This window comes from Abrus precatorius, unplaced genomic scaffold, assembly GCF_003935025.1.
Source record: "Abrus precatorius isolate BTA unplaced genomic scaffold, Abrus_2018 Scaffold7, whole genome shotgun sequence".
Lineage (NCBI taxonomy): Eukaryota > Viridiplantae > Streptophyta > Magnoliopsida > Fabales > Fabaceae > Abrus > Abrus precatorius.
Window position 1 is genome coordinate 24,734,857 of NW_020874417.1, and position 71,496 is coordinate 24,806,352.

The 71,496-nt window shown below is 32.0% G+C and overlaps 8 protein-coding genes and 1 non-coding gene across 14 annotated transcripts in view; 5 read left to right on the forward strand and 4 right to left on the reverse strand.

Annotated features, from left to right (window-relative positions):
- The window catches only part of LOC113872296 (E3 ubiquitin protein ligase DRIP2-like), a 5,300-nt gene extending 827 nt beyond the window's left edge, over window positions 1-4,473 (forward strand). Inside the window, exons 2-7 of one of the 2 annotated variants that reach the window (XM_027509741.1) lie at window positions 601-700; window positions 1,494-1,773; window positions 1,992-2,494; window positions 2,581-2,631; window positions 3,279-3,351; window positions 4,077-4,468. In XM_027509741.1, the coding sequence (XP_027365542.1) occupies window positions 601-700; window positions 1,494-1,773; window positions 1,992-2,494; window positions 2,581-2,631; window positions 3,279-3,351; window positions 4,077-4,250 (1,181 nt within the window). In that variant the 3' untranslated portion in view covers window positions 4,251-4,468. Of the gene's footprint in view, window positions 1-600; window positions 701-1,493; window positions 1,774-1,991; window positions 2,495-2,580; window positions 2,632-3,278 lie in introns of both variants that reach the window. The other variant, XM_027509742.1, reaches the window with a different exon arrangement.
- Window positions 4,474-6,360: 1,887 nt separating this feature from the next.
- On the reverse strand, window positions 6,361-7,616 carry LOC113873519 (PRA1 family protein E). The gene has a single exon (XM_027511668.1). It carries the CDS (start codon window positions 7,565-7,567, stop codon window positions 6,992-6,994), a length of 576 nt encoding a protein of 191 aa, XP_027367469.1. The 5' UTR covers window positions 7,568-7,616; the 3' UTR covers window positions 6,361-6,991.
- A 2,947-nt stretch (window positions 7,617-10,563) lies between these two features.
- On the reverse strand, window positions 10,564-11,195 carry LOC113871657. Its single transcript, XM_027508756.1, has 2 exons — window positions 10,733-11,195; window positions 10,564-10,643 (listed from the first exon to the last, which is right to left on the reverse strand). Exons 1-2 carry the CDS (start codon window positions 11,193-11,195, stop codon window positions 10,564-10,566), a joined length of 543 nt encoding a protein of 180 aa, XP_027364557.1.
- Window positions 11,196-19,673: 8,478 nt separating this feature from the next.
- On the forward strand, window positions 19,674-22,268 carry LOC113872187 (receptor-like protein kinase ANXUR2). The gene has a single exon (XM_027509525.1). The coding sequence runs from the start codon at window positions 19,674-19,676 to the stop codon at window positions 22,266-22,268; it is 2,595 nt and encodes an 864-aa protein (XP_027365326.1).
- Window positions 22,269-23,306: 1,038 nt separating this feature from the next.
- On the forward strand, window positions 23,307-24,189 carry LOC113872189 (histone H1-like). The gene is made up of 2 exons (XM_027509529.1): window positions 23,307-23,454; window positions 23,542-24,189. The coding sequence occupies exons 1-2, from the start codon at window positions 23,374-23,376 to the stop codon at window positions 24,019-24,021; spliced, it is 561 nt and encodes a 186-aa protein (XP_027365330.1). The 5' UTR covers window positions 23,307-23,373; the 3' UTR covers window positions 24,022-24,189.
- Window positions 24,190-24,784: 595 nt separating this feature from the next.
- On the reverse strand, window positions 24,785-29,340 carry LOC113872188 (protein WVD2-like 2). Of its 2 annotated transcripts, none has more exons than XM_027509527.1 (7): window positions 29,125-29,340; window positions 27,436-27,910; window positions 26,747-26,835; window positions 26,115-26,205; window positions 25,946-26,017; window positions 25,620-25,730; window positions 24,785-25,388 (listed from the first exon to the last, which is right to left on the reverse strand). In XM_027509527.1, exons 2-7 carry the CDS (start codon window positions 27,904-27,906, stop codon window positions 25,098-25,100), a joined length of 1,125 nt encoding a protein of 374 aa, XP_027365328.1. In that variant the 5' UTR covers window positions 27,907-27,910; window positions 29,125-29,340; the 3' UTR covers window positions 24,785-25,097. The 2 variants fall into 2 exon arrangements, with proteins under 2 accessions (XP_027365328.1, XP_027365329.1); XM_027509528.1 differs by having other exon boundaries at window positions 27,436-28,007.
- Window positions 29,341-38,141: 8,801 nt separating this feature from the next.
- LOC113873296 (uncharacterized protein At2g34160-like) lies at window positions 38,142-39,461 on the forward strand. The gene is made up of 5 exons (XM_027511356.1): window positions 38,142-38,276; window positions 38,408-38,456; window positions 38,781-38,843; window positions 38,928-38,992; window positions 39,203-39,461. Exons 1-5 carry the CDS (start codon window positions 38,163-38,165, stop codon window positions 39,299-39,301), a joined length of 390 nt encoding a protein of 129 aa, XP_027367157.1. The 5' UTR covers window positions 38,142-38,162; the 3' UTR covers window positions 39,302-39,461.
- Window positions 39,462-42,295: 2,834 nt separating this feature from the next.
- Window positions 42,296-48,368, reverse strand: LOC113872382. 4 transcript variants are annotated; one of them, XM_027509899.1, is made up of 3 exons: window positions 47,876-48,214; window positions 47,170-47,267; window positions 42,296-47,077 (listed from the first exon to the last, which is right to left on the reverse strand). In XM_027509899.1, exon 3 carries the CDS (start codon window positions 46,884-46,886, stop codon window positions 44,628-44,630), a length of 2,259 nt encoding a protein of 752 aa, XP_027365700.1. In that variant the 5' UTR covers window positions 46,887-47,077; window positions 47,170-47,267; window positions 47,876-48,214; the 3' UTR covers window positions 42,296-44,627. The 4 variants fall into 4 exon arrangements, with proteins under 4 accessions (XP_027365700.1, XP_027365699.1, XP_027365702.1 ...); XM_027509898.1 differs by having other exon boundaries at window positions 42,296-47,267; window positions 47,876-48,368; XM_027509901.1 differs by lacking the exon at window positions 47,170-47,267 and having other exon boundaries at window positions 47,876-48,176.
- Window positions 48,369-56,248: 7,880 nt separating this feature from the next.
- LOC113873944 lies at window positions 56,249-56,355 on the forward strand. The gene has a single exon (XR_003506009.1). It is a non-coding gene; the product is annotated as a small nucleolar RNA R71 (small nucleolar RNA).
- Window positions 56,356-71,496: the final 15,141 nt, after the last annotated feature.

Consider the following 71,496-nt stretch of genomic DNA (forward strand, 5'->3'; position numbering starts at 1 on the left):
TTGGTGATTTTCATGATCTGGGTTTCTTTCAAACATTCATTCTAATCACTGATTACCCAAGCCTCTTGGTCTTGATTATGTTATGGCATGAATATTTTGTGATTTTTGTGCTGTGCTAACTGCTATTGCGTGAAGAGAACGTTAAACTATTGTCTTCTTACAGTTATGGTGCAACAGGACTCACATGAGTCACTATATCTGATATGTCCTTTACGTTTTTGTGTTTGTTCGGTTGTTTGGGTTTCTATGATTTGACGGGTAAGGAATGGAATCAGAATCATCCTAATTGTGTCTGTTCCGTCTTATTTCAATTTCCTTTGCCTAAGTGGAAATGGAGCATGGGTGTGGGTGACATTATTATGGTCATTCCTCGTTTACAATCAGAATGTAAGGTGGGACACTGTTATGAAGTTTTCTGAGGAAGTGTAGTTGTGGTGGACTTTCATAGTATGTTTGTTTTATAATTCGAGCAGCACATGATATTTATGACAGTTCTGAATCTCACACGTACACTTTCTTGCTTGCACCTCTTTTGAGATCATTGCTTGACACCTTCAAGGGTCTTCTGTACAATGCACTGACCAATGAAACCTCCACCAGTTTGCAGGAAGTGCATATATGAGAAACTCTCGGATGAGGAGATGGATAGCTGCCCAGTGTGCAATATTGATCTTGGCTGCCTTCCGGTGGAAAAACTCAGGTCGGTTGCTGTCTTCCATTGCCAACTTAAAGTCGCAGTTTGTGTAATTTATGACTTATTTGAACTGTACTACACAAACATGCAGCTGGAATTTTGGCTGTAGATGTATTAATATCTGTTGGTTTGTTTATTCTGTTTCTTTTGTCCTTCCTTCCCTTGCTTGTCTCTACTGGTTATCAATGTTCATGATCAACCTCTGCCCTTTTCTTTCTTGTTATAGAACTGGTTTATCCTTAGTACAATCACATGAAAGTCGTGGCCTTAAATATCCTTCACAATGTAATTACTTAATACTTTGTTAAACTCCTTCTCTTTCTTTTAGTTGAATTTCTTTTCCCTACTTTCAGAAATATCAGTCACAAAATAATGTTTGCCGCATCTTTCTTAATTTTGTAACATATAATTGTTTAACTGTTGACCTAAACCATTTGGACATAAAATTTAGCTCTGTAAAAATATTATCTATTATATTTTAAAAAGCATCCTTTTGCCTAAAGTCTAAAAAGATGGCAAATAGATTACATTTTCAATGCGGTTGGAACTTACATGTGCATTTCATCTGCAGCTTGTGAATTTTGGTGAAGACTGATGTTTTTATATAATGGATCTTCAATATGAAAAGCTCAATCAGAGTGACATCTTTCTCATATTCAAGCATGTTAGATTTGAATGAGTAACTTCTTAGAGGAATGCATGCATAAATTATTTTGTAGATTTTTGAAAACCAGCAGTCTAGTCAATCTGTAGGAAAATCTCTGTGAAATAAGCAAGGGTTCCTGTTTATTATATGCAGGCCAGACCATAATTTGCAAGATATAAGGGCAAAAATATTCCCTTTTAAAAGAAAAAAGATCAAGGCCCAAGAAGTTTTGTCTTCAATATCCTTGCCTGCAAAAAGGAAAGAAAGATCACTTTCATCATTGGTTGTAAGTGCTCCCAAGGTTTCAATGCAACCTGGCTTTACAGGAAAGAGAACAAAAACCAGTACAAGAAAGGCTGCTGCTTTACGTGGATGCAGCTTTCTACTTGAAGAATCCATAAAGAAGGAAGAAACAAATGGTGAAGATAATACGGTATGTTCAATTTACCTGATTCGTCGAATATGACTTCTGAAAGTGAAAGGTGTAGGTTATCACCAGGACTTGTCTTACTTTTCTATTTTTTTTAGACTTTTGCTGGTTTCTATTTGACATCAAGAAAGCCTCTGCTTCATGTCATAGTATGGTCATGAAGCGTGGGTATAATGCAATAATGGCCATTGTATAATCATTAATTCATTATATTTTTGTAGGATTCTTCCGTGGCTGAGCCTTCTAAGAAGCATAAGCCCAATGAAGATGCAGAGAACAGTGTGGAACATACAGAAGGGAAGGTTGATCTCTGGACACCACTAAACTGTCTTGTTGAAGCTGCCAACAGAACAAAGTCCTCCAGGTCAAATTCACAAGCAACTCCTCTGGCCAAATTAGAGTCTCCAATTACTCCTCACGGTGGACAAGATACGCCTGAAATTACAACCAGAACAGACCTACCTGCTTCTGTCCAGAGTGAATTAAACATTCCTAAAAACAAAAATAAAGATACTGGACATAAAACAATATTTGGAGATGACAAGGATGGAAACAGCTTGCCATCAGGACCGGTGAAGAGAAGAAGGTTGCGTCCTGCTGGTCAGAAAAGAGTTGCAGCATCTGAGATGTCTGGCTCATCTCCTGTCCTGCTAGATGCAACAGGAGGAAAGAGCAACAGAAAAAACAGTCCCATTTGGTTTTCATTAGTTGCTTCAGAGGACCAGTAAGTTCTTTACATATACGACAATCATACTAAGTATAAAGTTTTGATCTTCTGTGGACCTTACAGAAATTAATGTTATTACTCAGGAAAGGAGATGTTCCCTTGCCACAAATCTCAGCATGTTACTTAAGAATAAAGTAATTCTTCTGACTCATTACAGATTTTAAAGATTTTCTTGATTTTGCTATTGTGAGTACAACTTTGGCTTGTGCATTGAACAGAATATAAATTTTCTCGTTTGGAGTCCAATTTAGGCTAACAATCAATAAGATAAAATGGTGCTTTTTATTTTCATATGATCTCTCATGATTTCATAAACTCTGAGGATTACTGCATCCCAAGAGAAAATTATACATTTCTGCATTTAAAGATATGACTCACAGATGTTATGATGTTCAGGCAGCAAATAGCACAAAGTTAATCTTACATATTTTGTAATTTAGCTGTGGACGGATTTTCTTGGAACAACCTTACATTCAGAAATCAGGAGATTGAGGATCACTGTCTAAGTCATATGTTGATTTGTTTTGCTGTTATTCGAGATGGTTGATGCACGTATTGATGGTCATTGTCTGAGTCCCAGTTTTAGCAGAGAACTTAACTTCAACTTCCACATTAAATCATTTGAAATATGTTGATATTTCAAGCTTCTTTGGCTCTATTGTTTCTTACTTGCTTGTCCTCTTTCTTTACTCTTTTCTCTTTTCTTGAATATATTACCTTTCTCATGATAAGGATTCATAGGTCATAATTGTATAATTCTTTGTTTCTGACCTCATCACAGGGATGGTACCGTGCCTGTCTCATTTATTCAGAAGTACCTAGTGAAGAAACTTAATCTTGCCAGCGAAGCAGAAGTGAGTAAATTATAATCACTACCTTCTAAGAACTAAGAAACATAGTACAAGCCTTGTGGACATTGTCCACCAAGGCTACCATAAGAAATTAATGCAACTATGAAAGCTAGAGTTTAGGGACTGTCCCAGATTTTATTTTTAAAATTCTGTACTTTTCTATGTAATCGAAAGCAGCAAATATAACAGATGCACAACTACTGACTACTGAGTACAGCAATAGAATCTCCATTGCTACACGCCCATGCACCCACACAATTTCGTTATGTAAAGAGAATGAAAATATTGGAAAGGGAATTCTTCTGAAGTTTCAACACCAAATCATCTCGTAGGCTTTAAAAACTGAATTAACATTTGAAGGCACTGAAAATATACCTTCTTAGTCCTTTCACCTTTGGTCCTGGTTTTACCAAGTGAAAACGCTGCCTCAATTTCCCATATATACAGCCCTTTTTCTTTTCTAAACGGCTCAAGGATATTTCAATACTAGGGTTGTATCAGATAATTGACCGACTTATTATTTGGCAAATCAGTGTACTATGTGAATTTCAATTACCTCATGATTTGCAGGTTAAGAACTTTGAACTGCCATCAGACTTGAACTTTTTTATTTGGACAAATATTACTATTACAACAAATTTTCTTTGCAAAGCAAAAATAATAATTCAAGTCAAACATAAGCAAATTGGCTGGTGCAATAGACTGTTACTGTTTTCTAATTTGCGCAGGTGGAAATAATGTGCCGGGGTCAGCCAGTGCTCCCATCTCTGCAACTGCATAACTTAGTAGATCTATGGTTCCGGACAGCATCAACCTCAAAAAAGATACCAGCGTCTGTGGGGTCCTCAGCCAAGGATTTTGTGATGGTTTTGTCCTATTGTCGAAAGGCCTTGCCTTCTTGAGAAAATTCCCTATTCTATTTATATCATTCTGCCTTCAGAACTTTACATATACATATTCAACTGTTTTGACTTTTGGTACCATTCTCGCTGATATTGCTGCTTAGGGAATTGTTCATGTAGTACCATGCGATGAGTTTATATGAATTTGTTTTACTCCTGACTGAAAATTTGTTCATCTGTCGTTATTCTTTGGATCATTAAACATTTAATATTTCTTGTTGATCTAAGTCCAATGATGTCTTTCTCTTGGTATGAATGAAAGTGAGAACCATCCAAGCCTGCAAGAGCGTTTGACTTACAGGGCACCTTCAACCATGCTAGTTGCATTTATCATACTCTTAATGGGAACTTTCCACTATGAGGCCTACACAACCAGAGTCTTCACACTGTCCCTCGATATGTTATTTCAATTATGATTTCTGTTATCTCAATTCTGGGAAACGCTTTTCCTTTGAGTTGTGATTGTTTCCGATTTTCATCACAAGGTACTCTTCCGAAATTTCTTTTATCCAAGATTCAATTTTCAAAATGAAATGGTTAATATATTTTAATAAAATTTAAACTTAATGAAGTTATTTTGACATGAGAAATTGTGGTGCTTCATATCAAACAGTATATTCGGATGAAAAGAAAAAACTGAAGATATGTAATATTTTAACACCAAAAATGATAAATAGTATGAAAATTCCATACAAATTTTCTATGATCGAATGACCACCGTTGATGGGAGTGTTGACTATTACATTAAATTCAAGCAATTGACTTGACTGGTCATGTTTTGTTCCAGAAAAAAATGTAAAAATTTTTGTACCCTTGATCAAAACTGTTTTAACACCAAAAGTTGATTGAATTAAGCACAATAAAGTCACGCAAATAATAAATCATAATATCTTTTTTAGTTTTGGGTTTTTTTGTCTTAAACTAGAATATCACCCTCTTTTCCTGAAGTTTACGTTACCTAAAATACTGTAATTCTAATTGCTCAATTCGATATAAAATAAATTTAAAAAAAAATTATTTTCCAAACAGAGTGATTTCTTGACCTAGTATCAGGTAGAAGAATATGTAAAGTGAAATAATGAAATATATCTACAATTAATTTATATTAGAGTTGATGGCAGATAGAACACACGAAAGGGGTTCCAACAACTTCATCATTCTTGAGTCTTCATGAATTTCTACTTTTATTTTTTGTTAACATATCATTGAAAGCAATCTACCACAGTTGAGAATGTTCACAGCAAGTGCAAATTGACCATTGATGCGAGTACCAACGAGGAAATTTAAATTCAAGTAGTGCATTTTTCAGACATTCCTACCGAGCCAATACCTTAATCAATGGCCTAGTTGCCACACTTCTTACTTAAATAAATCTACATGGACATAATTATGCCAAAAGGCCAATACTAAGTTTCCTAATTTTACAAAGGTTGCCAACGCCTACCAAGAACATAATCAGTGGTCGAATAGAGTTATACATCAAGTGTTCATATATGGGAAATTTTAGTTAAAATTGACACGCCATTATCTGCAGTAGGACAATACCTCATCCATGTGATCTGACAGAGTAATGCATACACTTTAGAGCTGCATCTTGACTTGCAGGTCCAAAACAACCAAGCATCAAGTATGTGAAACTCAGACGTTCCAATATTCAGTGACATAAAAACCAATAACCATATTTGAAAAATCACCCAAACAGAAAAGTGAAGACAGTTAATATTCTCATACCACCGTTAATGATGGCATTGATTTGCTCTCACATAAAAATGGAAAAACCAGAGGACGCTAATTTCCAATTTAAAGAAGACATGTGCTACTCATTGCATTAACCAGCACATAATAACCCCCCTCCCATCGATTGGATACCTTTTAATAAGCTTCATTATAATATTCTGATTCCTTTCTTCCCAAATTTCTCCCTTTTACCTTTTCTGAGCTCTTTACTCTTTTCCAGCAACATTCAACAATAATGAGCGCGAAAAGAATTTCACTTTCTTTCAGAAAATTGATAAATAAATGGCTATATAATCAATAAAAGGCAAACCAATTTAAGTCATATGCCCTGTACCAGATTTTAGGAAATGAACAATTACAAGTGTAAAATACAATCGGCATTTCATAATGAACTCAAAGTAGAACAAATTAATAAAATTAACCATCGATAACGCAGAAGAAAGCAAACAGCTAACAAAACTATACCCAATTGTGAGATATTAACCATACTACAAATTAACAGTGGAAAAAGAGTTTATGCAGCAAAATACGCGAACTTATTAAATAGAATCGAAACATGGAATTGAAAAAGTAACAAACAAGATGAACAAGCAAAATAGCTGCATCGTCATTGTCAGTCACTACTTGAATAGATCCTCTGCCTCAGAAAACTCTCGTGTCTATCTAGACAAAACACACCCGATTCCAATTTCTAATTCAATGCTTCACTACAAACATACCGTTACAACCCCAATCCAAACCGAATAAACCAAGGTGGCAGGATCAGCAGCTTGAACGTCAAGCAACATGTAAGAGTCACTGAACACCCAAAAATCCACATTCTCATAGTCATCATTGCCAGGACTACCCTTCAAAACAAAAGACCCAGCTTTGAATTTGAACTCTCCCTTCTTCACAATTGGAATTCCCAAATTAGAAAATCTAAAACTAACTCGATGGTAAACCAGTGCCCAGAACTGAAAACACCTCGCACAACAAAACAGAACCAAACTTGTGAAATAAAATCAAATCGGGGTATAATTTGTTCTCGGAGGTTGACTTCCCACAACAGAAAGCAACGAACTTTCGTCTTCGAGAAACAAATCCTCAGTAACCCTAAACGCGGCATGCAACCCAACAACGATAACACCCACAATCAACGAGACCAATACATTAACGCCCACGTGGGTGGAGACGAGCACAACGACAGTGACGAGGCCCAAAACGAAGAAGACGGTTCGGTCATCGAAGGTTTGGTTAAGAATGACGACGGGGCGATCGCGAGAGAAGTAGAGGTAGAACCAGGCAACGAGGAGGATGAGGAAGAGGATCATGGAGAGGGGATGCCAGAGGAGGCTAAGGAAGAGGATGAAGAGTATCACGGCGGCGTAGTTGAAGCGGAAGTAGCTGAGGTTTCTTCGGAGGCGAAGCATGGCGTCGTCGTAGTTGAAGGGACGTGAGAGGGCGGAGAGGTCAAAGAACTCCCGCCATGAGCGGGGAGTGGCGATCAGATTGGAGGAAGGGATGTTCGGTGGCGGGGGCTCAGTGGGGTTGGGGGTGCCGCCGACGGTGCCGTAGCCGGCGGTGGGTATGGTGGACATTTTGGGACGGTTAGATCTGAAACATGGACACACTTTTATTCTGTCTAATGTGTATATTAATATATAGATTCGAATCGATTGATAAATTGAGAGAAAGGGGTTGGGCGGGCTCTTTTCTTTTTATCTTTCTCTCCCCTCTTTTTCTGGCTTTGCTTTGCCCCCTTTTCATTTTCCAAAATGTTCTTTTAGCATTGGTAAGGATTTTTTTTATATATATTATATTGGTAAGGATATTTAAAATGCATTTTTAAATTATGGATATGAAATAGGTAGAAGTAAGTAATAATAATAATAATAATAATAATAATAATAATAATAACAAGTTTAAAACAGTTTAAATGATGAGTTGTTTTAATTTTGAATTGAAGATTTATTTTTTATTTTTATGAACAATGTTACTCGTGAATCTATTTTTAGGTGATAGAAATTATATATGAACAACGAGAGAGATGGAAAGTTATTAAAAAAAAAAGGAAACACATAAAAAGAAAAATAAATAATATAAAATAATAAAAAGTGATAAAATTGAGGTGAAAGAAATATAAAATACTGTTATAATGTATAAATATTGTTGTTGTTTATTTATTAATTTTCAAGAAAAATCATACTGTTATTACTTATTCCGTCAATTTATTAAAAATTAGAAATTTATTTTTTTTAATGTGCTTAAATGGGATAATTTAGGTAAATAATTTATTTTTTAAATAATTTATAAATTTATGAGTTAAATTTTTTTATTTGAATATTTAATTTTAAAAAATTTAGCAACTTTAGTGAGAGTTTTAATCGACTAAAATCAAAGAATTATAAATCATAAAAAAAGTGAGATTTTGGAATTACTTTTTTTCATTTATATTTTTACTTGATTACAGTTAATTAGTTCTATAAGTTAAATTTTTATATTTTAAATTATTTTTTTAAATATAGTAATATTTTGATTTTAAAAAAAAAGAAATTTAATTACTCTATCTAAATAAAAATATTTAAAATGAAGAAAAATTAATTATTATATCGAAACAAAATATTTTAAAAATTATGATTTTAAAGATTTAATCTCACTTCATACAAACTTGAAATTTTTTCTTTGAGTTAAGAGAGTCTTATATTTAATATTATAATTTTTTTTGTTTATTTTTCTGCTTTCTACAAAAAAAAATATATTTTAAAATAGTAAAAATTTAAATGTTTAATTCTTTAAAAAATTTAATTACCTTATCCTACCACAACCTTAAGTAATTTGTAAGAAAGAGAAAATAAACAATATATTTTTTAAAAATATATTTTAAAAATTCATTAATATTTTAAATTAAAATTATGAATTCTTTAACTAATTATTATTTTAAAATTTTAAAAAATAAATTAAAAATATATTTTAAAAAATTAGTTACTACCACTCTTTTTTTACAAGCTATTGTTTAATTCTGTCAATTTCTATTATTTGTATCTTAGGATACATGTCAAATTATAATAAAATTACATTTATTTCATTATAACGTGATTGTGTTAAAAAGATTGATATTTGAATGTTTTTTTTTATTAAAATTAATGTTGTCTTTAAATTCATATTTAAATTAATGTGATTAATTATAACTTTGTATCAAGTTAAAAAAATTGTTCTAAATTTTATTATAATTTTAAATAAATAAATAAAAATTAAATTATGTAAAAGTTACTTTTAAATAAAGTTAATTTTATATAATTAAATTCATCCCAACTCAAATTTACTTGCTGAAACACTGTTAAGCACTTAAAGCGGTGACAATTAGTGAAATTTTTTTTTACAGTATTTCAGTATTCAAATATTACATTACACATCCCATTAATTTGATTTAAATTAGATAAGTTTTTCATTTCATAACTAATAGAGCATGTTAAAAATATTTAGGCTTAAATAATTAAGCATTATATTTTTATACATGCAGCCTACCTTTTATTGCCATATTGATAAAACGCATTATATTCTTTTCATTTAGCTTACGATAACTGTAGGTATATATAGTAAGAAATGAATTATTTTTATTATAAGGATCGATTTGAAATTAATTAACCTTCCTTCTTTTGTGAAAAAATTAAATTATAAAAGCTCCCGATGCACAAAAACACACTTCTTGTTTGTTTTTAGTTCACTACTGACTTCAGATGAGGTGTATTAACCTCATACCCAGAATACTCTATTCAAACTTGGCGCTGTATTAATAAGATTGTGAACTCCACTGCTACCCGTTTCCATGCAAGTACTGAATTTCCAAAGAAAATGTTTATTTCATTTTTCCTTTTTAAAAGAAGTCCATTTGATACAAACATAAACTGTGAGCTTCTTGTGTGTATCCGAATTCTCTTGTATGTTGGTATCATCTAAATTTTTGGATATATTATTCTTTTTGGTATTTAACTTTGGATATTTTACCTTTTTCTCAACAACCAAAAGAATCCAGTAAAAAGGAGAGAGTGGTTTGGGGAAAGAGAGAACGAGCATGAAACAATTAGAAGTACAATTTTACAATTAGACTTCTCTTCATCTTTTACAATCAAGTCATGCGAAGTCAAAGGATGCCCTAAGCTAAGGATTGGTAGAATAGAACAACTTATCTACTCATATATAATTGAAGGTGTCTCAACAATTAATGCATGGTAATTAAGGAGAGAACACAACCAAACCAAATGTATGCTTTTGTGTCTCACCTGTGCCCCAAATGAATAGACCTGCGAGAGAGATTACCATACCAAGAGAAAAGGCTAAGCATTATAGAAAATATTATGGGGTGATTGGTTAAAGGACCATTAATTAATATCATCCTTAACCAACCCTCGAATTGGATCCAACCATTCAATTAGTTAGCCTCCAACAAAAAACCCCAGAATGAAGAACCTCTTCAAACTTAGCCGAGCTAGCTCCTCTTTCCGCTTCATTGTTTCTTTCTTTCTTTCTTTTTTCTGGTTAATTTTTCTTCTTCTCTCTTCTAGAAACCTGTACAAAACATGGACATTGTTTGAATTCAAGAAGACTGCATGACAGAACAAGCGACGGCTTGAGCCCAATGCCTTAACTTGGTCTTCACCTGTTGCGGGTCATCGCCTGCAGACACATGCACACACCCATGATGAGCAAAGCACAACACACGCATGCAAGTTATCTAAAAACAACAATTTTAAGCATTCAACAACCTGGGCTACAAATTTTCCACGAGTCAGACTCACTCCTTGGGCTTCCAAAAGAAGAACATCCTCCGAGGGAAGAAGAACGGCTCTGAGGGGTAGAGACAGGGCTAGGAGACAACCTGCGGTTAACGGCGAAATATAGGTCAAGTGCAGGCAACGTGTTACAAAGTCTCTGACCATCTTCCTCGTTGAACCCAAATCCAAGTTCTATACAGCCTTTAAGCTCATTCAGGTCCTCATCCGTGAGATCATCACACACATTAGCGCTTCTTCTTCGCTCTTGCTTTCTCCTTTTCTCCCATGCAATGTCTCTGGGCTTCTCACACATGGACAACTGCTTAGAAAGCCTCTTCCTGTTCTTCCACAAGGGTGGGGCCAATGCCATGTGCTGCAACTCCTCCTCTGACTCGCTCGTCAAGGTCGATGAAGAAGAAGACGACACCGCATCATTTTGCTTTTGGTCGCTCATGATTAAACGATAAAATAAATTACCGTCTTGGGTGATGGGTATGGGGTGGCTGAGGCAGCAAGGGGAACCACCCTGCCTAGCCTCACCGCCTTGAAGGATTGTGGATTAGTGTGTTATGAAGGAAAAGAATTGAGGGCAAAGTGGATTAAGAAAAATGGGTGGGGATAGTGAGTTCTAATATTGGTGGGCTTTGTGTTTGGAGTTTTAGTTTTCACCGTCCATTTGTAACTGTCATCAGCAACATTTTAGGGGGAAGGTGAACAATATTTAGTATTGAAGGGTGCAATTTGATGTTTGTAACGAATATATTAAGAATAAGAGAGGGGTGTTTGCTCCATTTCCACTTTTGCCTACTGCCTTTGCAACTGATTCCATTTGTCATTGTCTGTTACCTTTCCAAGTGTCAATGTTTAGTGCTTTCAGTTCTCACTTTGTCTGCTGCATTTTAAAGCACAATCTGTCACTAACAGCCATTGCCTACGAGGAAACCAATATTCAAAATTAGACCCTTTTAAGGTGATATTATAGCACAGAGGTTCGTGTAAAGATACTAAAATAGAAAATATATTATTATTTTATTAAATATTTGAGATAATAAAATTATTAAATAATATATAAATTATATTTAAATGATTAAATTATTTTTATTAAAATTACTATGATATTTTAAAAATAATTTAAATTTTAACGTATTGATTTTTAATTAAAATGTATATTAAAATTTTTAAAAATTGTGCACAAAATAATATTGAAATTTTGATCTAAAAAATTTCTTTACATCTTTCATATTCCTCTATTGATCCATTTAGTTTTAAGTTGAATTTTTTTAAATTTATAGATTTAATTTATTATATTCTTTATTATTTCCTCTAATTATTACACAAGCCTTTATCTATTCTTCCAATTCAGATTAAATGTGTTCCAAAATATTGATTAATAATGTGCTTTGAAAAGTTTTATATTTTTAGCTTGTTATAAATTTTTGTGAACATTTTCAAATGAAAAACTATTATTTTAATAAATATAATATAAAATATTTCCTGCTATCATAGAAAATGTAATTTGATATTATCTTTTGATTGAAAATATATGTCTTTAATATTTTAATTAGGCATGTATTTTCAAAATTTTCATTAAAAAAGTAGTTTCAAGTGACCTACATGAAAGAAAAAAAATTAAATATAAAAAATAGAAAAAAAAATTTATATATTTTTTAATAATTATAATTCTTTAATCAATGCCCTTAAAAAAGATACTAGTTATCCTTACAAAATATTACCATTATCACTTAATAATAATGTGTGATGTATATAAATGGCCCGTGATATGATATAACTTGATCCGTGTCATGTCATTACAAACCTATTTTTAAAAAGTTGTCAATATAACTAACTAATATTTTTTTTTAAGAGACCATAATTTAAAAATATTTTTTTTTCACATAAGTAAACATATTTTATCCTAATTATTATGGGTTTGTTACTTTGACGATAATAATAATAATAATAATAAGATGTTTTGAAACTATGTAATTTTTAAGTCAAAATAGAGATTTAGGTTCAAGTTGTTTTCTCATCCATGCATGATTGGTTAATGCTTTTCCCTGGATGCCCATGGATGACACTTTCTCTAATTAACTACAACCACAAAGAAGTAACTTGCTTGTGAAATTTTTGCTATAGATTGTTTTCTTATTAAATTAACTCTATCTCTCCATGTTATAAAGAGACTCTCTACTTTTCTTGCCTGAAGTCTTATTTATAATTTAATGCTTTCTTTTGTTTCAGTTTTTGATCTAAGTATCTTTATCTCCTCAAATTTTGAATAATCTAGTTGGACGAGGTATAGTACAGATTAAAAAATAAAAAAAACTAGAAATTGAGTAGAAGAATTTATTATTTGAACGAGTTAAAATATGATTAGAAGAAAATAAAATGATCTTTTTGCTTAATTGAATTAGTAAAAATAAAAATAATTAAATTATATTAATAATAATAATAATAATAATCAAATTAATTAAAAATGTCAACTTTTTATTATAATATTTTTTAAATAGAAATATTTAAATAATAAAATAAATGAAACTAAAAACGAAGTCATGAAGTCCCTTCCTTTTTCTATCTTCTGGCTTTGTTCAGACACCTAAATCTTCTTTCTTTCTCCCTAATTTTCCTCCCTCTAAATACCTTAATCCAAACAAAAGCATAAAAGAAAGCAATCCTTGCACCTTAAAAAATATAGTACTATTGTTTCTATCCATAGTTTTTAAACTATTTACAAAAATTATCACAATAGTAAGTATCTAAATAATATTTCACTAAGCTTCTTTTTAGCTAAACTAGGAAAAATAATATAAAATAAATAAAATTCTTAAATCAGTTAAAAATAATTTATCTTCTTAAGTTTTAGATAAATTAAATAATATTATTTTCTAAAAAATAAATAAATACAAGTTAATTTTAACTTCTAAAGTAGTTTTATTGATTTTTTATATTATTTTTCTTCTTTTATAAAAACTTATTCACAACTTATTTAAACAAAACCCCTAGAATAAATAAGAAAAGTCATATCCAATAAGAAACTTACTTATATCAATGGTCAAAATAATTATTACCTGTTTTAATTGGTATGAAATGAAAATTATCTTATAAAATCTATTTTGATTTATAAGGTTGTAAATATAATTTGATTCTCCAAATCTTGAATATTATTTTCTTTCTTACTTCTATGATTATTATAACAAAAGAAATTATCATATATGTTAAAAACTACAGTATAAAATTACATTTGATAAAATCAAAACATGAGAAAGCCAAAATTGAAAGTGAGAAATAATTCAAAAACACGTATATTATTCAGTAACAAAAAAATCAAAAAAAATAAAATACAATTTATTAAAATTACACAATAATAATAAAGCAATGTTTATAAATAATAAATTATTAATATTGTTTCTATGAAGTCAAAGATATTTAAAAGATAATATCAATGAACAATACATAAGATATTACTGTAGAAAAAAATTCATATCATATTTAAATCAACACTTTTAAAGAGTAAATAAATATTATTTATTTTATCCATTTTATAATTTTTATTCTTTTAAATTTAATTCAAATACATTTACGGTGTGAAAATTTTTTAATTATTGTTATTTGATTTTGAATTGTGATGTCATAAAGATCACTGACTATAAAATATATTAACAATATATTATAATTGGTTAAGGGTATTTTTTTTTTTTACATAAATAGTGCACAAGTTAAATTATTTTTTTGTCATAGTAATATTTTTAAGATTGAAAATATTATTTTAGTTATAAATAATTACCTGACACTAATTTTATTTTATTTTTAAAATTACCACTACGAAAATTCTAGTTATTGCATGCATATTTTTATTTAGAAAATTTATGATGTTTTGATTATTTTCTGTGAAAAAATATCTTATAAAAATGTGCAGCAATTTATTATATTTTTGACAATTTTTTTTTTTTTTTTGAGAAAAAAGGCAAGAAAAGCTCATATTTTCCTCTCTCTTTTTTTAACTACAACCTTAGCAGAAAAGATTTAAAGAAAAATTTATAACAATCCTTAAAACTTTCTACATCGTTTCTTAAGGATAAAATTATTAAGAAAAATTTAAGCCTTATTTTTTATTTTATTTTTTATTTTTTTAAAAAAAAATATTACATTTTAAAATAATTTTAAAAATAAAAATAAAAACTTGTTTGTTAGTTTAATTTTCAAAACAAATAAGTTCACGCAAAACTTATTATCTGTTATATTAAAAATAATAATAATAAATTATTTTTTAAAAATAGTTTTTAAGAACTCATCTTAACAAAAAAAAAATATTTTACTTTTAAAAAATTATTAAAAAAAAAAACACAACTTGAAATGAAATGAAGGTGCAACTGGTCTTATTAGTATAAAGAAATGTGTGTCAAGGAGATATCAAAATATGCTCTCCTCTTTCATCTACCTATAGATTTATCGGCATTTTTTTTTTGAATTTTTTAAGAAATGATTTACAAATTTATACCTATTAAAATTTACAATAAAGTTACTTACAGATTTTATTTTTTGCAAAAATAATTACCTACAAAACTTTTTCCTGTGATGATAAATTTGTAGCAAGTTTTGTAGTGAATATAATTTTCTGCAAAATTTTCATATTTTTTTACAAAAAATTTTGCAAGAAAAAACTAAAGTTCTAATCATGTATTGTAATATAGTATAATTGTCTCAAATATTATGAAATAAAAAAAATATTTTTATTATAATTTATTTGATATCACAAACATTTAAAGGATAAAATCAATTAATAATAAATTAATCAATCAATTTATTACTAGATTTGTGATTATTATCTGCAAATTTTTCTTGCGAATATTTTTTCTCAAAAAATTCCTATAAAAACTTTCATACAAAGTTAGAGAAATTTTGATTATTTTTTATAAAAAAAAATTAGTATAAAAATTTGCAATAACTTATTAAGTTTTTTACAAAAAATTTTAGAAAAAAAGGTAAAAAAACTCATGATTTCCTCTCTCTTTTTCAACATTTTCATAAGAAAATTTTGAGAAAAAAATGTTAGCAACTTAAAACTTCCTACTTCCTAAGAATAAAAAGAGTAGAAAAAGCTTAATATTTCTTGTAAATTTTTGTGTAAAAAATTTTATAAAAAAATTGTATATAAATTTGTAGAAAAAGTTAATGATCTTATAATTTTATTTCTAAAATTAGTGTAAAAAAATATTTGTAGCAAAATTCATAAATTTTTTAAAAATTTAAAATAAAAATATTATTTATTCACAAAAAAAATAATTAACTAATTTTCTTATTACAAAAGAAATGAAATTCATTTTTTTTAAATATAAAATAATTTAAAGATGCTTATAAATAATTTAAGAAAATTTTATATTAATTTAAATAAAAAAATTTCTATTGACAAAAGATATTATTTGATTTTAAGTTAAATAATAATTTTAATTTTTTACATGATTTACTTATTATTTTAGTATTTATGAAAAAAAAATTTATATTTGGACTCTTGTATAATTTTGTTAAAGTTAATTTTTATCATTATTGAAGTTATAAAAGAATATTAATATATTTTTTATTAAATATTAAAATAAAAAAAATATTGTATGTAATATTAAATTATGAAATTTTTACAAAAGATTAAAAGTTGATTTTTAACTAAAAACTAATTGTGAGTAACTTTCTCTTACTTTCACCGTTTTTACTCTTGTCCATTCTTTCATTAACTCTCCTAATATTTTCACAAATTTTTGTAATTCTTCAAATTCTTACAGCTCCATGCTGGGATCGTAGTTCAGGTCTCTCCTTCTCTCTTATCACTTTGCTTTTTCTTATAATGCTTTTAGATTTTAGAAACTTTCAAACTTTATTATATAGTTTTCATCACTAATTTATTTTTATTTTCCCACTACTAGAAGAAAGGATCAAAGTTGGATGGATCCTTATGCGAAATTTGCTTATGTAAGTCTTGTGTCATTATAACTTATGTTAATATATGTTTTACTATGATGTTTGCACTCATTAATTATGTGTTTACTAACCATTAAAGCTAGTTGTTACCTTAAACTTTTTTATTTTTATTCCAATTTGATGCAGGGAATATTTAAACAAACGAAACTTGAATTATCTTTTCAATATTCATCTTTAGGAAGGGATAATAATCGTGGTAGCAAAAAATTGATAAGCATGCCACCTAATATTGATATATGGGTAACTTGGTTGGTGGAAAGAAGAAAGAAAAAATCTTTAGTCTTGGATCTCTAAGTAAGACTTTAGTTGCATCTTCAAGTCAATAGGTAAATTTAAAGGATGTTGATGTAATTAAAAGTCAAGTTCAAACTCTAAATAAGTCACTAAAAAGACAAGATCAAAAGAAGTTAGAGATAAGAAAGGAATTGAGCAAAACTATAAAAATGAGAAAAGAGTTAAGTAATATTAAAAAAAAAAAATCAATGACCTTGATGCAATATTTGAAATTTTTGCAGTTCGTTCTCATCCATTGTCATCACCCATCATAATAGTAAAAATAACAATAATTATAATAATATTTGATTGTAATAATTATAATAGTTTTAAAAATTATATTTAATATAATATGTGATTATTATTTTTTACATTTTTTTATATTAGACGTGAACATACATTAAAATAAATATCATGATCATTTGTTTTAAATTTTAGTAGTTTAATGGTTTATAAAATTTTTATAAAAATTATTAGGAATTTATTTTAAATATTTTATCTAATTTTTGTGAATTAATTTAGATTTATATTAATTTGATGACAATAGAATAAAGTTAAATTTTTTTTATAAATTTATTTATAAAATTAGTTGTATAATTTTTTTTAAATTTTCCTTATTTTTTAAGGAATTTTTCATTAATAAATTTGTAAGAAATTTACTTATGAACTTTCTTACAAATTCCTTAAAAAAATAAAAATACTTGCAAAACATCTTGAGATTTTTTTATAATTCTTTCATAAAAAAATTATATACAAATTTTTCTGTAAATGTTTTTTAGGATTTATCTGCAGATTTATTTGTATATATTTTTTAGAGATTCTATTGTAAATTATTTTTGCAGGAAAATATTTATAAATTTATTTCTATTAAAATTTATAAGAAGATTACTGCATATTTTACTTTTGCAGACATAATTATCTACAAAGATTTTTTTTTACAACAAATTTGCAGTAAAATTTATATGAAATATGTTTTTCTGTCAATTTTTTATACATTTTTGAAGAAAATTTTGCAAAGAATCCTAAAATTCTAGTAGTGACTTATATACATACACAATATTTAGATACAAACTCTATTTAGCAAATTATATGTTATATAACGCTAAATTAATTTGTTAAAATTTTGATTATTCAACTATAATTACATATTTAATGATGGGTGAAATGAAATAAAATTTGTATATTATTGTGTGGAATTGAATAGAGTTAGTGTTAAATTGATTGAAAAAGTGAATAACATGGTAACAAATAACATAAAATATAACTAGCTAGTTGATTCCATTTCGAACTTCCTGAATAAAGTGAAAGAAAAAGTATTATAATGTGATAAAATTAATATAAAAAATTGTTCATCTGAGACATATTTTTATATGGTTTTTTTTTTCCTGAAATTACAGAAACACGGAATTTTGGCAAAATTACAGAAATATAATTTTTTAAAATAGTCATTAACAACTTTTGATTATTTTTTTTTATATTTTTTTATATTTTATTATTATTTTAAAAAACTTCATGACTTGTTTAATTTTTTATATATGAGTTTTTGTATTTTCACTTAAAAATTGTCTAAACTCTATATTTTTGTAATTTTTTTAAAAAACATCATATTTTAGTATATATAATTTCTAAATACCCCCCACACACATATATAATAATAATAATAATAATAATTAATAGTAGTAATAATAATAATAATCTTTCATTTGTACCATTACATTTTATCTCTAATAAAACATATTAAGAAGTGACGTCTATTTTATTTTACTCCATTTTATATTCCTTCTTATCAAACTTAACATATTCCATTTTTTCGCAAAGTTTCTTGGAGAGACTATTTTTATAGAATCTTGATATTTTTATTCTATTATTTTTTTTCTTTATATAATAATTTATATGTAAACATATGTAATAAATCTTCAAATATTTTTCATTAACATATAAGTAACCTGTACAAGCATGAGTATATATATTCACTAGTTAATTTTAGAACTAGAGTTAACGTTCATTATATTTAAACTCATATTTGGTGGTAATTTGTTATAAGAAGCTCCACTGAACTTAAAAGCGTTTTAAAACAACATTCTGGTCAAAATTGTGGCATCTTGTGTTGTTTTCTTGATATACCCAATTTAAATGGGAAATGAGAAACTGTGAGCAAACAACAACACTCCACAAAATTCTATTAGAATGGAATGCTAAATATAGCTCTAGATCATCGGTTTTAGATCCAAAGAATATCGGAATAACGAATCAAATTCCATTGATTACGATCCTCTCTCCCCATCGTCGGTTTCTAACTGCCTTATTCTCAAGCATGGGACGTTAACATTCAACAAAGAGGAACAAAAAAAACTCCTAAAATCGAAATTCAGAACAAAAGACCAAACCGTAGTAACTCCCTCCTCGTTATGCCACGAATTAAAATTATTATAATAAGTTCACTCTTGTCTTTCGTACTATGGTCTGGTCCTATCAATATAGATAGATTTTACACATGCATGTATGGTCATGATAGAATAATAGAGTTGCACCCTTTCATTCCACCATAATACCGCAAACTCAAATCCTACAACCTGTTTTTTGTTTCTACCATACAAGAAAACGAAAAACCCTTCATTCTTGTCTCATAACCCAGCGATATATTTTCCAGCACACATCCTTGAGGATGTATTCTTCTTTTTCTCCAATTATGTGCAACCGTATCTGTCTTTTGCTGGTGATTTGTTTCTTTGTTTTGTTGAACGCCCTTCTTGCAACGAGTGACAAGGGTAGTGATTCCTTGATCTTGGGGTGCGGGTTGGGTGAAGGTGGTGGCAAAGATGCTGATGGAAGGCAATGGATCCCTGATAACAAGTACCTCTCAGAAGGCAATTCCATCACATCCAAAGCCTCTTTCCAAGACCCTTCACTTTTGTCTGAGGTTCCATACATGACATCTCGAGTTTTCACATCCGAAGCAATCTACAAGTTCCCTGTTAAACCTGACAAGCGTTATTGGCTAAGGCTTCATTTCTACCCCAATATTTATGGCACCTATGACACATTCAATTCATATTTCTCCGTGACAGCACATGGGGTAATTCTTCTTTCTAATTTCAGTGCCTCAATCACATGCCAAGCCCTCTCACAAGCCTACCTTGATAGAGAGTATTCCCTTGCGCCTTTGAATTCAGACACCCTAACCGTTACCTTTAAGCCTTCTGATAAACACAATGGGGCTTTTGCTTTTGTCAATGGGATTCAGCTGATTGAAATGCCTGAGTTGTTTGACTCAGCTTCGTTGGTGGGTTATAATGAGCAAACCGTTGATGCCAAAAGTTTGCATTTTCAGACAATGTTTAGATTAAACGTTGGTGGGCAATATATATCCCCTGTTGATGATTCTGGTCTAAGCAGGATGTGGTATGATGATACACCTTATCTATATGGTGCTGCCACTGGTGTCACCAATCAAGCTGCCAAGGATGTAAAAATTAACTACCAGAGCATGCCACAACACATTGCTCCACCGAATGTGTATTCCACATCACGGTCCATGGGCAACGATAAGGATATCAACATGGGCTACAATCTCACATGGATTTTCCAAGTTGATCCAAATTCCATGTACCTTACCAGGTTGCATTTCTGTGACTACTACTATTCTAAAGTGAACGAGATTGTTTTCAATATCTTCATCAACAACCAAACGGCACAGGCTGAAGCAGATGTGATTGGGTGGAGTGGAGGTAAAGGAGTTCCAACCTACAAAGATTATGTAGTATATGTCCAAGATGGGACAGGTGATGATCAGCTTTGGCTTGCTTTGCACCCGGCACCTGATACAAAGCCAGAATACTATGATGCAATACTCAATGGTGTAGAGGTTTTCAAGATCAATGATACAAACCTGTCTGGTCCTAATCCTCAACCATCCGAGATGCTATTGGAACATGAGCATAAAGCAAGGACTTTCCAAAACAACAAACGTAACAGTAAGACTTTTGTCATTGGTAGTGCTGCTGGTGGCGCTGCTGGTTTTGCCTTAGTGGCAGCATTATGTGTTGTTGTTCGCCACCAAAAAAAGAAGAGAACTCCTGGATCATACACTAGCACATCAAGCTGGTTGCCAATTTATGGGACTTCGCACACAACAGGTACCAAATCTTCAAGGTCAGGGAAGAGTACTGTTGGTAGTGGCAACGTATCAGCCATGGCTCAAGGACTGTGTCGCTATTTCTCCTTACAAGAGATGAAGCAAGCGACTAAGAATTTTGATGAGTCCAACGTTATTGGGGTAGGAGGGTTCGGAAAGGTTTATAAGGGTGTTATAGACAATGGGTTCAAAGTGGCAATAAAAAGATCGAACCCACAATCAGAACAAGGAGTCAACGAGTTCCAGACTGAGATTGAGATGCTTTCCAAACTGAGACATAAGCATTTGGTGTCCTTGATTGGTTTTTGTGAGGAAGATGATGAGATGTGTCTAGTTTATGACTACATGGCTCGTGGCACCCTAAGAGAACATCTTTACAAGGGCAACAAGACATTGAACACTCTATCATGGAAGCAAAGGTTGGAGATTTGCATTGGAGCTGCAAGAGGCCTTCATTACCTTCACACGGGGGCAAAGTATACGATAATTCATAGAGATGTCAAGACAACTAACATTCTCCTTGATGAAAATTGGATTGCCAAGGTTTCAGATTTTGGATTGTCAAAAACGGGTCCAAACATGAACAATGGTCATGTTAGTACTGTGGTGAAGGGTAGCTTTGGATACCTGGATCCTGAATATTTCAGGAGGCAACAGTTGACTGAGAAATCTGATGTGTACTCGTTTGGGGTTGTCCTGTTTGAGGTCCTTTGTGCAAGGCCTGCTTTGAATCCTAGCCTTCCAAAAGAACAAGTTAGCCTTGCAGATTGGGCTTTGCTCAACAAAAGAAAAGGAACACTAGATGATATTATTGACCCCAATCTCAAAGGAAACATCAACCCTGAAAGCTTGAAGAAGTTTGTAGATGCAGCTGAGAAGTGTTTGTCTGATCAAGGACTTGATCGCCCCTCCATGAATGATCTATTGTGGAATCTTGAATTTGCTCTCAACCTACTTGGTAACACTGATGGTTTAGTTCGTTCTTCACATCTTGATGAAGCCGAGTTTGAAGAAGTAAGCTTGGAAAATAATGACATGGCAGCTCATTATAAAAATCTAAGCCTTGGAAGTGATCATGAGCTTAGGCAGGAGTCCAGTGAGAAATCTTCTGCCATCTTCTCTCAAATTGTTAACCCAAGCGGGCGATAATGATAAATGACATGTGATTGGGGATGATTGCCTTGCTATAAGAAAGAGTTTCATAATTCCAGGAAGCTAGTGAATCTTCTAGATTACTAAACCAACTATTTGAGATGCTTTTTTGAGCATGCAATGCTTTGATTGCTCTTCCTAGTTATTAGTTTGTTGCCAGCTCTATAGCAACCTGTTGGAAACAAGGTAGCAAAGCTAGGCTCATGCTACCTGTTATGTGTACTATAGTCATTTAGATTATGCTACCTATTGTATACTAAGAGCTCAACTTGTTTAATTTATATATAGTTTAATATTTTTTTGTTTATTGAAATTTTTTGAAGTATGCTAATTTTAAGTTTTAATATATATTTCATGTTCTTTAGGTGAGAAAAAGTGAGAACAGAGAAAATAAAAATAAGCATTCAATGTAAATATTTATGCCTCTTCCTATTCAGGAAATGGAAACAACTTAAAAGAGCAACCAAATGGTAGCAACCATAGACATCTATCTTGTAAAGCTTAGGCATTGGATTCGCACAACGAACAACGAAACTCCAGTGGCATTGAAGGAGAATTCAAAGAAAACGAATCCATTCAACGGCTTGCAAGACAAGATTTGAAGTACAAAACCTGAGGTCGGACACATGAGAAGTTATGGAGAAGATTTTCCGAAATTTATGGAAGAAGATAAGGGAAATGGATAATGGTTAAAATGCTGAGACGCCGGCCATCAGAATCACAAAAACGTTGATAAAATCCTTAGGCTGAAGCACGTGCGATTTTCCAATGAAAACCATGGAAAAAACACACCCAACCCAAAACCAAAGGAGCAAAGTAGCTCTCATCCTATTCTCCACCAAAAGTTAACTAAACGCAATCCAAGTGCCTCCTCTAACTTACAATCTCCACCGTAGATAACCCTCCATCGAAAGGCCCACATTTAAACATCGCCAAACGTTCAGGATCCGTGTGACCCTCTTTTCCACCAATCAGCGCTCACCATTTCCCTCTCTCCTTCTTATATATAAATGACTCCCCACCCGGTTCTCATCCATCAACGCTAGTGCCCCTCTCAAGCGGTTATTCTCACTTTCTCATCCTCTAACCCTCCAATTAAGCCATGTCCACCACAGCGCAAGCCAAAGCCAAGAGAAAAATGGCGGCGACTAAGAAGCCACTCTCTCATCCTCCCTTTGCCGTGGTATTTTCCAATTACTCATTGCCAATGAATCTTGAATTTGTATTTATTTTGACTTTGATTTTAATGTTAATTTTTTGTGTGTTGTAGATGATAACAGAGGCTATTGCAAGTCTAAAGGAGAGAACTGGTTCGAGCCAGTATGCGATAACAAAGTTTATTGAAGGGAAGCACAAGGAGTTGCCTCCAACATTTCGTAAGCTGATTCTCCACCAGCTCAAGAAGGCTGTAGCCTCAGGCAAGCTAGTTAAAGTAAAAAACTCATTCAAGCTCGCGCCGACTCGATCGGCTCCGGTTAAAGCTGCTCCTGCTCCTGCTGCTAAGAAGCCTAAAGCTGTGACTAAGCCCAGTACCAAGGCTGCTGCGTCCAAGCCCAAAGCTGCAGCTAAAACTAAGGCTGTTGCCAAGCCCAAGGCGAAGACCACGGCGTCAAGTGCTAAGCCAAAGGCGAAGGCGGCTAAGGTGACGGTTGCGAAGAAGGTTGCTGCTAAGCCAGCGAGGAAGACGCCAGTAAAGAGTGCAAAGAAGCCAAAGAGTGTTAAATCGCCGGCGAAGAAGGCTAAGAAGTGAGGGGGTTAGGGTTGATTGGGTTTTGATTTGGTGTGTTGGTGTGTTGGTGTTATGTATTCGGGTTGGTTGTCAGTATAATAGATAGATAGTTGGATATATTTGTAGGGGACTATTGCTGTAAATTTCTTTGTTAGAAATCTAACAGACGGTTATGCATTTGTTACGGTCTCTACTGGTTTCATTTTGCTGTTCTCTTTAACTTCCTGTTGGAAAATAAAGTTGCCTTTATCTGCATCTTCATGGTTTTTGTTTGCTTCCCCTGCAGACAGTTTGCATCCATGCAACTACATGAATCAGGATTAACATATTTACTGAGTTGTCGTTTTTGTTTGTTTTTTAAATTCGATGTCAAAGTGGATTTTAATTTTTTAAACGGTGTAATTTCTTTTTGCGGAAAAATGAAACCCTTAATGATGAAGGAAACAATTGAGGGAAATTTAATCCTTTGCTTGTTTGAAATTATATTAAAAAATTGGGATAAAATATTAAGATGCCGACAGGTGGGTCATCTGAGATTGTAGCATTTGAAAGAAATTGTACAGTACATGGTAACATGCTCCTTTGTCATTCCCATTCAATGATAAATGGTAATAGAGTATGTGCCGATATCTTCGATGTTTGAGTTCATGATAATGGTAATAACTAGTAATCAACAATTTCTAAACATTGCAATATTTCACATTTAGTATTTCTTCATAATATCAATCTCATTTTTGGGCCATACAAAACTAATAGCGCACAAAACAAGAATAAGAACAAAAAGCAAACTGCATTCCGGAACAAAGGTGCATCACATGATGAGGATATGAAAAACACACCCATTACACATAAGATGAAACCGTATAACACGTCCCTAATGCTAGTCCTGCAGAAGGACTTATATTTAATTACCAAATCCCGGGGACTAATCTGGGAAAACCTCATACTTTGGTGCAGACATATTACATAAACAACTCTATCATTATATAAGAGATAATGTGTAGCAATATAACTTACAAAACATATACACCTCAAGTTAACACAAAACGCAAAAGTCAGTCCCGATGAAAAGAAAACCAAGGGTATTTTCCTCTCAGTCATGATTGTACTGATATATCTGCATTTGTGTGCTCAGTGATCTTAGGAGGAGCTGTTTTTGTTTCCTTATCCACTTTTGATCGTTCTTTTGGTTTGCAAGCGCCATTGCTGTTGCGTCGAATGATCTGCTCCCTATTTTTCTGAGTGAAAGGGCCATTAGAACCACCTTTGATGTGAGGACCACCAATGCTGTGCCGTGCTCGACTGCAAACATCAGGAGATGAGTTCATTGCATCACCTAAGCTCCTTCGCCGACTTAGTTTTGGTGACTTGGGGCGAGTCAGTGGCAGCTGTCACCAAAGGAAACTGAATAATTTTTCCAACAAAATGTCTTTCACAAATTAGAGATTGTGTCTCCTATTTGGAAAGATCCAAAAATGATGTAATGCATGATAACGTGTTTTAGTTAATTAGTGTCGAACAAAAATTCTTAAGAATATTCCGTCGTATTGCCACCTTCAAGTGAATATTCAAAATTTCTTGTGGTATTAGAAGAGGCATATAGAGCAGAAGAAAAGTACCTTCTTGAGTTCAGTCTTAGGTGGAGGCCCCTGATAGTAGAAACTTGGTACTGGATTTGCTTTAATTACCAAGTTCTTTCTCAACTGCTTGATAGCTGCTTCTTGCTCTTCCTATCATTAGTAGTTATTATCAGTTCAATGTGTAGAAGGTAACATAGGAGGATAAACATAAAGCAAATAATCATGTGCATGGGCAAAAATCCAGCTTTGGTAAAAGGGGTGAGATGTTTCTAGTAAGAGGAAACTGAGAGAAAAGCAAACAGTGAAAAAAAATTTAAAAATAACACAGAAAGCGTCATGCAATTACAAGAGAAAGACCACCATACCTTTAGCCTAGCCTCATACTGACTCTTTTCTTCTTGAAGGGCTCGATGTTTCTCCTCTAACTTCAGATAAAACTGGGTAGATAAATAAAAATGATAACATCAATAAGGAATGATCATCTGCTTCAAAGAATATATACATCAGAATTTACTTTTTCAGTCAATGTATTACCTCCCTCCGTTTCTCTGCACGTTCTGAGCATCTAAATGTTGGGGCTGAACCTAGAGTTACCTTAGATCTAGCAGTGCGCATAGATAAAGCACTAATATTTGTGGTCAAGGAACAAGTAATAGAATAGCAGAGTATTATTTTATGTGCAGGTAATGTTCAATGTTCCAAAATCCAAATATTTCTGATTAAAATTCATAGATAAGTGGTAAATGTTTAGCCTATAGATCTAGCAGTGTGCATAGATAGAGCACTAATATTTGTGGTCAAGGAACAAGTAATAGAATAGCATAGTATTATTTTATGTGCAGGTAATGTTCAATGTTCCAAAATCCAAATATTTCTTATTAAAATTCATAGATAAGAGGTAAATGTTTAGCCTTTAGATCTAGCAGTGTGCATAGATAGATAGAGCACAAATATTTGTGGTCAAGGAACAAGTAATAGAATAGCAGAGTATTATTTTATATGCAGGTACCGTTCAATGTTCCAAAATCCAAATATTTCTGACTAAAATTCATAGATAAGAGGTAAATGTTTAGCCTTTAGAAATATTGTGTCAAAGGTTTTTTTAGTGTCCTTAAAACTTTCTATGTTCACCATAAACCATCAAAATGTTCAAGTTTAGAGGATACGAAGAAGCAACAGACCAACTATCTTCATCATCATAGTTCTTCTTATCATCAAGCTGCAAGGGCTTACTTGATGAAAAAGGTGAGTTTGGCTGAAAAATATGAAAAAAAAAAGCTTTTGCAAATAAGTAATCTCACAAACAAACAAATAAATAAACACAAATAGCACACATGAAACTGCAAAGCAAAGCATCCCTGCAAACATCAAAACATGAAACTTAACAAATTAGCAACGCTTGTGAAGCAAACCATTTTATGTATTTGTTAGGCATGATATTTTCAGCTTCCCAAGATTGAACGGATTAGAAATTGATCCAGTGCAATGCATGTCTCAAGGTTTAATCAAAAGCCTATGATTTATATTCATTTTTTGCTTTATAAAGATTCCCTTAAGAGGCTTACTTGTTTAAGCGATGACAGCTGGAGTAACTAATCCTCTGTTGAAGAAACATATTACACAAACAAGCATGCACTAAAACCAAAAAAAGATCCCAGTTCTGTTATCTTTAACAACTTTACCTTCTCATTCCTCAAATATAACTGGAAACAACCTATTTACAACTTTTAAGCACAATACATGCTAGGTCCACTATGCATCCTTGGTTCAGTTCTCAGAGTACGATTGAATTAATGTGTTTAATGCTTCAACATCAAAATGCAATGACATGACAACAAGCAAGACCATCAATTACCTGCGAATTCTTTGATGAGATAGGCGAAAGCATGTTGTTAGTGTTTGGGGACAAATTCAGATCAGTTGCAACAACTTCAGTATCAACAATCTGTGCATGGGATCCAAGCTTTTCAGTAACCAGATCAGATGGCTGTGGAACAGAGTGACTTGTATGCTCTTTTCTTGCAGGAGGTGAGCTTAACTTTTCATTGTCACTTGTTCTCAGCACTTCAGATTTCTCAATCTCCTCCTCAAGCACAACAATATTACAGTTTGTGGTTTTGGCACTCAAAACATCCTTCTCATGGCATTTCTCAACAAAAGTATTGGCTTCAGTACATTCCTTTAACTCATAATCCTTTGCTTGAACCTTAGCTGTTGCAATTTTAGGAGAAATGCGCACTTTACCATTAGAACTACCATTTGAAGCTGCTACAACACCATTTGGTTTCTTGTCCACAACCTGTATCTCTGCAACTTCTCTTCCCATGATGCTGCACAATATAAGTTACATTGTGATTAACAACAACTTCTGTTAATGTACTAGCATTCTAGTTGTGCATGTATAGGTGTCATCTATCAGCCTAAAAACTCAAAAAATATTAAAAATTAAAATAGAAGACTATACGTATGCACTGGAGAGTGAACACAAAATTACTTCATATCTTTAAGGTAGGCTCAGTAAACTGTACTTAAGATGAAGGTAAAAAATTCAGGGATGAGTTTAATTTCTTCATAAAGATAAAAATGGTAAATAGAAGTTTCTTCTTCCTAATAAGATTTAAACATAACCAAGAGACTACCCAGTTCAATAAGACAATGGAACAACATTTGAAGGTTGCAGGGGGTTGATAAAATGGCCAAAATCACAAATAATAATAATATTATTGTTCCATTTTTTAGGGGGCAAAAAAGAAAGAAACTTCTCATCTTCAGAAGGGGTACAATACAAGGTATGATTCTAAGTAACAACTGCAAAATCATTCAGAAGTACCCCCGAAAAATTTTATGCAAGGATCCGGAAAAACAATTAAGAAGCTACTCTAACATGATCGATCTTAAGATGGAATGTAAAAAGAAAATATATCAACACCGTAAAATAATCAAGTGAATGAAAACAAAGTTTCCTTATGGTTGGAAGATGCAAACGGACTAATTCGACCTACAAAAATAAACATTTACATATTTAGAACTTGGGAAAGAAGAGGAAGCTAAAAATTAAACCTTTTTAAGAGAAAGAAAAATTGTGGCTAAGGATAGAAAAAAGCTTAACACGAACCCAACAAAGGAAGAAATTAAGGGAAGAATAGTAAACAGGCAGGGGGAGGGGAACAGTAAAAGCATATAATAGTAAAAAGAATATTGAATTCCACTTTTGACCATGGGTATCCCCATTCTGAACATTTTGAAAAGGAAAAGGTTCACATTTGGTGGTGAAAGAAGATGAAGTTCCCTGGAGTAAGCACTCACAGGTGGGTAACAGAAACAACAAATCAGAAGAAAGATCAAAGAAGGAAACACGCAGAGAAAAACCCACATCACAAATCAGAAAAACAGACACAGGAAAGTGGAAATGGCAGAAAAATCTCTCCACAGCAGCGCCAAGCTGAGTTAGGTGCAACAAAGATCGACTCACATTGCAAAGCAGAAGAAAAACAAGCAGAAAATGGGAACAGAATCAGCTAAGAATGTGAGAAATGTAGCTTACAGTTGTGGCCTGATCTCACAAGATCTTCTTATGCTGCCTCTTCTTCCTCCTTCTCTCGCACTCTCTCTCTCTCTCTCTCTCTCTTCTCTTTCTCTGGTTGTGTGCTTGTTTTGTTTTATTTTGCTGTGGGTGGGTGCCAAATACAAACAAAGTCCAAAATTTATGTATCAATAATATTCTTTTGCTTTATGAAAAACCTCCTTTTTCATTTTTCTCTCTGTTTCTGTTTACTCCCTTCCTTCGTTGGTTTAAGGTTATTTATAGATCGGTTTTTAACGGCGATATTTTTCCCCTCCGTTGGCTGTCGGAACCCAGGAATTGACGGCGTTAAAATGACAGTGGAGCTTTCAAGTTTCAACAGAGTGAGGTTAAAGTCAAATGAAAATTAGTAGTAAAATGTAAAAAATAAAAGGGACACTTATGATATCATCATCAAACAGATAAGGCATCTGGTCTTGTAGATATGCCTAATATAGCGAAACAATTATAGACAAGTGCACCATTTTCTCCACCAAAACAATGCTCTTTCATTCCCTCCAAACTTTCATATTTTCGAGGCTAACTCTTTTTTACTATGAAACATAAACCATACTAGTATAATTATGCTTACTAATTATATTAAAAACTATATAGAATCACATTTTAGAATATATAAAAAGGGACCAGTTTTGGTTAATTATTTTAAATATAATATTTTCAAAAAAAATTACATAAATATTATATTCAGAAATTGTAAATAACAATTTCGATATAGATAAATGTAGATATAGTACAGGTAAAGTTATAAAATATCTTGAAAATTTAAAAATAAAAAAATTGCATTGTCATAAATTTTTTAATATATTTTATAATTTTTTTCAAAATATTATATTTTGATAATTTTTTTCAAAATATTATATTTTGATAATTTTTTATATAAAAAAGTCACAAAATATTATATTTCTTAAGGACATTGATATTTTGCATTTTTGTATCGTTGGATTGGCAATTTTTTTTAACAATATATCCTTATTTAGTTGTTATATTATATTTTCAGGTTCTCCACAAGATTAAAATTAATATTGTATCAACATCACAAAGTATAAGATCACGATTAATTATAGCATATTAATTCTAAGCTAAGAAAAAAGTAGTGGAAAAGAAGAAATGTTATGTATTTTTTCTGTTATAAAGTTGTTAAATAACTAATCTTGAGTATAATATTTAAAAAACAAATATTCCTATTATAAATATAATATAGACAGAATTGATATTTTTTCCCATTACAGTTTTGTATTTCATTTACATAGACTTAAATTCATTTTTGAATCGTATATCATTCACTAAAATGTGAAATTACTTTTACGTCATTTTCATGTAATCTAACCAAGTAATGGGTTTTGAATAAACATCTTATTCTGATTTATTAATTCTTGCTGTTCATTTCTTATGTTGTAAAATTTTATCTTTGCGCCAAATGCAGCATAAAATTCATTTGATATGTAAAATCATTAATAGCAAATTATATATTTATGTTAACTCAAATGCAAAATAAAATAGATTCTGTTCCCCTGATTTTTCTTGTCGAATCATTGTTTGGATACTATCTTATTATGCACCAAATTAAAGAAGAAAATAAAATGGAGTTATTTTCTTAACTAGATCGAAGTGCCTTTCTTGTTTGGGTATTCTACCTCTTTCTTCAAAGTAAAGCGACAAATTTGATAGTACGATCATAATGATTAAAAAGTCATAATCAGGGACAGGTTTAAGCAACAATCTCTGAGTCTGTCTAAGATAATTAGGGTTAGGAAGGGATAAAAAATGGGTGGTGGGCACAATAACAGCAAATCAACCTTCTTTCTTTTCCCTCTTTTTTTTCTAAGTTTCTATTATCAATCTTTAATAACTGTTGTGTGCCATTTGACCAAACATAAAGGTTAGGCACCCAATAAGTACTGTTCTACTAACAAGGAAAAATGCATACTCAATACTCATCATCAACTCAACCGCTACAACTATGTTCACGTAATTCAAACCCAATATTTGTCCTGGATGCTGCCATGGAACCACATTGTAAAATCACGTGACAGATTAAATGTAACTTTCATAGAACTCGTGAATGTTATTATGGACATGAAATCTGTTTCTCTATGTGTCTCTCTGAGTGTGGACAAGTTCAAGAGCTTAATAAAAATTTGCGTGATACATACTAGCTACTTAAGCATCACGCTCAAGATACACCCTTGCCACTAAACTAAAAGATTCCATGTCATTAACATGGCCATTCAAGTGATGTCAATGGAAACTATATATGTATAGAATGCAACATAGATATAAAAAGATCTATTTCGATGGAAAAGTGTGTGTTAACCTTCACTCCATGTATATGCAGCTTTGTGTATGATTGGTTCACATCCTCTCGTTCTCATTGCAAATCTCAAGCTTCATTCTCAAGATAAAAAGTAACATCTTGAAGATGTAATTTTTAGTGTTAGGTATATAATCAATCAATTAATCAACAATGCACCCCTTTTTGTTTTCTTCCGGACGAGTAAATGTTGAAAACATATTTCCAAATTGATGCAAACACGAGTTTCAATTTTCTTCTGTATAATCGTTGTTTAAAAACCTCTTTAAGGTGAATTTTACCTTTTCAGCGTTTTAATTGTAATACGTTATCAAATACTTTTACATTACTTAATACTGTTTTGATAGCCCTTCAATTACTTTGACGATAATAGCAATTTCATAAGATGAAAATTTTATCTTTGGACCCCTCCAAAAAAAAGAAAATCAAATAACAGCAAATTATTAGATACAAATACGAAAGTATTTTTAATAAATCAAAATTAAAGTCACTTTTCAATTAACAAAAACGTACTTCATTAATTCATTTTAGAATATCAGTTGTTAATGATTTTTTTCACGAGGATTAAGAAATTTAGTAAATATCCTTAAATTTTAATACTTGTTAGTTTCTTAATTTTAATTTCATATTTAATACTTAAATAAATTAAGTCTTTCACTTTCAAATTTTAATTCAACAATTAACAAAACTTTAATAAAACTATAATATATCATGGATTTTGTATATAGTCATAAAAAAATATAAAATAAATCAATAAAATAACAAACAAAAACTGACTTTTTATATTTTTTATTTAAATATCTATATATTTTTCTTTTCAATTTATACAAATCAATGATAGTGTAAGATTTTATTATAATTGTATTAATCAATGATATTATCATTATATCTATTTTATCATTTTGATATGCATTAAATATATATCAAACTTCATATTCTATCATTTATTATTTTGTTATTTCATTAAATAGGCCTACAAAAATATATTTTAATAGTGATATGATTATATATTCTAAAAAAGTTATTTTTTCTAGTTTCACTTTTGATCCAATCAAACAAGAATTTATTTTCATATTTCATAGAAATATGCTTTTACACTGTTTTTTCTATTTTTTTTTAATTCAATCAAACAAAGTGTAAATGCTCATTTTTATTCATTAAAACCTAAAAGATTAAATGTGTGCCTCGATTTTAGTTTATAAATTTGTTTTTTTAATGAAATTAACGTTATAATCTAAATGTGTCTGAAAAAAAAACCATTATTTATTGCTCATTACAAAAAGAGTAATTTCGGATTACATGATCATGTTTGTATTTATTTTCTAAATACCATGACACGGTAATTGAAACATGTTTACTTCTTGAATGTAATTTTTGTAGTGTCAAACCCAAATCCAAACACACTGTAAAAACAAATAACACCCAAATATCTACCCGATTACCAAAACTATGTCCTAAAGAGAAAAAAAAGTCCATTAGCAAAACTCAAAATTCCAAAATAAAATGTAAATGCCATAATTCATACAAACATCAAATTACCTTTACTAGATGATGAAAAGCCAATTAATTGGCTTCAAAGTGAAGCGGAACAGCGAAGAGCGAACTAGTCAAAATGTCAAGTATCCAAGAAAGGAGATTATGAACTTGAGCAAGCTATATGTACAAAAGTAGACAAATATAGTTAGAGAGAGCGCTAAGTTGGCGATTTGTACTTAGATGTGTGTTTTAATAATTTAATTTGCCAAGTATATGGTAACAAAATCATAGAACGAAAATGCGAGCAGAGAAGTTTCTATTGCAAGCTATGTTCAATTTAGAAAATGGTGTCTTCGTATATAGGTAATTCCATCGCCTTTTCATTATAACTTGCTCCCACACCTTGTTAGTAGCGGCACGGTTGCAGGCACGCTTTTTCTCTTTTTTCTCGTTTTGCTCATCTTCTAAAGCGCCCCTCTTTTTTTGAATTTCAAGCTGCAAAGGAGGTAAACACTTCTTTCTCACTCTCATCCATTTCAATTCCTATATTAAAACCATTCTCCAGTTTAGTTATAGCAACTCTTAATAATTTCAGCATCAATTTACTCATCTTATTAATTGGTAACCAAATCAAGTACTGCAACACTTTTAAGTAGATAGAGAGCCATTAAAAGAAGGTTCCTTTTTCAGGTTTAGGTTTCTTTTTATTCAGTTTTTGTAATGTGTGTACTGTAAACATTAAGAATTGATACTAAATAGCACATTTTTATTTAAAAAATATAATATTTAATATTATGGATGTACTGTATTTTATGATTTTCAATAAAAAGTTTTAATATGTAAGTTTTTATTCTCTGTTCCTAAACACATGTTAAAAATATTTTTTATTATAATAAAAAATTGACAGGAACAATTACATTTATCATGAGAAGAGAGGTAATAGAAGAGAGCCATCTGAACTCAAATAAAATCATTATAGGTAAAAGAAAATTTTGTTAAATGATCAACCACTGAATTTATATTTCTCCTAACATGTACCATAGTTATAAGATTAGACAATACTACGAAAAAAAGTAGATCCTCGCGTATTAATTTATTTGTTTGTTTCCTAGGCTGTGGAGAATGAGAGAAATCCCCACCTATTAATTTGTTTGTTTAATAGTAGCATTTCTATGTTGGTAATATTGTTATTTAATGCGGATAACCTGGTAGAGAATTTTATCAAACATAGATTACCTATTGTACTGGCTTAAATTAATTGTTCAAATAATTCATCACCAATATTCTGAGAGCTTTTACTTCATGCCTACATTGTTTTGGTGTATAATTTAAACTCTGAAACCAATATCCACCTGCGGCTGCTATATAGATTTTCCTTTTTATTTCATCTATTTATATCTGTGTTTCTCTTTGAACAAGAAAGGGACGTCAAAATTATTGGTCCTTTCTTCGTAGTCACTTGTCTGTAGACATTCTTCATTGATCTCTATTATGGTAGTATTAGTATGTTTTACAATCCGTACTTGTGGTTGTAATTTGTGAACGTTTATAGAAACTTGTATATAATTGTCTCTCAATTGCTGGAATCTATTCTCCTCCTAGTTCCTACCTATAGAACAATGTAGAACCTTTTGCCAAACTTTGCTTTATTGTGCTGCTTATTCACTGGCTGTGCACCGACGAGGGAAAAAAAATGCTTAAAAAAGATGCTTTGTCCTGTTACTTTTGCATTTTCAATACATATTTTAATGCTTGATACTATATTACATTTTTAATCATTAATCTCTGTATTAAATTCTTGTTCAACGTTTATTACTATATAATAAACTAAGCTGTATTGCTGTATATTGTAAACAAACTTAGAAGAATTAGCCAAATTTGACCTTTGCTTTCAAATGTGAGCCTACTTTTTTGCTTTACTTTTGAATATCCCAATTTTCTCTGCGTTCAAAAGACTTCCGCAAAGTGAAAAAGGTTGAATCCTTGGTTTCCAAGTTATTGGCCTCTCCAGTCTCCAATTCTTTACCCTTAATCTCTTCACAACGACACGATTTATTGGCTTATTGCCGAGTGATATACAGCAATTTAGACTTTGGAATGAAAAATTGAAGAAAATTGGCAAGTGTAAATTGTTACGAGGAATTGTAGGCCATAGGATAGGATGGTTCCTTTTACTTAATTTCCCATCTCATGGGACCTACCATGTCTCTACAAGCTAATTGATTTTGTACGAACCCTTTGAACTACTTTTTTTTTTTCTGCACCCATAAGAAATGGCATAAAGAACAAGTTTATGATGGTAACCAAATGAACGACGTGAAAGGGGGTAGAAAGATTAACCCGCAATAGGTGGGAGTTTCTGTTGCTCTTCTCTTTTAATAAATTTTATTTTATTTTTACAAGTTTTATTAATATCAGCTTTTGAAAGTGATTTTAAATAAATGAAGTATACTTTTTATTGAAAATATTTATGAAATAAAAATAAATTTTTATTACTTTGAAATACTTCAAATTGTCTTTAAGGGGTGACATTTATATTTTGAAAACAATCCATTTAATGTACAGTTAATTTTATCCTTTTGTATGTCTGGCATCTTAAAGTCCAGTGCATATCGTGGAGAGATACCAACAACGACTAGCTTTCCAAATGAATTTCCCATGCAACCGACACCTCCTTTTTCTTTTTTAAGTATAATTAAGTACACACTAACGCATCATTAATTACATAGAACGCGCAGAGGTTTTAATTGTTTATGCTTTAATAATTAAAGGACATTTAAGTGTCACCCAACACATGTTAGTTTCAATCAATTTTATATGCCATAAGATCTTAGGTTAGTGTAGTAGCTTAAACCCCCCCCCCCCTTCTCACCCTCTGATAGTTTCAGATTAGAGACAATTTTATATATAAAATAATTATTCTAATGAATCCGTGTACAATTGGGTTTCTCTTTATACTATTATATAGTAAAAGTCTTATTTTATGTGACAATTCTCATTTTATATATCACACCTTTATGCTGTGGTTGACCAGCATTTTCCAAACAAATAAAATGTTTTATAATGTGCATTATTGTGGAGGATCATCAATCATATCGTTATATCACATTTGTAATCTCGAATTAATCTCTTGCTATTAGATACACATGATACATATGTATTAGACTCCGTGTCTACGGTCATGCATATCAATATATGAAGTAGCTAATCATATAATTAACTGATGAATGATTATTGAGTTATGGTAAATAATAAATTTTACAAATGCCAATCGTATTAGATGGAGGCAACCATTTTGGGGTTGTACTTTGTCAAGTTGATTTCATCAACTAGGTGTCCCACGCTGATGCATCCAACCGATCAACTGTCTTCATCGCTCAACAGAAAGAGTTATGAATCTCATAAGGATTATACCATTAAAATCATCACATAAAGGTAATTTATTTTATTCAAAACCCAAACAATAATGGATTCCGCAGAAAACAGAAAACAGAAAATATCATTGAATTATCACACCATTAAGTATTGATATTAAATGGAACGAATATAAGGATGTTATTTGCTATCCACGAATAATGTTAGTGTTATGCAATAAGATATGTAATACAAAAATTAAATACTAACCCATATTTACACTAATAACCCCTATAAATTTATAAAAAAATTGGTTTAGGACGTACCCAATGAAGATATTATTAGGTATTGTTTTATACATTCCAAGGATTATTACAAATAATCATTTATCATGCTTGGGTGGGTTCACTATACAACATCAACAAACAATCACATGCATGATGCTTGGTTGAGAAGTTTAAAAGAAAGAGGGCCATACCTGCATCTTTGATTTGGTGTATGCATTTGCAGCTAGGTATCATGAAGCGCACCATCTATTGGCTTAAACTTATTTATCAACGTGATGTGGGAGAGACAAATGGTGTTGTGTTATGAAATCTAGAGCAATGAGCACAGGTACATCTGGTAATCGATGTTCACACATACCAAATTTTTATGTAACTTTTATGGCATTGTTGTTTTTAATTATCATTTGGTGAAGTTAGCGGTTGGCAATGCTCTTATAGTCTTCTTCGTTAGGGGTTTGTCACAAAGAAAAGGACTAGTATTGTGCAAAAAGGCCGTGTGGGCTCATTTCATATGCTTCCACGGAACTAAGCTTTGCAAGAATCATATTTATTTGGTCCCAGATCCAACAACTTTCGCACGTGTGCAAATAGATCCCACGTCTCTCTCTTTTTCTTTGTCAAATATTCAAGGGACCATTAAGCTGAAGCAAAATCAACTTAAGGAAGGTTCAAATATATTTTCTAGCCTATAAATTAAACTTATTTTATAGTTCAGTATATTACAATTTCTTTAGTCAATATTATTACATCAATAAATGGTAAGGATTAGATTTAAAAAATTCTATTAAATTTCTTTTAATAAGGACTAACTCGAAAGTAAATATAATTATTCGGATTTAAAAAAAATAGGTATTAAAAAGTGCTACTTCTTTTGTTATGGATATACTCCGAATAATTGAAATTTGTGTGGACCACCAAATCAATGTGGCCGCGCAAGACGTATGCATGTCAAAAAGACGAGAATATGGGCTTTACAAATTAAGCATGGAATTAAGTTTGCACGTGTGCCTATGATTATGAAAAAGATCGCATATTGTAGGGTATCTTCATTAAATAAAATGAGGGAAAGCATTAATGAAACAGTAATATTTTTTAAGTATTTAATTACGGTTAATTTAATTAAATGTGATTATACTATGGTAACTAAAACTTATTTAATAGCTTCTTATGATGTTATTTGATAGCATTAATGGTCCTTGGGTTCAGCAATGCACAAGGTGCACGCATAACATGCGCAATAATTGAAGGAAAAACAACAAATTAAAGGTTTGTTTCCAATTGCAATTATATGATAACAAAATAGTTTGTGGCCTTAACCTTAACAGAAGGAGCAGAAGAATCGGTCCATTGGGGTGAGGGGCATTTCGGGAACAGGCCAAAAAATAACGACCGTGCAGATCTTCGCATCTCAGCAGCTGCAATCTAACTAACTAACTAATTTAACAGTTTACTCTTACTCCGTCCACGTCCCCTCATACACTGCCACGTGTCCTGGCCTCGTCCCAATATATAAACGAGGCCCTAACCCATTCCGCTACTTTACCGTTACAGTTACAGAGAATTACGTTACCATGGCTACCGTAGCTGCTGGCGCTGCTGTAACTGCAAACGAATCCCCCAAGAAGAACAGAATTCAGGTTTCCAACACTAAGAAACCTCTTTTCTTTTACGTCAATCTCGCCAAGGTATCATCTATTACGTTTCATGATCTTATTTTTTATTTTATCTTCCTCTGTTTGTTATTTTTTAATTCTCTTCATTCACATTACATGAATTAATTATGATCTTAGCTGAAATTGGTTATTTTTTGATGCAGAGGTACATACAACAGCATAACGAGGTTGAGCTTTCTGCTCTTGGAATGGGTACTTGTTTTTCTCAACCTCAAAAGATCATTTAATTCTTCTCAAACGAGTTATACATTGTTTTTTATGTTTACGCATTCGGAGTTGTATTTATACACTCTCATTTAATTGTTCCCGTGTCTGAAAATCATGGTATTTGGCTGCTAAACGTCCAAAATTTACGTGAAATTTTTTATGTTTGATTCTAAAACGCTGAAAATACACATTTTTTCAAACTGATATAACATCCTTCATCAATTGAACAAATCAAATGTGCTCTGCTTCATCCATTCCCACTCCAACTGATACAATATTCTGCAAATACATTGACGCGTGTTTGTACAGCTATAGCTACAGTTGTTACAATTGCCGAGATTTTGAAGAACAATGGACTTGCCACTGAGAAGAGTGAGATTTCTTTGTGTATTGTATTACTCTCGTTTGTATGATGGTTGTAGTTACTCTAATCATTAAATATTTTGGATGGAACAGAAGTGTTGACATCTACGGTTGGCATGAAAGATGAGAGCAAAGGTCGTCTGGTGCAGAAGGCAAAGGTGAGTTCCCAATGCGTTTAAGACTTTTAGGGTGAGTTTGGATAAGCACCTTAATTAAACGTTCTTGTTACACGAAAACAACTTATTAAAATCAATTTAAAAAAATCATGAGAGTCGTGAAGTTACTTCTGTAAACTCATTTTAAGGTTTTTCAAAACTCCCTTGGTATACTGTTAGGCTTAAGTTTATCTCGTTTTATTGATTCTCTAGATTGAGATTGTGCTGGGGAAATCTGAGAAGTTTGACTCTAATATGGCTGCTGCTACCACAAAAGAATCAGAATCTGAAGCTGCTGAAGACAAAAAGTGACAAATATGGGACAGCAAGGTCAATGTGAAGCTGTTGTAGTTATTATTCTGAGTCTTTTGTACGTTGCTTTCAGAGAAGTAAATAGGGGAGTAGAAAAAGGTCGTAAAATTACATGGATAAGGCAGCAATGAGTGGTCAAAGTTGTAGAGCACGTATTTAATTTCCATCATCATTGTAGACTGTATTTCTTCATTGCACATATGTGTTGATGATGATTATTACAGGACTGATGAGTCTTAAGCTCACTCCTTTTTTTTTTTTTTTTTCATTTTCGGTCATCCTACTTTGATTCCTAGGTGTTGTCATGTTTCATTACAGAGATTTTCAGTTTATCTGCAATTTTTTCCATTAATCATTTTAGATATTTTTACAAGTGAGTTTACGTCAACAAATATAAACTAAAATAATAAAATACCGCACATAAATCTATTTGGTTTGATATAGTTCTGTAATTCATACCACGGCATCATTCCAAATTTCCAATGTAAACAAAGCCTTATAATAAATCTAATGTAACCCTTTTAGATATACTCTGGTTCATGAAATTTGAAATGTAGCCCTTTTAGGATCAACAGTGAAATGTGTCTTTACGCAACAAATGACAAATATTTGCTCCTTACAATAAAGGAAGTGTGCAGGAGTGTGAGAAGAATCAATGGAGAAAGAACTTGACTTTTATTCAACAGCAATAGTACATTTATAATAAGTCAAAGAAATCTAAACTAATTATGTAATTAAAAGATTTGATAACAAACTAAATTATTTCTAAAATATTAAAACGATTTATTAACTATGATACTAATTTAATAAACTGAAATAATAAAAAATAACTCACAGCAGTTTCAAAAACATATTGGTAACTTACTTTTTGAACTGCAAATTCTATCAATTTGCTAACAAAAAGTGAATTTGTTATCAATAAGAATCTTGTGTTTTTTTTCTGTTTCAAATTAGAATAAAATAAAATCTTCTTTTTCTATAGAAAAGAGAAATAATTAACTGAGTCACTTAAATCACTATTGGAGAAATTAGTTAACTTGAATTTTTCACTCATCTTGAAGTTGATGCCTGAGTTATGAATGTCTTTGAAATGTTTAACCGTAACCACTCTCTTTGCAACTTTGAGATGTCTTTCATTTGCATTATGGATGAAATTGAAAAATTTACTTTCAACACTCAAGGTATTAGAATGAAATGTTGTGATATTTTCTTTGCATGAGAAAGTTGTTTGCTCTTCCTTCAATATATTCAAAGTAAAAAATTTTCGTTTTATTTTTACTTTGAAAATATCTTGAACAACTTCATCTTTAATCAAATAATGTTTATCTTAAAAAATAACTTTGAATCCTCCTTCAATCAGTTGACCAACACTTAACAAATTTTGGTCAATTTTAGAAACCCAAAGAACATCATGAATTAACTTCATACCTGAATAGTTTGCAATTGTAATTGTTCTATTTCCTTTGACTGGGATAAAATCACCATTACCTATTTTGACTTTAATGATGTTAGTGAGCATAAAATCTCTAAAGAGTTTTATATTATTAGTCATGTGGTTAGTGCAACCACTATCAATTAGCCAACTTTCGTTTGATTTAAAGTCTAAGAGGCAAGTAGTAACAAATAAATGATCTTGTCACGACTCCTTTTTATAAGGAACTGAGAACATTATTTCTACACTATTTACTTATTTAAGATAGATAAATAATATAAAATATAAGTATAAAATTAACTTTTTATTCAAAATAAACAAAGTTCCTTACAACAAATATCCAACAGAACAACATAATATTACATTTGGTTCATAATACTCAAAATACACAAAAATTATACTACATAACTCCCTCTATATAAGGTTTCAAAATATAAGGAAGACAACTTCAATACAAAATTACTCAACTCCAGCCTTCTAACACTTCTCTATTAGCCCTTTAGCTTGTGAAGTAGATGCAATACCTGCTACATCTGCTCATGTACCATTGTACGATCATCGCAGTATACATGCACACAACAACATAGAAAGAAATGTAAGGATGAGCTTACAAAAGAATATATATATATATATATATATATATATATATATATATATATATAGCAAAATATTACTCATAACAACAGCTCCATGTATTCTCAGCCCATCTAATGCACAACCTGAAAACGGTTCCAACTGGTTTCACAGCCTAAATAATCCAGAAGCAACCAAGTCAGTTTGGGAATGACCCATTTCGGTATCTAGATCTAGATAGCACAACTTAGCATGTTCTATCGTTACACGTCTATTCACCTTAACATACAACTCAGCTCTATAATGAAGCAAGACATATATCTTAGTATGATACAACATAGACAAAATCATATTCTCAATAGTTCAGCTAAAATAATTCATAATATTTCAATCAAATCTTAGCATTTTAAATCAATTAACAGTAGTTACAACATAGAAAATAGCTTTTATCTAAGAGATTTGACAAAATCATCTCAAAACTTCTTGTAATAACATACCAAATCGTTTCAAACATCGTTTAATAATTAAAGTAAGTTTCCTTTACCTTAGAACAACGATTTACACTAGATCTACCGAATAGTACTTATTTTAAGGCAAGATCCACTGAAGATTTAGCTCTACAATAAAGTTTCTTCTAAGATATCATCAACTATCTATAAGAAAGAGAAGAAGAAGAGAAATAAACGGTAAATCTAACTTTAAACTTATAGAAACTTACTTTAGGTCCTTTAGAAGAGACATAGAATCTTAGATCTGGTGAGAAATCTAAGTTTATGAGAGTTTAATATAAGAAAAAATAGTAGTGTATGGCCCTGGGTCTCTCTAGAACTATTGAGAAGTGTAAAAATAAAAATTTTCATGCAAGGCTCCCTATTTTTAAGCAAAATTTTAAAGTTTTTTTAAGTATTGTTCACGTCGACATTACTGTTCACATCGACTGTTCATATCGACTTTATTGTTCACCTTTTTTTTTTTTTTTTAATAATTTCAAAACACCATCTAAATCTATTCCAATACTAATAATCATTCAATTAACCTTTAACAAGTATAAAATATTACAGATCACTCAATAATAAATTACAGGCCTAATAGATCTTTTTCCTCATAATGAGCAATCTTAGTCTCTTCATCTTGGTGTTGGTTTTGATTTTTGCATGTAACTTCTTCATATCCCATTTGGTTGCATTTACTGCAATGTGCATCTGGCCTTCTCCAACATTTGAAAGGAGGATGACCATTTTTTCCACAATGATGATATGGAGGAGAAGATTTCTTCTTGTTGTATCTTGCACTTTCATGATGCGTAATATGTAAGGCTCCCTCAATAACACCTTCTTGTCTCATTGCACACCTTTGTTCTTGTACTTGTAAGGCATTTAAGAGTTCCACTAGTATGATTTTGGACAGGTATTTGGCATTCTTTAAGGTGGTGATTGTAGCCTCATATTTTTCAGGCACTGTCAAGAATCTTTTCTACAATTCTAGAATCAGGAAAATCAGTACCTAGTAATCTTACCTTGTTAGCTATGCCAAACAGTTTGTCTTAATATACTTTGATTGTCTTAAACTCTTTCATTCTTTGGAGTTTACATTCTTTGATCAAATTCAACACTTGCATGCATTAAATATTTTTATGCCTAACATATTCTTTCTTAAGATAATCCCAAATTGCCTTTACTGTTTTTAAGGTCATGATCACAATAAAAATAGTTGTTGAAACATCAGCAAAAAAACATAATTTTGCCTTTATCTTTTGTGTTTTTCTCTCCTTGTGACTTTTTATTTGAGCTATGGTAGGATTGTGCGGCAGCAAAAGAACTTCGTAATCCTCTTCAACAGCTTCCCAAAGATCTAAAGCTTCTAGGTAAGTCTCCATTTTGATAGCCAAAAGATCATAATTTTCTTTATCAAAGAGATGAAGAACAACTTGTGAGAAATTTAATCCAACATTCATTTTCATAGTTACGTAAGAAGATAACTCTGATACCACTTTGATGGTTTTATGGTAAAAAAATAAAATAAAATAAAGAAAAAGAAATACACATAAGTGTGAGAAGAATAAATGAAGAAAGAACTCAACTTTTATTCAATAGCAATAACGTATTTATAATAAGTAAAAGAAACTTAAACTAATTATATAACCAAAATATTTAATAACAAACTAAATTATTCTTAAAATATCGAAACGACTTATTGATTATAATACTAATTTAATAAACTAAAATAATAAAATATTGTTAACACAAGTGAATTATTTTATCTACACTCTTAGCTAATGCAATTGCCAGTTTGCTTGTGATGCCAATGGATAACATCGGTTCAATTTCTCTCATGCATAAACCAAATATACTCCGCCATTCCATTAAATAACATGCAATGTTCTGGACTAATATGATATTTGAAATGGCAACGTGAAAACACACATTAGCTAAGCACAGAGCAAACCGAATAACATAATACTGGTCCATAGCAAGTTGAGGATAAAAAAAAAGCCGATTCCGTGTATCATACATCGCCACAAAATTTTTAGACCTTTTTTTTTATTTACCAAACCCTTTATAATTTATTGGCATTTTTTTGTATAATTATATAAATATATAGTTAAAATTTTGTTCCTATGGTCATAAATTGCAATACACAATTGGGGTTATTGGTTTTTATCGGTGAATATCTTTGCACGTTTGTCTTTATTTATTGAAATACTCCTTCACATAAATTTTAGTAACTTAAAAAAGAGAGCCTTTTCAAATAAACAATCATTCTGAACTTATTTTGGGCTTTTAAAATTAATGAGATAACATGTCAACTCTACTCATCAATGGCATATTCTTTTAATGATTAATGCTGTCATTTTAGTTTTTTTAAAGACTAACTTCATGTCATCTTAAAGTTTAATTTGGTGATAAAAAGATTAATTTGAGTTTGATAAAGTTAATCTATTTATATTGAAAGATAAAAACCAGACAATATTCACAATAAGAAGGAAGCATATGTAAAGACCTCATCATAAGTGCTTCCCTCCCCTCACAAAATTTGAGGTTCGAACATCCCTACAAAAATATAGTCAAAAGGAAATACTCTAAGAAACGGAAAATCATGCCATATATCTGCGTTATTGAACAATTCCAATTATTGGAGTGTATATACACGTAGAGTATCTGCTAAAATTAATTCACATTAATATCAAGTAAATAACATGCATCATTTACTCGCCAGTCAACCTATCAAGCCTAAATAAATAATAAACAGGATTACAGAAACGCTTTGGTAATTGGCAGAGGGAACATAACTAAAGATGGTCCAATTTATTATTTCAGCAACTTAGATGGGAGCTGCACATGTGGTTCTAAAGTGGCCTGTTTGATTGCAACGACTACAATGCACCACTCGCTTAACACGCCCACGGTCTTCTGCTCGAACTCGCTTCTTTCTGGGTCTCCCAGGTGGCCTAAGTGATTTAGGAGGATTGATAACAATTTCAACAACTTTGCTAGCATTAGCATCCCCCTCAGATAATTCCTTCCACAGAGATTTATCAGGAATTGGATGTATGGTTTGTGAGTATGTCTTGCGATAAGTTGCAACAGTGAAACAACTTTCTGTGAACCTATGGACATTCTGCCTGCAGGAGAGAAGTGCTGCCACAGCATGAGCACAGGGCAAACCATAGAGCTGCCAGCCACGACAAAGACAGCAACGGTTCCTGATATCAACAATATTTGTTCCTTCATGGGATATAACTTCAAACTCAGCTTCGTTGGCGCGAAGAACCTGATATGTGCGGGCACGTTCAAGAGCCTCTGCAACACTTCTCTCAGCAGAAGGTACAACAAGTATTGATGTCCACTGCATGCTGGTCTCTCGGCGCTCGTTAAACCAAGTCATTAGCTGCCTTCGAATGCATTCCATCATTTGAATTATCGGAAGCCCAGATGCCTCCAATATCCACGTATTTAAAGATTCAACGATGTTGGCTGTCAAATGACCAAATCTTTGCCCTTCAAAATAAGCAGTGGCCCAGAGACGAGATGGAATTCTTCGAATCCAATATGCAGCATCATGTGATATCTCTTCAATCTCCAAAATTTTTGCTTCAAATTCAATTACAGTAAGAGCATTAGCTGCTTCCCATAGAAGATTGACAAGCATGGTGTTATTAAATTCCTTACGAAAGCTGTCACTCAAATGGCGCATACAAAATCCATGGAAAGCGGTAGGAAAATTTGCTTCCACTCCATCCACAATTCCCTTCTGTCTATCAGACAAAATAGTAAGCCTTGGCATGTTTTCAGTGTTGATCTCAAGCAGGTTATGAAGTTCAGACAGAAACCACATCCAATTATCATCATTCTCCTCGTCAACAACACCAAATGCTAGAGGAAAGAGAGCCCCATCACCATCAAATCCTGTAGCAAGAAGCAATGTGCCGAGATACTTGCTCTTTAAATATGTTCTATCAAGCCCCAAGAGTGGCCGACAAGCATTTAAAAAACCATATATAGATGCTTGAAAGGAAATGAAGAGACGTTGGAAGCAATTGTCAGCAGGATTTCCATAAACAGATGCAATACTGCCTGGATTTGTACGTTTCACCTGCTCACAGTATTGTGGAAGCAGGCGATAGCCTTCTTCAAAAGATCCACGCATTGCAGCCATGATACGCTCCTTGCCTCTCCAAGCTTGCTTATACGATAAGGTGATGCCATGAACCCTATGAATCTCTTCCAATATCTCCTTTGGCTTGCAATTAGGGTTCTCCTTCAGCCTTTGCTCCACAGAACTAGCAACCCACTGAACTGAAGCTTGCTGATGGCCAAGATGAGAAATTCCTCCACACGTATGATTCTCGTGGATTGTCCTAATAGTAAAGGTCGGAACCCCTGGAAGCTTAGCTGCATGAATGCGCCAGGGACATCCTTCACTGGCACATTTGGCAGTAAAGCGGGTCTTGTCAGATTTTATAGTCTGCATCTCAAAGTGAAGAGCAATTGCTGTATCCCTTAATGCCCTTCGGCAACTCTTGACATCAGGGAATTCTTGCCCCACTGACAATTCATAACTAGGACTAACAGTACGAGCTTGAATTACAGGGGCTGCAGAAGCAACCACAAGTTGTGACTGTTGAACATCCATTTCATTAGCAGAATCAATTCCCATTTCTGGGTTCTGAACCACAGCCAGGTCCATATTCTCATCAAGTTCTTGGTTCTCTGAAACAGTCAAATCATTGTTCTCTGCTAGGACTAACTCATGATTTTGTCCAGGAAGGGGCAACTCATGGTCATCATGCTCGGGTTTTTGATCCATGGCTAGCTCATGCTCATCCTCATAAGTGTGATCATCATCATCTCCATGATCATGGTTCTGTCCTAATCCCAATTCATGGTCATGGGCATGTCCCAAGCCCAGTTCATGATCATGGGTTTGTCCCAGGCCTAAATGATGTTCGTGGGCTGATCCCAGTTCCAATGCATGGTTCTGGCTTAGGCCCAAATTATGATTATGACCCAGCACCAATTGCTGGTCATGACCAAGTGCTAAATTGTGACTTTGACCAAGTATCAAATCATGGTTAGCCATTGCAGATGTAAATCACTGTGTATAGCTACAACAAGAAGAACCGAAGCTCAACTTATAATACAAATAACTGCTTTATGGCCAAGACACTCTTACAAGATCCCACGGATAACAAAAGATAAGTCAGATAAACCATATTATATTAATCCTCTGTCAAGCACATTAATGTTAAAAGTCCTGAATTGTATGCATCACTGCAAAGAAACACACAAACAAAATAACTTAAGATCATACAACCACTTTGCAAAGCATACCACACAAGACAATAATTGCTCTGGGTTTTTACTTTTCTATCCTTTCTCCAAGCACCCCACCTCAAACACATAATAATGTACCGTTTGATTGTTGCAATCAATTAAATCATGTCAGGCTCCTATGATGAAACTGCAACACATAAATAGTTCAAATGAGACAAGGGAACAATTGTCCATCCTTAACAGGTTCGAGTACTATCATATATTAAATCACAAATTACACACTGCACCATTAACTGTTGATTTACAATTAATATTGAACGATTGGGATTTCAATCCCACAAATCTATGGTCATATAGAATTGGTATCCACAAAGGTTCCCTTCACACGTCTATAAATTGATAACCATCCCAGAAACAAAAGCAAATTACATGAACTAAATTCCTAGCCACATAATGAAAATCATCACCTTTTAATAGAGCACAGAATGTTTAACATTCATGAGAAACTACAGTCACTTTAAGAATCCAAGAAAAACAAGACATGCATTGACCATAAACTTATGACCATAAACATGGTGCGGAACTACATGTAAACCATCGAATAACACCACTTTAATCTGACACGGGAATCCATAACCCAACATTGAACAGCTTTACAAGCGACTGAACTAACCAAAAAAAAAAGACAAACTTTCATGAAGATATTGAATCACACCCAATGCCCACAATTGAATTGGTTGTAAAAATTAAGAATTGACTAAAACACATAAGAATACAAAATAACAGTAAAATTACCTGAAAGCTTTAAGCTTTTCCCAAAAGGGTAGGAAACCATGGTCTTAGGATCTGGAAAAAACATGAAGGGGAGGTGGGTAATGGTGAAAAGGGTAGCGAGACGATGGTTTAGAGCATTAAGATGGGGATCGAAGGGGTTTTGTGGATTGAGGGAGAAGGAAGAGGAATTTGAAAAGAGGTTGAGGAAAATTGGCGGGGAGATGGAGAAAATCGGAATTAGAGGAAGAAGGGTAAGGAGAAGAGAGGAAGATTGGGAATTAGAGGGGTACCAGAAGCATCGCTTCTGAGGGCTGAGAAGGGTAATACAGGTTTGGGGCCATCCTCAAAAAGAGGGTATTTAGGTCAAAGGAATTCAACCTCTTCTTTTTTGTGTTTCTCGGAATTACTGTTTTGCCCCACCCCATCCTAGTAATCCTCATTTTCATACTACATAGTAACGTTTGTAACTGCTGATATTAATTCTCTTATGATTTTTGTTTTGCTGTCGAGATTTCGATTTGGGGTTGCATATGATAGTACAAATAAACGAAAGAAAATAGCAGCAAGGGTTTAGCTGTATAGCATGGCATACAAGATATTAACGATGGAATTTATGATAAGCAAATAGTAATAAATTTTATTCTCTATTTAAAAAATGTATATACGCGAATTAAATATCTCTCAGGGACGCAATTATATACTAATTTGTGAAACAAATTACAACTATATGCTAACTCATGTAAATAAATTGTTTTAGTATTTTTTTAATGTATTAAAAATTTTTGTTAAAACCCAGTTTTTTTTTTAATTTAATTTGGCTATAGGTATCGGTAATGTAAAGAATATTTGTCACCAGTGACATTGATATCCAAATTAATCAGATTTTTAAGTTATATAGCGTTTTCCTCATTCTATATATAACATCATTCATAGAGACTTTTTAACAATAACTTTATGTATGCAAGTTTGTTCTATTTTTTTTAGCATTACAAATTTTTTTAAGAGAAGTCAATCTGTTTGAATTAAATATTAAGAAAATATATAATATGGTAAAGCTAATTTTTCTAATAAAGCTTTATTTCATGCGTAAATTTGAACTTAAGACTATATATTTTTCTTTTATAAAAAAGTGTATACTAATAAAATTAGGCACCCATTTGGCAAATTCAAGCTAGTTTAATGACAATGACTAAGCTATGCTTTGTAAAAAGGTTTTATTCATGATGTATATTACATATTTTATACAAAAATCAGAAACTAATTCTTTTATTAATCTATCTTTTACATTTTATATTTTATATGCACGATGTAAAAAAATTTATATGTTTTTCTTTCCTTTATTTTTTCTTTTATCATATCGTTCTCTTTCTTGCACTTAAACAACACTTCTTAAAAAACTGTACCAAAATATAACCCATAATAAACAGGTGTAACTCTATAAAAATTCATTTACACTTATAAAAAAAATACCACAATTTTCACGTAAGAATGTTATGCAATTTTTTAATGTAACAAAAATTACTCTCAAAGTCAACAAATTTAATCATGTAAATAAGAGGAAGGAAGAGATAATTTGGATATAAAATTAAGTCTGTATGTAAAAATTAATAATTTATCACTTCCATTCAGCTTAAATTAAAAATTATATATAACTTTTCTTTATCGTTAATTTAGAAAAAATTGGAAATACTAGCAACCGCTGAGTTATTAATTATATCAAATATCGTACTTGATTTTTATGGACGTTGGTACTTGGTAGTTGTACTTGCCCAGTCCATTGCTCGATCGAGGTTATTGGAAATATTCAACTCAAATATCTTCTTTATTGTATTTATTAAACAAATCATTTTATGCACCAATTATGATTGGCTTTAACTTCTCGAGGATTGACTTTGTATTTGGTTATGCATAATGCACTCAATGATTCAAAGCACTATACATTTCAGAACCTTTCAACTTCTCTTAAAATACTACAAGGCTTGGTTTGTTTTGATCATTTTAGAGACAAACGAAACAGAGAAATGAGAAACAGAATAAAAAAATTTAAAATTTAATTATAATTTTTTATTAAGTTTATTTTTTTTTTTTAAAGTTTGATTAGTTTTTTAGTTTCTTTTTAATAATTTATTTTATATTGAAATATTTAATTGATTATTAAGTTTATTTATAAATAGACTATTAAATTATTTAAATAATTATATCTCTATAAATAATATAAATTTTTTATCTAATAAAAAAATAGTTTAACACATTAAATATTTATAATAAAATTATATATTTTTATTTATTATTTTCAAACTACATATTTAATTTAAATAAATAAATCATTAAACATATAACAAATGCAATTAAATAAACATGATAAAAAAATTATTAACTAAATTTAGTAACATAAAGTTTTACACTTTAAATCGATAAATAATTAAATAAGTTAAATATCTTAAATTAACAAAATACAATAAACAAAAATTTAAAATATACAAATAATAATATTATTTTAAAATAAAATATAAAGATATTAATGGTAACACAAAATACTCTAATTTTAACAAAAAAGATTAATGTTTCTAATTTCATAATTTATTTTATTTTAAAATTTAATTTATTTAATATAATATAATATTATAATTTTTATATAAAATTATTTAAAATAATATTATAATTTTTTAGAATTTTAAATAGATTATTCTATTAAACTAAATAGATTTTTTTAAAATTAATCTTAACATATTAAATTAATTAAATTTAAAAAAAATTAAATTAAGTATTATTTAAATAAATTAAAACATACTAAACTTTTAAAAAGTTAAATAATAAACCTTTATAAGACAATCTATTTGTATTTATTGTCAACATTATTTAAATTTTTAAAAATAGAAATCGTATCCCCTCCTCTTCCATCTCTTTCGTTACTTCATCCTGCAAGTATGTTTATAAAAACAAAGCATTGCAAGATGTAGCTTCAACTACACCAGTAAGCTTAAATGCATGGTGAAATCACATGCTCACGTAGCTTGGTAAGAGGTAACCAACCCGACAATTTCCTCATCAGCAAGGCCTATTCCATGGCACCCCTCTTCACCACCTCCCCAAAAACAATTTCACTCGAGAAATCATCAGGTGAAAAATTTAAGACACTCGAGATTTCTGCTGGCACATATTTATGATCTTTAGGGAAAAGACGCACTAAGAAAAGCATTGTTGCAAAATATAAAAGTTGAGATTGTGGTTCATTAAATCCATTGCCTTGTCTTTTGAATTCGTTTGCATCTCTTACCTCTAAATCATTTCATTCCAGACTCATTGCCTTTACAATCACAACCAGACAACCTTTGGAAAGCTGTCTGTAACTAGTTTTAACTTCCCCGTTTTGAGCCGGGTTTGCATATATTTTTCAAAAAAAACAAAGGGTTTGCATTTTCACCTTTTTCTTTTACACCCAATTTAAAAAACTATAATATTTTTAAAAATATTCTTATCATAATAAAAATTATTTAGTTTGTATAGAAAAATATTTGTAAAAGTATAATCCTAATTTCATAAATTTATTTCTATAAATAGTAAATATTTTTATAAATTTTAATTAAATTTTGCAAATTTATTTCCAAAAAACGTAAAAATTCTAATTTTGGAAACTTTTTTTAAGAAATAGTTGATAATTTCAAAAATTAAATTTTTAAAAGTGTAAAATTTAAATTTAAAAATCAATTTCATTCCAGAAATTTATTTCCAAATGGAAACTTATTTTCAATAATACTTAGTAAGTTTAAAAAATGATTTTTAAAAGTGTACAAATTTAAATTTTTAAATTAATTTGATTCTGGAAACTTATTCTTAGAAGTGTAAAATCCTAGTTCTGAAAAATTATTCTACAAAATAGTTGATAATTTTAATTATTAATGTTTGAAAGTATTAAAACCTAAATTTAAAATTAATTAATTATTTCTAAAATTTATTTTCAAGAGTGTAAATTTTAATTCTAGAAAAGATTAATAATTTCAAAACAAATTAAATGTGTATATATTAATTTCAAAAACTTATTGTAAAAAAGTGCTCGAGTTGACATGTTAATGGAGATTAACAAATATGTAGAGAGAGTAATGATTCTTAAAATACTTTTGAAGAAAATAATAATGAAAGAAAAACAAATATACAGAGAGAGTAATGATGTTTGAAATACTTTTAAAGAAAATAATAATGAAAGAAAAACGAAGCTTGGGGATAGAACACAGTACAGACAAGAAGTAAAATATTTTTTTATTTTTTAAAATTTTAAAAAATAGAAAAATTTAAAGACCTGTTAATTTTAAAATATCATTTTTATTTTGTAATTAATAATTTAAATTATTATTAGGATAATTTTAGAAAAAAAATGATGTAAAAAACGAGATATAAAAATTAATGCCCGAAAATAAAAGGAAGAAAAGACTTACGCTAGAAAATCAGAAATTTTTGAAAAGCCAAAAGAAAAATATCTCTAAATATACGAAGATAAAATGTCACATTTCACACTTTGATATACATATTTAATTTATATTAGATATAAATTAAAATATGTGCATTATTCTAGCTTGGTATTATTTGTTAAGTAATCAAAATTTTAAATTTTTCTTTTATAACGCAAGAAATGAAAAACTAAAAAAAAAGTATTGGAAGATTATTTTAACAAATAAATTGGTTTAGTTTTATATATGAAATTTAGACTTTTATTTTTAAATAAAATTATTTTTATTACTTATATTTTTATATTAAATATTTCATTTTATTAGCTAATAGCCTAATATGAATTATTTTCATATTTTTCTTAATTTTAAATTTATTTTAACATAAATTCAAATCTTAATATACTGCATTAAATTTAAAGAATATTTTGTAGATTACTTAAAATTTAATTTTTAACACACTATACAAATAAAAAAAATTATATGAATTTAACTTTCCTGCACTTTTTAGCTGTAAATTAATTTGTTATAGTATTAATGAATTACAATATATTGTAAATATAATTTTATATCAATTATTATAAAAATTAATTTGTTTTACTTACATAACAATTAATGATTTGATGATAATGTCAAAAATTTATATACTAATTTAAATTAACTTTTTTATATAATCATTTCTATGACATAAAAATGATCCAAAAATTAAAAAAATTAATTTAAAATTCAACCCTTTTAATAATTTAATATTTTATCTATATAATGCTATCTTATTTAATATAATAAAAAATCATGAATTTTAACTATTTATATCAATTTATCTATATTTATGTAAAATTCATTACAAATTTTCTAATTAACATCACAAGCTTGATGTTTATGTTAAATCATAATAAGAAGAAGACATGAGTTGTAGAGGTGACTAACTCCCTTTATATGTAGTTGTCTCCTCAACAACTTCATCTCCCCAACACTTGTTATATTGGAAAAATTATTTATAGGATGAGAATTAAAATAAAGAGAAAAAAATTTAATCTCTAAATTAGGAGACTTGTTAGTAGATGGTTTGAGTTTTTTTCTTTTTTTCTTCTTAGATTGCTTTCTCCTTGGCCTTCTTCTTGGAGTTTCATGCTTCACATAATTTGGAGGAGGAAAAATAACATCCACAGTGCTTACAAAGTTGCAGGATTCTTGACTAGAGGGATACTTTAGAGAACTAAAAACTTGAAAAACAACTTCCTTATCCTCTAGCCTCAAAGTGACTTTCCTTTCTTGGACATCTATGAGAGCTCTTGCAATGCCCAAAAAGGGTTTACTTAGGATAATGGGGACATTGTCATCCTTCTCCATGTTAAGCACCACAAAGTCTGCAGGAAATAGGAACTCTCCAACCTTTACAAGCACATTTTTCACTATGCCTTCAAGATGAGTGATCGACCTATCTGCTAGCTAAAGTGACATGGAGGTCAGTTTTGGTTTATGCATACTAAGCTTCCTAAAAATAGAATAAGGCATAAGGTTAATACTTGCTCCCAAATCACATAAAACCTTATTAATATAAATTTTTTCAATTGTGCAAGAATAATAAAACTCTATGGATCCTTCAGCTTAGGTGAAAACTTTTTAAAGACTATAGTTGAGCACTCTTAAGTGAGTTTCACAGTTTCATGTGCTTTTAGCTTTCTTTTGTTGGTCAAAATCTTCTTGAGAAGCTTGGCATACTTGGGCATTTTGGAGATAGCATCGATGAAAGACATATTATTGTGCACCTTGCCTAATAGCTTTAAGAATTTGTTAAACTCTTGATTGTATGGAGGGTGACCTTGCAGCTGTTAGGCTTGTAATTTATTATTGAGTAATCTATAATATTTTGTACTTATTAAATGTTAATTGAATAATTATTTGGTATTGAAATAGATTTAGATGGAGTTTAGAATTATTATTTTTAAAAAAAATGAACAGTGCACATGAACAGTACACGTGAACAGTGCAAAACGCGTGAACAGTATCAGTGAACAGTGTAAAACACATGAATAGTAACTTCGACATGAACAGTAAGGCAGTGTGAATAGTAACTTCGCGTGAACAATACCAAATTTTTTTTCTATAAATAGGGGTCCTTGCACGTAATTTTCACATTTCCACCCTTCTTAAAGATTCCAAGGCCATATATCACCATTTTTTCTGACACTAAACCTTCATAAACTTATATTTTTCTCCAGATCTGAGATTCTACGTCCATTCTAAGGGATTTAAAGTAAGTTTCTCTAAATTTAAAGTTAGTTTCACCGTTCATTTCTCTTCTCTTTCTCTTTCTCATAGAAGTTCATGGTGTTCTTAGGAGAGACTTCGTTCTAAAGTCAAATCTTCGGTGAATCTTGCGTTAAAACAAGTAATATTTGGTACATTTAGTGTGAATCACTATTCTAAGGTAAAGGAAGCTTACTTTAACCTATGAACTATGTTTTGAATGATTTAATATGTTATTAAAGAAATGTTTGAGTTGGTTTTGTTAGATTTTTTTGATAAAAACTGAGATATAAAGAATTTAATACTTGAAAGTTATTTTTCTATGCTGTAACTACTGATAACTGATTTAATAATACTGAGATTTGACTGATTTATTAAAAAATTTGTCTTACTTGAGATGTTGAAATGATTTTAGTTGTGCTGCATCATGTTGAAATATATGTCTTGCATCATTATAGAGCTGAGTTACACATTTAGGTGGGTAGACATGTAATGATAAAGCATGCTGAGTTATAATGTGTTGTGCTGTCTGGATCCAGATACCATAATGGGTCGCTCCCAGATTGACTCAATTTTTTTTGGATTACTTAGACTGTAAAACCAGTTGAAAATCGTTTTCATGTTGTGTATTAGATGGGCTGGGAATGCGTGGGACTGTTGCTGTGAGTAATATTTTACTATATATATAAATATATGATTTTATTTTATTTTTATAAGCTCATCCTAGCATTTCTGTCTTTGTTGTTGTGTGTGTGTACTGCGATGATCGTACGGTGGTACATGAGCAGATGTAACAGGTGTTGCATCTACTTCACAAGCTGAGGGGCTAGTGAAAAAATGTTAGAAGCTGGAGTCGAGTAATTTTGTATTAAAGTCCTATTTCCTTATATTTTAAGACCTCATATAGAGGGAGCTATGTATAATTTTGTGTATTTTGAATATTATGAACTAAATATAATATTATGTTATTTTTTTTGGATATTTGTTGTAAGAAACTTTATTTTATTTTGAATGAGAAGTGAATTTTATACTTGTATTCTCCATTATTTATCTATCTTAAATAAGTAAGTGATGTAGAAATAATGTTCTCGGTTCCTTATAAAAAGTGGTCATGACATTTTAGTGGTATTAGAGCATAGTCTAGGTAAACCTACGGGATGAGGTTGTTAGGCGTCAATTGTGCATGTTAGGCATGTGAGTCTTAGCTATGAATTATATATCATAATTTCTAATCATCAGGTTGTGAGGGAACGAGCTTAATCATCTCAGTTCTCAGACACAACAAATGTAGAAAATTTTGGTATATGATAATTGGGTGAGCTATAGGCGAGTCATGCTGCATGAATGATAGACTATTAAGCTAAGTTGTAAATGATTGCTGAGATAAGTGTGTTTGCTATGCTGTGTGAATGCTAAGAATGTTGATATGATGTTATGCTAATCGCTAAATTGAATAAATTAATATGATATACTTAATATAAATATATCACTGTAAGCTGAATCTACAAAAATAGCTATGTGATGGTATTGCTGAATGTGTTAAATGTTAGTAATCTATACTAGTTTTATTCTATATACTAAGATGGCTAGACCAAAAAGGTCTACTGTAAACCCTCTTCCTCCTGCTGACGTAAACCAGATGGCTCATGCCATGGAGACTGATAATCCATTATAAAAAATTTGTATCTGTCTCCACATAGGAAAATCATGATGAGGGCACCTCCTCAATAGTTCTCTAAACTGTTCCCATGCTTCAAATAGGAATTTTGACTCATGTTGCTGGAAGTTTGCTATCTCGACCATCAACTTAGTAGAACGAGATGGAGAAAATATTTTTCCAAGAATTGCTAAGTCAAATCTTCCCATGTTGTAATAGAACTTGTTGGGAGCATGGCAAACCATGCATTCACCTTTTCTGTGACAAAGGATGGAAAAAGGTGAAACTTTACAGCATTAGTGGTGACCCTGTTGTATTTGACAGTGTCTGTAAGTTAGAATTTTTTTTTTCAAATGGAGGTTAGGGTCTTCATGAGGCATTCTTCCAAACTGTGTAGAATTCTAAACCATAGTGTTCAAGACCGACTTTAATTCAAAATTGTTAACTTTCACATTAGGGGCCGCGATGCTCCCAAAAGTACCTCTAGCAGTGGATGTCACATAGTCTTGAATCGATCTCTTTCTCTCAGCCACTCTTTGTTGTCTCAACTCCTTTCTTTGCCTTCACACAGTTCTTTCGATCTTCGGATCAAATAGACAAACTGTAGAACATTTAGAATGAGTGAACATATACTAGTTTTTTTATAAATAAAAAAATAAAATAAAATAAATAAAAAATAAGAATGAAAATAAACAAAATTAAAATTAAAGCAAACAAAACAAATAAATAAAATAAAACAAAACAAGAATTGTTCAAATAAATTAAATATGAGATTTTCTTAATATTGAAAAAATAATCCTCAACAACAGCGCCAAAATCTTGTTTAGTGGACAAGTGTATTCGTTGAAAAGTAATATAGGGTTCCAAAATAAGTTCTCAAAATTATCGTTTCACAAAAATTATTTTGTAGTTACTAAAAACTTTCTAATTCAATTGTTTGAACTCAAAGGATATGAGATTAAATTAGACAAGAATTTAATTATAAAATCAATTGTAAAAATTAGAACAAGAAACACAATGCATGTCTTGGTTAAACTTAAAAGAGAAGAACCCAAGATATATGAGTTTTCTCATTCAATCCTTTATGTTATTTTTCCATTTAATTCTAAGTTCGATTTCTTTGTGATTACTAATCATTCATACAATTACTATCAATCTCCAATGGTCATGGAATATTAATTCAAGAAACCATAAAGCACCTATGAACTTGTTAATTCAATAACAATTGGAAGAGAAAGATGGATTTGATTTACTTAATCCTTTGTCTCGTTTTATCCTATATATTCATTAACTAATTGAGGTGCGGCCGTCTGATGATATAATTAATTAGAGTTTTATAATTATACATAATAGGATAAACACTAATTACAAATGGAAATCAAACATAGATTCAAACTTCAAAATCTCATTAATTCATGAACGAGTACTTCCATAGCCCTAGTTATGGACTTAGTTACTTATACTAAAGATAAGAACTAAAATAATCATAAACAAAGCCATAGAGAAAAGTAAACTAGAATGAAATGAGTTTTCGATCTTCAAGTACGGTCATTTAAAGCTCAAAGTCCCTCCAAAAGTGTGGCATGTAACACCCCAAATTTTGTAATATTGTTTAATTATTAAAATATATGTGTGAATTGATGTTTGAATATGCAATTAATTGTGTGATGAGTTAAATATGGATATAATGATGATGACTACTGAATGGTGGTGTGGATATGTGTGTAAGTACGTATAGATATGGGTATATTTATATAATATGATTGAATGATGAATATGGACTTTTGGTTGGATCGATTAAGTATACATACATACACACACATACACACACACACACACACACACACACACACACACACACACACACACATATATATATATATATATATGTATAAGCTGAGTGTGTGTTGTAGAGGCGTTCTTGTTGTAGTGAGAAAGTCTTGGGAGAAAAGGGTGATTTTATTACGTTCTTGCTGTAGCGAGAAGGCAACAGAGAATGATACATTTCTAGGTGTAATCTCGCTGTAGCACGTTCATTGTTGATTTGTGTTGCGGATCTTCATTCCGAGGATAAAATATGAGAAGATATGTATTTTGGTGAGAATGGTTTGAATGAGATTGAATCTTGATGGAAATGTGGTGTGCAATATGATGTGATTGATATTTGAGAAATGTGTATGATGAATAGTGGATGTTGTGTGTTTGAATACAATGTAATTGATGTCGAATATGATGTGTGAGGAAATAGTTGAACCCGTTGTTGGTGATTGTGTGTGGTTGCATGCCATTAATTGATGTTGAATAAACTGAAATGGTCGAAAGTGTGTGGAAATGGCATGTTGATGTTGATTGTGATTTTGTTTGGATATGTTGGAAAGCTATGAATGGTTCAACGATACACTGGGAGTGTGGAAGATAAGGACGGTAGAAATACCTTGGGAAAGAGAGGGTAGTGGTAACACCATCAGTGAGCATGGGTGCACTATAGGCCACACACTTTCTTCCTGAGTCAGCCTCTGACTAACACATTTGCTAAGGGACCCGTGACCACATACATTGTATCCATGAGGCGGGGGCAATCCAGTAACCATTCATAGTAGGAAACTGAACAAGTCCTTGAGGTTGAGGGCATCAGGAAAACTATGATCACAGTGCCACAGTGAGCGCACATGGGTGTAAATTGTTTGATGGTGCAGTGAGCGCACTTGTGTGTGGATGAGAATGAAATGTTGAAATTATTGCTTATGTTTGTATAATGAGTGATTTATATTAGATGGAAGTGTGTGAAAATATGTCAAGTGAGTGTCTATGCTTGTGCATGTTTAATAATGTAGAGTACTCACCGTTACATTTATTTTTTAGGTAACTAAGACGATCAACACCTAGCTCAATGAAGGGATGGATGAAACTGCTATAGGACTTAGAATATTTATTTTGAAAATATGATGTATTTGAATTGGTCATGTAGCAGTAATTTGATATAAACTTGTAATCCATTTGTTTTTTATTTTGAAATATTTTATCGAACCATGTAGGAGAAATCTTTTTAAATGAAAAAATTTATTGTTCCTATTTTTGTGAAATTTATTTATTAGAAATTAAATTGAGGTGTTACAATTTTGGTATTAAAGCAGTTCATCCAAACTGGACTGGAGTATCGGTCTGAAGCGTCCAAGCTGTGTGTTGATATGTTTTGTTTGTCTGAATTATAAATGTTGTTATTAATCTGATGTGTTAGAATGTTGTTTGTTACATTGTTTACTAGCTTAGATTAGAATAGTCGGTAGAGGTAGAGGAACTGGGATCACCAATGACCCATTAGAGCGGATGAGCCAAGTTCTGGAGACCTTGGTGCACAACCAAGACGCAGAATCAGCTGAGTACCAAGGACTGTCTGCCTTCACTAGGCATAATCCTTCTATATTTGAAAGAAAGTTTGACCCAGAAGGTGCCCAGAGGTGGTTGGCTAATATGGAGAAGGTCTTTTATGCAATTAAGTGTCGAGAGAAGCACAAGCTGATCTATGCCACATATATGCTATGTGGGGAGGTAGAGGACTGGTGGAATTTTGTCAGTCAGACCTTGCCACAAGAAGGTAGCTATATTCAGTGGGAACCATTCAAGGCGAGTTTCATGGGGAATTACTTTCCTTGGGATTTGAAGAAGCAGAAAGCTTGAGAGTTCCTTGAGCTAAAGCTCGGGAATATGACAGTAGAAGAGTATGCAGCAAAATTTTAAGAGCTGATGAAGTATTAGCCTCACTAATAGCATGAGGATAGAGAGGAAGAATTGTGTGCTCAGTTTAAGCATAGGTTGAAGCCAAAGATTCGAGCTGCTGTCAGTGTTTTCGAACTGACTAACTTGCCTACTTTGGTGAGTAAGTGTAGAATCTTTAAAGCTAACTCGAGAGGGAAGACTGTGGACACCAGGGGAAGTAGCCTAATGAGGCAAGATAGAAGACCCCCTAGATTCTTAAAAGGGCCATATTTAGGCTCAAGTAATTCTCAGTCCAGAGGAAAATCGTCTTAAGAGAGGAGCAATGGGAGTGGCTCTGGTTCTAGCTCTTTCAGAGAGCCAATCAAATGCTTCAAGTGTGGAGGACCACACATAGTGAGAGACTGCCTACAACCACGGACCAACTGTAGTAACTATGAAAATTCGGGGCACACTACTAATGTATGTTGGGCTATTAAAAGGAGTGGTAGTTCGAGTATAACTCATAGGCCTGAGTCAAGAGGGAGGAGCATGGGACCAAGCATGGGGCCAAAGTCGAGTATTCCCAGGAGAGTCTTTGCTACGAGTGGGGCAGAGACTTCACAATCTGAGGAGTTAATTCGAGGTAAATGTGTTATTAAGAGCAAACTACTTGATGTATTGTTTGATTCGGGTGCTACACACTCTTTTGTATTCGTGGACTGTGTGAAGAGTCTGGGTTTGTATGTGACTGAATTGTCGTACAATGTTGTGGTGACTACCCTTACGGGTAAGCTGGTTATGATGTCGTGGGCATGTCTAGGGTGTTCAATAATGATGCATGGTAGGGACTTTGAAGGAGACTTGATTTGCTTGCCTTTTTCCCAGTTGGATGTAATTTTAGGAATGGATTGGCTAGCTGCCAACCATGTGCTGCTAGACTACAGGGAGAAGATTTTGATCTTCGATGAGTCAATAACGAAAATTCTAAGGCTCTTGGATCAAGGTGCATTGGAGAACACGGTGATTGCTAAAGCCTTTATGGTCCTATTCTTGATGGAGGCTGAAAGTGTAGTGGAGTCAGAGTACATCCCAATGATAAGGGACTTCTTCGAAGTCTTTTCTGAAGACGTTTTTGAATTGCCACCTGAAAGGGAGATTGAATTCGCTATAGACCTCATTTTGGGAACAAGCCCAATTTTTGTGATACCATATAGGATGTCACCGGTCGAGTTAACAGAGGTCAAGAAGCAAGTGGAGGATTTATTACAAAAGTGGTTCGTGAGACTGAGTGTTTCACCATGGGGAGAGCCAATGTTCTTAGTAAAATAGAAATATGGGAGTATAAGGATGTGTGTGGATTATCGACAACTGAACTAGGTGACGATAAAGAATAAGTATTCATTTTTTAGGATTGATGATTTGATGGACCAGTTGCGTGGAGTTACGGTATTTTCAAAGATTGACTAGAGATCGGGGTACCATCAGATCAAGGTGAAGGATGAGGATGTACCCGAAAACGATGTTCAGGACGCGATATGGTCACTATGAGTATTTGATGATGCCGTTTGGGGTGATCAATGCGCTTGCGGTGTTCACGAATTATATGAATAGGATCTTCCATGAGTGTTTGGATAAGTTTATGGTAGTGTTCATTGATGACATTCTAATTTATTCGAAGACTCAGGAGGAGCATGATGAGCACTGAAGGATCATTCTGCAAATTTTGAGGGAAAGGCAGTTGTATGCAAAGTTCTCCAAGCGCGGGTTTTGGTTGCCTCAGATTTAGTTTCTGGGGCATGTGGTGTCGAAAGATGGAATTATGGTAGACCCTACAAAGGTGGAAGCAGTGGCCCAATGGCCGACACTGAAAAGTGTGACAGAAATCTGCAATTTTCTAGGACTAGTGGGCTATTATAGGAAATTCATTAAAGGGTTTTCTAAAATAGCTTTACCTTTGACAAAGTTGACCCACAAGGGTAAGGATTTTAAATAGACCAAAGGGTGTAAAGCTAGTTTCTTGGAGCTAAAAATAAAGTTGACCTCAGCACTTGTGTTAGTTCTGCCTGACCTGGAATGAAAGTTTAATGTGTATTGTGATGCGTCTGGACATGGACTTGGGTGTGTTTTGATGCAAGATAAGCGGGTGGTTGCCTATGTTTCAAGATAGTTATGCTTGCATGAAGTCAACTATCCGACGCACAATTTGCAGCTATCTGCGGTGGTTTTTGCCTTTAAGGTGTGGATGCACTATCTCTATGGGGCAAGGTTTAAAGTGTTTAGCGACCACAGAGTTTGAAATACTTGTTTGACCAGAAGGAGCTGAACATGTGGCAAAAGACTATGACTTCACATTGTCTTACCATTCTGGCTAGGCAAATGTGGTGGCCGATGCTTTAAGCCAAAAATCATTGCACGTGGCAATGATGATGGTGAAGGAAATAGAGTTGATTGAAGAATTTCGGGAGATGAACTTGGCTATAGAGGTAAGGCCAAAGAGTTTGTATCTCAGAACGATGACGATCTATAATGACTTCTTGGTGTACGTCCAAGATGCTTAGTAGGGAGATACTTTTTTGCAAGACATGATGAGACAAAAGAGTAAGGAAAATGACTTAGAGTTCCATTGTGATGAGAATGGGGTGATCAAGTTTCACAACTGAGTGTGTATTTCCCAAATGGATGAGTTGAAACAGATGATACTTGAGGAAGCACATAAAAGTAGAATGAGTTTCCACCCCGGTGTGACCAAGATGTATCAGAATCTCCGAAAGAGTTTTTGGTGGAATGAGATGAAGAGGGATGTTGTAGAGTATGTGGCTAAATGCCTAACTTGTCAGAAGGTGAAGGTGAAGCATCAACGTCCACCTGGGTTGTTGCAACCTTTGGAGATTCCTAGGTGAAAATGGGATAGCATTTCAATGGACTTTGTTTATGGATTGCCAAGGACCAAGAACAATCACGATGTTATTTGGGTGATAGTAGACCGGTTGACCAAGATTGCACACTTTCTCTCGATCAACATGAAGTATAAGTTGGAGAAGTTGGCAGACATATATGTGAGGGAGATAGTCAGGCTGCATGGAGTGTCCACTAGTGTGGTGTCTGATAGAGACCCGAAGTTCACCTCAAGGTTTTAGGAGAGTCTGCAAAAGGCGTTGGGCACTAAGTTGAGACTTAGTTCAGCTTATCACCCCCAGACTGACGGTCAGACAGAAATGACCATCTAGTCCCTAGAAGACTTGTTAAGAGCTTGTGTATTCAAACAACAGGAAACTTGAGAAAAATATCTGTCGTTGGTAGAGTTCACATACAACAACAACTTTCACGCTAGTATTGGGATGACACTATTTAAGGCTTTGTATGGGCAGGAATGCAAAACTCCCTTTTGTTGGTATGAAACTGGAGAGATGACTCTATGTCCATCAGATATGATCCAAAAGCAGAACGAACAAATCAAGATGATCAAAGAGAAAATGAAGGCTGCACAGATAAACAGAAAAGCTGCTATGATAAGAGGAGAAAGCCGCTAGAGTTCTAGGTGGGTGACCATATGTTTTTGAAGGCCTCACCTGTGACCGGAGGTTGGAGAGCTCTGAAATCTCGGTAGCTATCACCTAAGTTTATTGAACCATTCGAGGTGCTGGGTAGAATTGATTCTGCAGCTTACCGGATAGCGCTACCTCCGAAACTTTCAAGTCTACATTTGATGTTCCATGTATCTCAACTCAGGAAGTATGTGTCGAGTCCTTCTCACGTGATCGAGCTTGACCCGGTTCAAGTAAGAGAGGACTTGTCCTATGATGTATACCCGGTGAAGATTGTTGACCACCATGTCAAGCAGTTAAGGGGCAAGGAGATCTCGTTAGTGAAGGCAATATGGAGTTCAGGTGATGAGGTAAATGCTACGTGAGAAACAAAGAGTAGAATGAGAGAATTGTATTCGGGATTATTTGTATAGTTTGGTTGAATTTTGGGGACAAAATTTCCTAAAGGAGGAGAGAGTTGTAATGCCCCGAATTTTGTAATATTGTTTAATTATTAATATATATGTGTGAATTAATGTTTGAATATGCAATTAATTATGTGATGAGTTGAGTGTGGATATGATGATGATGAGTATTGAATGATGGTGAGGATATCTGTGTAAGTACATATAGATATGTGTACGTTTATATAATATGATTAAATGATGAATATAGACTTTTGGTTGGATTGATTGATATATATATATATATATATATATATATGTTGAGTGTGTACTGTAGAGGCGTTCTCACTGCAGCGAGTGAATTCTTGCTGTAGCGATATGGTCCTATGAGAAAGGGGTGATTCTGTTGAGTTCTCGCTGTAGCGAGAAGGCAATAGAGAGAGGTGCCTTTCTAGATACAGTCTCACTATAGTGAGAGAGCCTTGCTATAGCAAGATTTTGCAGAAACTAGAGTGCAGTTTCCTCTAAGATTTTTGCTATAGCGAGAGGCGAGATTGCAACAAGAGATGGCTCGATGTGGTGAGAGTGTCACGATCAAAGGAGTGTTTGAAGGGTTTAGGACTTGGGAAATTTATTTCCCACTTTTTCTTTCAATATCTCTCTCTATTCTGTCAATTTTTAACCTATTCTTACCAATTAAACTGCCTCCAAAGATGTTCATGAGTTGGATTGAAGGTTGAGATTGTATTTGGAACACTTGGAGGAAAGTTCTAAGAGTTAGGGTTTCAGATTTTTGTCCCTCTTCCTTGTTTTCTCAGTCCTCATGGAGATTTTTTATGTGTTTAGGATGAAACCCTTTTAGGGAGCACATTTATCATTGATTTGTATTGTGGGTCTTCATTCCGAGGTAAAGGGGGACTTTACCCTATATCATTATGCTTAGAAATTGCTTATTTGGTTGTGTGTTGTAATACGACTAGGATAAAATTTAGGAAGATATGTATTTTGATGAGAATGGTTTGAATGAGATTGAATCTTGATGAAAATGTGGTGTGCAATATGATGTGATTGATATTTGAGAAATGTGTATGATGGATAGTGGATGTTGTGTATGTGGAAATGGTTGAAACCGTTGTGGGTGATTGTGTGTAATTGCATGCCATTGATTGATGCCGAATAAATTGAAATGGTCGAAAGTGTGTGGAAATGGCATGTTAATGTTGGTTGTGATTATGTTTGAATATGTTGGAAAGCTATGAATGGTTTAGCGATACACTGGGGTGTGGAAGATAGGGGTGGTAGAAATACCTTGAGGAAAAGAGAGTGGTGGTGACACCAACAGTGAGCGTGGGTGCACCATAGGCGACACACTTTCCTTCTGACTCAGTTTCTGACTAACACCTTTGCAAAGGGGCGCGTGATCGCACATGTTGTATCCGTGAGGCAGGGGCTATCCGGTGACCATCTATGGTGGGAAATTGAGTAAGTCCCTGAGGTTGAGGGCATAAGGAAAATTGTGATCACAATGCTACAGTGAGTGTGGCTAGCATAAAGTGAGCGCACGTGGGTGTAGATTGTTTGATGGTGCAGTGAGCGTACCTGTGTGTGGATGAAAACGAAATGTTGAAATTATTGGTTGTGTTTGTATGATGAGTGATTTATATTATGATGAAAGTGTATGGAAATATGTCAGGTGAGTCTCTATACTTGTGTGTATTTGATAATGTAGAGTATTTACCCTTATATTTATTTTTTAGGTGACCAAGACGATCAGCACCGGGCTCAGTGAAGGGATGGATGAAACTGCTATAGGATTTAGAATATTTATTTTGAAAATATGATGTATTTGAATTGGTTTAGAGTTTTAGAATATAGCAGTCATTTGATATAAACTTGTAATTCTTTTTTTTTTTTGAAATATTTTATCGAACTATGTAGAGAGAATCTTTTTAAATGAAAAATTTTATTATTCCTATTTTTACGAAATTTATTTATTAGAAATTAAATTAAGGTGTTACATGGCAAAGATCCCATGCAAGAGAAATGGGATAGAGAGATAAGAAGTGTATCATAAATCAAGTATAAGGTCCTAAAATGGGGTGTAAAAATTGGATGCCTGAGGTCTCGCTTTAATAGGTTTGAAAACTCTAAAAGCTCTTCATAATTGGGCTTCTTATAGATGAACACAATCGTGCAAGGTCATAAGCATAGCCGTGCATGGGTTCGAAGCACTTCCTGTGCTTGTTGAAAGGATTTAGGCATGCTAACTGCTGCAAAACTCTTATTTTTCATCAATTTGGGTCCAAACGCATCTAAAATCTACTTGTGGCCTTTTTATACTAAACTACACAATTAACATATAAATTAGTGTAAAGTACAAATAAAATAAAAGTCAAGCATAAATATATAAGCTGTAAAAAAGGACCTAAATACAGACTTATCAAATATCATAATTGCCATTAGACTCCCAAAGAGGTCTATATAAAATTTGGTGGACAGATTTGAGGGGGAAAATTTCATTCTTTATCAAATTCTAAAAAACTAAATCAGGACCCCTATGTCTAGCAAGGGACACATATAAACTAATATCATTACAAATATGGTTAGGAAGGAATTTAGCAATTTTATCCATGTCCCAATTACCACTAGAAGAAAAAAGAGTCAATGAAAGATCAAGATCATTTTGAAGCACCAGAGAAATAGAAAAGTTAGAGAGCTTAGAGAAATTAGGATTTGAATTATTAACCCAGAATTTGATGGACATTCCATCCCTAATGTTCCTACAAGGCCCTTATTGAATAAGGGTCAATCAAAGACTAATCCTTTCATAAAATGAGGAGCATTTTTATTGATTTTAAGAGAAGGACATTTACTAGGGCCAAACTTATAATTTTTACCTAAAACTTAAGCCAACAAAGAATTTGGGGATGTTATCAGCCTCTATTGGATCTTCATAAAATAAGCCCTATTGACCATTTTGAGATCCCTAAAACCAAGGCCTCCTTCTTATTTAGGTTTGTAAAAATTTTTCCAACTGATTAGATGACATTTTCTACTTCCTAAGGAACCTTAGATGAAATGTTCACAAATGCTACTAATTTCATTACAAGCAGAAGTGGGAATACTAATAGATTGTATATTATAAGAAGAGATGCTCATGAGACAAGATTGAGCAAGGGTAACCCTATCAACTAAGGATAAAGAATTCATTTTTTATAAAGACAATTTTTTCTTGATCTTATCAATAAGAAAAGAGAACTGATTTTAGTGGGACTGTGTTGGCTAATAGGGATGCTAAGGTATCTGTCCAATTGATTAATGGGTTGAATACCCAAGGAATCACTTATAGTTTGAGTTAGACTAGATTCAATGTTTCTAGAGAAAAAAATAAAGGATTTATTAAAGTTAATTTTAAGGCCAAAAGTGTAACGCCTTATATTTCTTTTCTAAATATATGATAAATTTTCATAAATATTTAAATGGCAAATTAAATTTTCTTTCAATAACTCTCTAATGAGAAAGAAACAATAAAATAATATAAGATTCATAGAGTAAAATTTTATTAATTCATGAGTATTTTTAGAAAAACAAAGATCCTAAAATTTTCATCAGCAACAAAAAGAAATAATAGTTTTACAACTTTTTAAAAAGAATGCTATAGAATTGAAAATATCCATTAGATAACTCAAAATACTAAGTCTTATAGCAATTCTCATCCTTCCATGCACTGTGAGTTTGATACTATTCGTCCTGGTCTCCTAAAAAAATGTTGTGTAAGGGTGAGTCTCTACCTTACCACTCATACATAACACATATTCACCATAAAACACATCTTATCACGATTAAAGAAAACATCATGGCATTACATATCATAGTGTCATATAAAGCATGTTCTCATCTCAATACATATTGTATTCCACACAAATTCACAATTTCTTTTTCTTTCTTTTATCCGCGCTTACCGCGCCTTGTGGCCACAGTTATCCGATGCCTTTATCCCGAGGTCTTACACATCCATGTAAATAGTCGTCGGATGGCCCAATGCTATATGGATACAACGCATGCAATAGATAGTCCCTTAGCAAAGGTAATGGTCATGAGTCAAGTCAGGAAACGAGTGCGCGGCCATGTGGTGCATTCGTAAACAATATTCTGTGCATAATCCCGAATGTCACTCACCACCCTGCATTTCCCTAAGATATCCCATATCGTCTCCATCTTCCACTCCCCCAGTGTATCTTTGTAACTATTTACATCATATCCTTTTTCATCTAATACTCTTTCAAGTATATTCACATGTTCACATATGTTATTTCTCATGTTCGCACATATTTTTCATCATATTTCCATATACCTTTCATCATATTCATCAAACCATGACATATTCACAATACATATCATTTTTATATGAAACACAATATATTCAAACATGAAACATCCATCTCTTTGAATATTTCGTTTCACAAAATCATATCAATCATCCTCAATATACCTTATCATGCCCTATTTGAACATAATATCACATTTTCACCATGTATTCATCATAAAATCACATAAACAGTCAATTATTCCCACTTTTCACCGATTATTTCTCATAAAACAAGGATTATTCCATATATAATCACATACATGACAAGATCTATGAGAATATAAGTAATAAACATAATAAAATGATAAAATAGAGCCCCCTTACCTCAAAACAGAGCTTTTACAAAGATTTAACTGAAGATTTTAACTCTAGAACAGAGTTTTTCCTAAGAACATTATGAACATCTATAAGAAGAAAAAGAAGAAGAAGAGAAACGAACGATAAATCTAACTTCAAACGTAGAGAAACTTACTTGAAATCCTTTAGAACGGACGTAGAATCACTGATCTGAAGAGAAATCTAAGTTTAGGAGGGTTTAGTATGAGAGAAAATGGTGAGATATAGCCTTAGAACCTTTGAGAATCTTGGATAGGAGTGAAGAAATGAAAATTCTGTGTGAAATCCCCTTTTTATAGAAAATTTTTGAAATTTTTTGTTCATCGCTGGAAACACTGTTCACCATCTCACTGTTCACGTCAGAAACGCTGTTCGCAGTCACTGTTCACACACGAAAATACTGTATGCGAATGTGACGTCATGCTGATGTCACTGATGACGTCATCGGTCACTGTACATAGGCAGTTTCACTGTTCATACGCGGTTTGTACTGTTCATAGGTGAATTTACTGTTCATCAATACTATTCATAGGCGATTTTACTGTTCACATTATTTTTTATTTTATTTTTTAAATATAAATTCTATTCAAATCTATTCCAATTATACTTTAACAACCCTCATTTTATTTAAATCAAAGTACAGGATGTTACAAAAAGCATTGCAAAAATCATCTAAAATATCTTTAATGACAGAAGCTTGTTGGATGTTGACTTTGGCCACAATAATAATATCATCAGATAAAAATAAATAGAAAATATCAGACCCTTGATTACTAAAAGAGAAGGGAATCCAATTTTTTCCAAGTGATAAGGGGATAGAGGGTCCTCTTGGCAGATCCCTCTAGAAGGTCTAAAAGACTCAATATTATTATTATTCTAGTTTAGGAACATAGATAAAAAGGAAATACAGTGCTAGATAATGTTAACTAAGTCGGTGTTAAAATATGCTTTATGAGGAATATCAATAATAAACTGCCAACGAAGCCTGCCATAAGCTTTTTCAAGATCTAATTTAAGAATCATATAACCATTTTTTCCTTTTAACTTAGACAAAGAGTGAATAATTTCCTAAAGGATGAGATAATTGTCAATCCCCTGTCTACCAATTATAAAGCTAGTATAATGGGAGAAAACTAAATGGTTTAGGGATCCACGAATCCTATTAGCAATAAACTTAGAGTAATTTTGTAACTAAACTTACATAAAAAGATTGGTCTAAAATTTTTAATATGTTCAGGACTATCAGATTTGGGGATAAGAGTGATCCATGTCTTATTAATTGTTGCTATTTTAGAGGGATTTCTAAAAATTTCTGAGACAAAATTAAAGATAAAAGGGGATAAGAAATTTCATTGACTTTTAAAGAAAAAGACATGCAAACCATAAGGACTTGGAGACTTGAAATTACCTATACTAAATAAAGAGACTTTCACTTCATGTATGAAGATATTGGAGGACAATCTTTCTTTATCAGAAGAGCCAAGAGGATGAAAGGATATAGTATAGGTCAAATCATAACTATTAGGGGTGGGATCATAATAGATAGATCTGAAATAACCATGAGTAATATTCTTGATTTTGTCAAGGTTATATTCCCAATTTCCTTGATCATCTCTTCAGGCTTCAATCAAGTTCTTATATTTGCAATGGATAGCTGCCTTATAAAAAATTTAATGTTTCTATCACCTAGATAGATCCTCTAGGTTCTATAATGATAGAACTAAAAAGGACTCTTCTCGGTCCAAAATGTGTTGATAATCTTTCTACAAGGTACACATATTGTAAATCGCCTCAATTCTTTTAAGAATTCTCTTTTTTCTAACAAAAATATTACAAAAAAATCCCTATTCTAGTTTCAGAAGTTATTTCTAAACCTATCAATATTTTTATTCCATGAACAAGATTGGATCCATGAGTTTTTTAATTGGTTATGGAAATCAGGATGGTTGATCCAAGGGAATAGGAGTTTAAAATTTTTTTTTTTTTTTCCTTTAGGGATTATATCCTTACAACTAATTCTCAGCCAAATGCCAACATGATCTGATTTTAGGACAAGGACATGGATAACAAAGTTGTATTGGAAAGACAAACGTTATGCCTTATTAGTAACAGCTCTATCAATTCTTTCTTTTAGAGTTCCTTTCTGTCAAGTGAAAGAGTTTCCTTTAAAATGCAAATCTTGCAACTCACTCATTTAAAAAATCAATGAAATTTATTAATAAAGGAAAGGTTGGCTAGTCTACCCCTAGTTTTTCATATTCATACAATATAAAATTAAAATCCCTAGCCAAGACCCAAGGGATATTGATGGTATAGTTGAATTCAATTAGTTCTTTCTAACACTTAGCCCTCAGCCCTTCCTGAGGACTGACATAGATAGAAGAAAGAATCCACTCAACTTGACCAACCTTAAAAAATTTTGAACGAACATATTTAGAAGCAAATATAAGAGAAGCACTAATCCTATTGATATTCCAAAAACACTAAATTCCACCAGAAAACCCAATGGCATCCACCTTAATAGTACCTTTCAAATTAATCTTATTTATAATCCTATTTGCTTTTTTAGCACTAACTCTAGTTTTAGAAATGGCAACAAAGTCCAAGTTGTAAAGTGTAATAAGATCATTAACTAATTTAGAAAAAAGATTTACTTCCAGCCCTTCTACAATTCCAAAAAAAACAATTTATCAACAACTAAATTTCTTGAGATTGCATCTTTAAGATGTTAAGTGTTAACTGAATCAAGCTCAAGTTAGTTCAAAACAATAGAAGGTGTAGACATTTCTAAGGGAGGATTGTTAGAGACATCAATGTCCATAGGAGGTATTGAGTTAAGGGACTTATCAGGAGACCCCTTTCCTGACTAATTGAGTAGAACCAATTCTTATCACAAGTTACTTCTATCATGTCTTTGATGGAACAATTTCTAAGAATGTTTTTGTTTCAGTTATGCTAAAGCTT

What these genes read in the sequence shown, in the direction of transcription:
- LOC113872188 (XM_027509527.1), bottom strand. Translation starts at nt 27,906, where the DNA reads ATGGGAAGAGAAGTTGCAGAGATACAGGTTGTGGACAAGAAACCAAAT. An exon ending in TCTCATCAAAGAATTCGCAG is followed by an intron (nt 26,836 to 27,435) that starts GTAATTGATGGT and finishes CATATTTTTCAG; the next exon opens with CCAAACTCACCTTTTTCATC. An exon ending in CTAAGACTGAACTCAAGAAG is followed by an intron (nt 25,389 to 25,619) that starts GTACTTTTCTTC and finishes CTTTGGTGACAG; the next exon opens with CTGCCACTGACTCGCCCCAA.
- LOC113872187 (XM_027509525.1), top strand. Translation starts at nt 19,674, where the DNA reads ATGTGCAACCGTATCTGTCTTTTGCTGGTGATTTGTTTCTTTGTTTTG.
- LOC113873519 (XM_027511668.1), bottom strand. Translation starts at nt 7,567, where the DNA reads ATGTCCACCATACCCACCGCCGGCTACGGCACCGTCGGCGGCACCCCC.
- LOC113872382 (XM_027509898.1), bottom strand. Translation starts at nt 46,886, where the DNA reads ATGGCTAACCATGATTTGATACTTGGTCAAAGTCACAATTTAGCACTT.
- LOC113873296 (XM_027511356.1), top strand. Translation starts at nt 38,163, where the DNA reads ATGGCTACCGTAGCTGCTGGCGCTGCTGTAACTGCAAACGAATCCCCC. An exon ending in GCTTTCTGCTCTTGGAATGG is followed by an intron (nt 38,457 to 38,780) that starts GTACTTGTTTTT and finishes GTGTTTGTACAG; the next exon opens with CTATAGCTACAGTTGTTACA. An exon ending in TGGACTTGCCACTGAGAAGA is followed by an intron (nt 38,844 to 38,927) that starts GTGAGATTTCTT and finishes TGGATGGAACAG; the next exon opens with AAGTGTTGACATCTACGGTT.
- LOC113872189 (XM_027509529.1), top strand. Translation starts at nt 23,374, where the DNA reads ATGTCCACCACAGCGCAAGCCAAAGCCAAGAGAAAAATGGCGGCGACT. An exon ending in CTCATCCTCCCTTTGCCGTG is followed by an intron (nt 23,455 to 23,541) that starts GTATTTTCCAAT and finishes TGTGTGTTGTAG; the next exon opens with ATGATAACAGAGGCTATTGC.
- LOC113871657 (XM_027508756.1), bottom strand. Translation starts at nt 11,195, where the DNA reads ATGAGCGACCAAAAGCAAAATGATGCGGTGTCGTCTTCTTCTTCATCG. An exon ending in GTGGAAAATTTGTAGCCCAG is followed by an intron (nt 10,644 to 10,732) that starts GTTGTTGAATGC and finishes ATGTGTCTGCAG; the next exon opens with GCGATGACCCGCAACAGGTG.